We start from the raw sequence: 67,433 nt of genomic DNA on the forward strand, positions 1-67,433 counted from the left end.
GCATGTGCCGACAAAAACTGAGGCAAACAATGAAAACTGAGGCAAAAATTTCACGGAAGGAATCGACGAAAACTGAAACCGACGAAAACCGATGACGACCAAAACCGAGGTTCCGCTGTACTAAGCAGTTTGACAACATAGGGCCATACTAATTAACTTTATTCAAAGAAGTTGCCTTATAAGATAAATATAAACAGCATAGGTGCCAAAAGCACCCTTTCCGTATTGAGGAAGCCCTTGAAAGGTGACACACCTGATACACCTCGCCATATATAATACATAAGGAAGCATCCATTTAGATAATAAATATATTTCCTTGCTAGATTATAAAGAACTACACAGTGAACTGTTGTGGATCTCCTGACCATAAAGCCTTCCTGCTTTGGACCAATTAACCCTTTCTTGAAACCCCAGTTTTTTAAGTTTTTGTGGAAGCCATGATTTCTTCAGTTAAGCAAAGACTAATTGGACAACAGTTGGATGGGTCCTCCTTTCTATTTCCTTTTTTATAGATTAGTACAATTATAGTTTTTCTCCAGATATCAGGAATTTTACCCTTTGAACTACTGTGAAAACTTGAGCTAGCAAACCACTCTTCAAATTTACCTCAGTGTCTCGCATGTAATGTTCAGTAATCAGGTCAGGTTCCAAAGTTAGCAGGGAAGTTCTTATTTACAACCATCAAATCCAGAGAGACGGTACAGCAAACACGAATCCTAAGGTACAGGCCAAGGTCATGATGGAGTAGTCAACACAAACACAGAGAATGTGGATAGTAAAGAGCAGATATGTTGCTTCCACAAAGTCTCCCCTTTCCCAATCCCAGCCTCTTTTAAACAGGACACAACTCAATCAGCTGGAGATACCATCCACCTCGCTTTCATTTGATCCCTATTGTTAGCACTCCTCTTGGTGGTTGAAGTAGGGATAGTACAGGACTGCCAAGTATGCACTACACCTCTGCACCCTGCAGGTTGCTGTGTTGCCATCTTCTGTGATGCTCTCAGTGCCTGGGGGATATGGAGTGAGAGCAAACTGGGCTCCCTGCAGCTTTCCTGGTGCCAGGGGTCTGAGGAGCTTCTGTGCTGGTTCCTGGTTTTGGCTCTGGGTCTGAGTTGCTTCCCCCAGTGGCATTACTACTACTGCCAGTTGGGGATGGAGTTCCCTTTTCATCCTACAAGTCCTTGGAGTCTCAAGGCTTAGCTGAATCTGGTTGGGCCATGACACGTTGAGTGGAAAAGTTCAGCAGGAACCGTATCAGGACCAGGGGCCTTTCCCACATTCATTTTCCTAATCAGAGGCTCCATTTCTTCTCTGGTAAACAAGAGGGCAATTTATTTCCAATAACAGGGGATACCTCTGTTGACATAGGGACATCAAACAACTTTATAAAATGGTGCTCCCACATTTGGGCAGGGATACAAAAAAGCACAACATTCCTAGAGTCTATTGAAGATGACACAAACCTTCAGAATTCCTTTATATTATTACTTTCGCAGGTCCACAAAAATTCCAAGCCTTTCTAATGGTCTCAGGCTTTTTGCATCAGCACAAAAATCTAAAATCCTGCATAAGTTGAGATAAAGTTGTAAGGAGCCTTGGGTCCAGATATTTCCTGTATTCTCTATAATATAATTGAACTTCTTTTCAAACCCACTGATTCCCCATTCTATAATAATTTGTTTCATCGCATCACACAACAAATGCTAACTTCCAAAGACCAAATAATTGAACCAGTAGCTCTGGAAATTCTAATTCCCAAAAGTGAAAAAGGAGATGCCTCAGGGGGATTCAAAATGTGTTGTACATGTACTTTTATAAAGGGAGACCATTGTATTGTTTTTTAAGGATCTCCTTCCTGGAAGTCTACAGATTCTGTTTCACAAAGGAGAGGAGCAGTGTGGGATTCAGCCAGTTCGCACTGGTTCAGTAGAACCGGTACCTAATTTTTTGTTGAGTTCGGCAAACCGGTTGTTAAAAGCAGCTTTCAGAGCCCGGGAGCTGCCAGGCGCCGTGCTGCCCGACTGCTCTGAAGTGCTAAAAGTCCCATCGTTCCATCTCCCAGGGGAGTGAGGGGACTTTCAGAGCAGTAGCAGCAAGGCCGCGTTGCCCTCCCTCCACCTCCACAAAAAGTTCCTTCACAGCAGGTAAGTGGGCAGTGGGAGGGGGAAAGGCATGGCGGGGGAGGCGTAGTGGGGGGGGGGCAACTGGTTGTTAAATTATTAAAAATCCCACCGCTGGAGAGGAGTATAATCAACCATAACCTGGAAAGAATCAGGTATATTATCAACTACTTGGGGCTTTAATACATTGGGTAGTAGATCTGGAAAGAGTAAACAACAACTAGACTAGCCCTTCTTGCTGTCAGACAAGTAAAATCTCCTAGGTCATTAATCCCTTGCTATTTAAGATAATCAAGTCACCTTTAATAATGAGATCCATTAACATTTGCCTTGCCAGATTGACTGTCCTATCCATGAAATTCCTATCATAAATAAATCTGTAGCTCATGGCTTCCACATCATAGCTTGTCATTTCACAAGCCTCTAAGCACTGATCATCATTAGTACCAATTCTAGCATTAAAATCACTAGCAACTAAGACCCACTGTCCAGGTAAGACTCTCTCAATTTTTTCATCAACCTACACAACATCTCCCAATGTCACATCCCGCAGTGGAGAGAGATAAACTGACAGGAAATCCAAATTTCCTTTTTTAACAACAAATGAAAACCCAAAACAGAAGAGTATATTTTTTCCGTTTTTAAACCAGAATAGAATTGGAACCAAACAAGCTATGCCTGCCCTAGGTCATACACTCTTTCCCTCTCTTTGAGCCATTGTCACAAATGACACATACCCTCGCCCCTCAAATAAATTTCCTCTACTGCCTGTGTTTCTTGGAGAAGAAGATTAATAAATCCTTTCAGAAAAATTTCCATTTCCAAGATCACAACCTTTGAACACCACCCCACAATGTTCCATAACAAGATTTTAAAAACAGAACAGTCTAGTCAATCTTGCACTCGAATTTATAAGAGGCACATCAATTGGATGAGGGCTTATTAATGAATACACTTGGCTCCTTCCAAATCTGTGGAGGTCTCAAGTGGGACAGGAAAAAATACAACTAGAGTAGAGAAAAAATGGAATAGGAAAAACTGCAACAGAGCTGGGATCTTAATCAATACTTCTATCATCTAGCTCAGGGGTCAGCAACCTTTACCACCCAAAGAGCCATTTGGCCCCATTTTCCACGGCCCTGAAGATCTATGGAGCCGGAGAGGTGGTTCCACATGGAGCTGCCTCTGGTTTGGCCCCTCCACTCACCGTTCCTTCCAGCGCTGGGAGGCGGAGGCGCCGGGCAGGGAAACCCCCTCTGCCCAACAGAGCAGGCAGCCGCCTGCTCTGTGGGGCAGAGGGGGATGGCGGCTGCAGGGATGGCAGAGGGGGATGTTCTGGAGGGACATGTCCATGCTACCCTCTGACTTCCAGGAGTTAGAGGGCAGTGTGTGCGTGTCCCTCCAGCTCTCCAGAGCAGTGCTGGAAGGAGAGGTGAGTGGAGGGGACACGAAAAGCGGTGCCCTCATGCATGGAGCAGACTCCGGTTCAGCCCCTCCACTCACCTTTCCTTCCAGCGCTGCTCTGGAGGGCTGGAGGGACACCCACGCTACCCTCCGACCTCCAGGCCACGCAGAGCCGCAGTATAAGGCTGAAAGAGCCGCATGCGGCTCTGAAGCCATGGGTTGCAGACCCCTGATCTAGCTGAAGAGCTACGAAGGTGCACTACCTTCTAGACACCACAACACAGACAGAGCTACCTTAACACATGCATTTTAGTTTTTGTTGACTGAGACAATTTTTGTTGCAGGACAAATTAAAACCTGAAAACAGAAAGTACAAACCACAAATTTTATAGTAAAGACACTTTAATATGGTTGTGTTAGGATTAGCAGAATATTTGGATAATGACTTCAATTTTATAGCATTAAAATACTGAACTATTTTGGAGTGGGTTATCATCATGCACATTACAGCCAGATCATTGTGGACAAATACATAAATCAACATAGGCTACTTTCCCCTAAAAATGTATCTCTCCCCATGTATTTATTTGCATCTCAATGCCTCGTTACTCCAGAAAACAATCTGTTCATTAGAATGCAGCACAGCTTCTCCAAGAGCTCACAGAAGTTTTAGTTTGCATTAGTAGCATTAATGAGAAAGATACATTTGGCTTTTAATGATAGTCTCATCAAAAAGAAAAGTCACTACCTGATTGATATAATCAAACATCTTCTACATCTTTTGATGTTCCTCTTGGCTGCCAGAAATCAGAAAGAAATATTTATATGTGAAAATGTATTTTTAAAATTTCCTCTCGATGGGCTTTGAAAGTTTCATGTGCTTCCTGCCTAAATGAGATACATTTGTCCAGAGTGCAAATAAGAAATGGATCCTGTTTTCAGTAGCTAGTATCCTACCATTACTGCTAAGGAGATTTTAAAAGATAGTCTGTAATGGGATGTGAAAAGGTGAACCCCCTCCTCATGGGCTAGTGTATCTCAGAGGCTGAACTTGTGGTGAAAGTATCCTGTTTCAAAATACCGTTTTTAGAAAATGCTGCTTTCAAACTACTGAGCCTATCATGAACTGAGCAGAGATAACTTTAGGCCTCACTGGAAGTAAAACAAAATTATCCCAAATCTGAAAACAGAAACTATACACGGGTCAGTGATTTTGAGGTCCTGGGTAAAAGTCCAGGACCGGATTCCAGATCCATCAGCACCACCCCCACTGGGGTCAAGCAAGGATTGGATCCCTCCAGCACAAAGTGGGCAGGAATCACTACGGATGCCAGAGGTCAGCTGCCCAAGCTCCAGATGGGGAGACCCAAGCATCAGAAGCCAGCTCTCATTCTTTTCCCTTCCCTCAGGACTGTGGGTGGTCACCCCACCCCTGGCATGGAGCCTAAGATGGCTTTCCAATTGTCCATTGGCTAAGACTGCCCCTGACAACACATGACAACATGATATGCTTCTCATCATGGTTTGAAAGGGAGTCAGATGAGTATTTGTGGCACAGATAACTTCCACACTCAAGCATAGTTCAAATTTTAATCAGCACTAATCCCTTGACTGTCCCCCTCCCCCAACCAGAACCACAAAAAAAGGAGGTACAAGGATTCATGCAGTTGTAGGGAAAGATTTGTGCTTTTTGTATAGAAGTCAGATCTGTCAGGTCCATAGGAGCAACATGAGGCAGTGAAAGAGAGTGAACTACTACTAGAAGCATTCAGCGAGACTCTAGTAATGAACTTGTTTTTGTCCATTTTTTAAAAAAATCCTGGCCTAATCTGGAGGATTTACGTGTGCGTGTCAAGGGCCATCAAATTGTAGCTGATATATGGTGACCCCAGCAGGGGATTTCAAGGCAAGTGAGAAGCTGGCTTGGTTTGCCATTGCCTTCCTTCACAGAGCCTTCTTTGATTGTCTCCCTTCCAAGTATTGATCCTGCTTAACTTCTGAGATCTGACGTGACAAGACTGGCCTGTACCAAATCACCTTCCCTTGGAAGATTTATAGCAGAGGACAGAGGCATCACCACACAATCTGCTTGACCTATGAGGTGTTTCAAGGCCCCCTTCTGCTTTCTTCTTCAGCAGGAGTTCGGTGGTGCCATGCACATTGATTCTGGCTTACATATCGAGCAGCTTTTAGGGGTCCTGATGCTGGAAGAAACGGTACTTACTTCTCCAAGATAATCTGCTCCATCTGCTTTCCAAACTGCCGGTGTTGCTGTGCAAAGAGCAATCTGTTACTGGGACAGTCAGTTTTGTAATGCAATATAGCATATATCACTCACTACAAGACAGACGACACCAAAGGGAATGTATACGATTGGACTGTTCTCTTTTGCATTTCCATATTAGAGACATTTAGGCAGCTATCCTGGGGGTGGAGGGAGTAAACTTCACTTACCTATCTTCAATTTGGGGATAAACACAGAGGTGACTAGATCCTGGATTTCCATGTCAGCCTGAATCTGAAGGCGTGTGAGCATTGAGCATGTATCTCAACCAAACTGAATTAAGGAATGTTGTTGATTCTGGATAACAGCCCTGTGAGCGCTGTCCCTTTCCACTGTCCTTGTAGAGTAGGCTAAGACCAGTGGTGGGATTCAGCAGGTTCGCACCACTTCAGCAGAACCGGTTGTTAAAATGGTGCTTGTAAACAACCAGTTGTTAAATTATTTGAATCCCACCACCAGAACCGGTTGTTACATTATTTGAATCCCATTACTGGCTAAGACCCTCACAATCAGTCAGCATGACAGCAGAAGGCAAAGAAGGCAAAGGGTTCTTCACTCAGAAGACCTTTATTTCTGCTCTCAACACTTACACCCCCCTCTCCACATCAATCTTACCAGCCACTCTGTGTCCTTCCATCTGCCTTCCTTTTAACCCTCTCAAAAGGTTCCTCCCTCTGTGGATCTCCTGGCTCCAGTTTATTAAAGGCCGGTGAGCTGTCTGTTGAACTTATGATTGCCGCCCCCCCCCCCCAGTGCTCTTGGCCCTCCCCCATAATTGCAGTCTGGTCTAGACTGTGCAGGCCCCGTCCTACTCCGAGGAAAGGTTGGGGCTTGCTGTTTGCAGCTTGGCCTCAGCTGTGTTGGCCCTGCCCTGAGAAAATGCTGAGGTTAGCTCCTGTTGCCAAGCCTTACTGCCAGCTCTGCAACTTCTTGTGGCTTCCCTGAGTTGCCTTTGTTCACTGGTAAATTTGAGAGTGGGGTTGCCAGTTGCTGGGTGTTCTACTGTCTGTGGGTGGGCAGGCATCTATAAAAGGGAGGGGTGTGAGAAGGACTGCTGGGCCCTGGAAGGCAGCCCTGTCCCCCCAAAAGCCCTGAAGAAATAAGTTCTAAGGGTGCATCTGCAAACTCATCAATATACCCATCCTTCTGTAGATGTGTGTGATTGCCAACTTTCATGGCCCATGTCCTTTATATGGCGGAACTCTTTAGAGTCCTATACTAATAACACTTATCTGGGCCTAAGCCTCAATGTATAGATCTGCATATGAGTCTGAGTAGACCTGCTTAGTGTTACCGCGCTGCTCTTGGTAACTTTTACAAAGTCCGAGGTACCCAGCTCTCGGCAGCGCCCAGGAACCCAAGCAAGACCCGACACGACGAGTATAATAAAAAGGAAGGTTTATTGAGATGCTGACCTAAGTGTCAGCACCTCCGTTCCACAAGACCACTGCGCTGCCTAGCAGCCTTACAACATCTTAAATACATTTTCTCCCGTCGGGAGCCCGGGAGGACTCAAGACAGCCCACCACCATTCATTAACAAAATTCAAAACAACCAATCATGCATTTGCGAGATGCAGGAACCAATCAGAGTTCGATAGGCATCTCCTTCTTGGATTTTGCACCAGAGTAGGGTGAGGAGATGACGTATGCCCTGGCGGGAAAATCAAAAAGGGTCCTTCAGGTGTTCAGGGTCAGGAAATGGGGCTTGATGATGATGGCCCCTTATCTGCCTGCTGACGGGATTTGGCAGGGTGAGGCACTTTCTCCAAGGTCCTCTTTTGTGTGCGCCCATCAGGGACCTTTACACGTGAAAGGACAAGCTCAGGTGGGGCCGAGGTGGACTCCTGCCTTGAGCCAAGGGGGTTCCATACAGTCACAGATACAGAGAAAATTACAAATCCTATTTTCCTATCTAATACATTTGGCTTCTACCTAACTAACACAAAAATAAAACATAGTTTAATCCTTAGTCAAACAAAAGTCCAGAAGTGGAACGAATTTACTTCTGGCTCCGCTATCATTTGGACTATTGTTTTAGTGTCAACAGAAGTGATTCCGGAAGAGAGATTTTTCCAGATTAAACCCCCCAATTCAGTTCCCAGTGACTTCCCAGGAAGAGATGTTTTGCCAGATTAACCTTGTCCCCGCATTCACTTCACAGAGACTAATGTGCAGGGCAGTTTCCTTAAATGGTTATTCTTTTTTTTCGACACCAACTAGAATTAGCATTTAAATCCAAGCTTGAACTAGATATGGTTGCAATGGGGTGGGGATCAGAATACTTTTTAAAGCCCTTTGTGGGTACCCTGGCAACAATTTAAATTTGTCAGTCACCTTCAGTGACATAAATTGATGAGCAATGTTTATTATTGTTTATGATTGCTGAATTTGAATTTAACATTGAGTGTTTGTTTGCTTAATTGTATGTGTTAGCTCCCCCAAGCCTGGCTTTCGGCTGGGAAAGAGCGTGATAATAAGTTTAGTAAAATAAATAAATACGCTTTGAGCCAGGTTTCCAAGCAACTGTGTACTGCATTTCCATCCTTGTTTTCAATGCACCAGCCAACCCACAATTTGGGATCAGCCGAACTGTCTAGTGCCTTTGCAAGATTTAAACACTGAAAGGAGGTGTGGCCAAGCACATGACTATTAGCTTTGCAGCAGCTTCACTGCCTAAGGACACATTCATTCTGGGCTTCTTTTTATTCTGTTCTGCATTGTCTGCTTTGATTTAGACTTCTTTTATTTAACCGCTGTCACACTTCAATCTCAGTAAAAATCAGCACAAAGTATCGTTCCCCTCCAAAGCATCCTGCACAATGCATCACACAGACAGTACACGCAGCATTTCAAAGAGAATGTTCAACAATGTTGGAAGGAAGTTTTTTACTTGCGTGAATACAATTTGTGAAGAGCTGAAGAAAACTGCCGTTCCTGAGTCTTGTGATACGTACTATTCCAAGTTCAGAACAGGGAGCTAACAAGAAAAATCTAAGTTTCTTCAAATTTTATGGAAAGCATAATTTGGATGTGACATTTGTCACTACCGCCTGCCATTACAAATTACAGCATTACATGAACATTAGAAGTCCAGGCATGCCAGCATTACAAACTCCTAAGAAATGCATTTCTCATCATAATGTTGCATTGGCAAGGCCCCCCAAAGCTGGTCTTGGGGTATTTAAGACCCAAAGTCACAGTTTATTTTGTAAGTGTAATTCCTTCACATATACCCTGTTTCCCCTAATATAAGACATCCCCCAAAAATAAGACATAGTAGAGGTTTTGCTGAAGTGCGAAATATAAGGCATCCCCCGAAAGTAAGACATAGCAAAGTTTTTGTTTGGAAGCATGCCCGATGAACAGAACACAGGAAAAATAAGACATCCCCTGAAAATAAGACATAGCACATCTTTGGGAGCAAAAATTAATATAAGACACTGTCTTATATTCGGGGAAACACGGTACTAGTGTCTGTCACTAGAATGTATACGTGTGAACAAGCACCAGGGAACTGAAACCATCATTTGTTCCCATCTGTTTACAAATACATCAGTTTCCAGTGCTCACCACTTCATACATCAGTGTTACATACAGCAGATGTGTTGGCTATGATGAATGTGAATTGATTCTGGGGCTTGGGAGGTTAAAGAATTCTCAAATGTCCTCATGGTGGAGTCCAAGCTACCTAAAGAGCAGTCGCAATATACGACTGAGATCAGAACCAAGGCTCATTCCGCACATGCAGAATAATGCACTTTCAAACTGCTTTCAGTGCTCTTTGAAGCTGTGCGGAATGGCAAAATCCACTTGCAAACAGTTGTGAAAGTGGTTTGAAAACGCATTATTTTGCATGTGCGGAAGGGGCCCAAGAGTGAGTGAAGCAGCTGACCAAAAGATAGGATATAAAGGCCTTTACCCACACAAGTTGTTTACAGTGTATTTTGCTGCCAAATGCCACTTTCCCCCCTTTTAATTCTGCAGGTGTCTTACTCCATTTGGTTCTGGAAATGTTTTCCCTTCATTTTTCCTCTGTTGTTTTCTCAAGCACTTTTAACAGAATGTTTTCTTTGATCCATTTTTGATCCAGATTCCCTTCATTGTGCAATCAGGTTAAAAGGGTCTTTATTCTTCCACCCCATCAAATACCTGGCTCTTATCCACAGCTCTGTGTAGTTGTTCAACCTCCCCTTCAGCCATTTCTTGTCCTCCTCATCTCCCATTTTTCAAAAGGAATTTATTATTTTTTCTCTTTGTCACATTGCATTAGCAACTTAATGTTAAAGCACAGATACAAGCTAAGTCAATTATATCAGCTTGGCCTATTTCATCTTGAATTAGCAATATAACCTTAACACAAAGATGCACTGTCTGCAGTTATACTCTGTTCCTCCGAAAGATGATAGTTTGAAAAAGTTGCATGAGAAATATGCGGTTGAGAAAGTTGTATGCTTCCGCATATCATCCCGAACAAATGTGAGAACTTTGTCTTTGTCAAAACCATTATTTTATTTATTTATTTATTATTGGATTTATAAACTGCCCCATCCCCTAAGGGCTCTGTGCATTATTGAACATGGTCCTTTGATACAAGAGCATTTATACCAGAATGTATTTTTATTTTCAGACTTTCAAATGGGCGGGGGAGCAGAGCTAGGCACTAGGCACTTGGATTCAAGCAGAGCATTCTACAACAAAGAAGGCCCAGCATGCTTTCTTTTGTGGTGGAATATAAAATCTGCTATCATCTTTCAGTGGAACAGATTATAGAAGTGTGTGAAATTGGCAAGGGAAGTTGCTTTTGCAGGAGAAAATTGACCAGAGACTCCCGCAGTAACAATCATGCATTACCGCTGTTCGAATTTGGCTGGAAAAAAATGTGTTTTGCAGGGATTTGGTGGGCATTGTGTTTCTGTTCCTTTAGGTAATGAAACCTGCTCCAGTAGGTTTTTGGGGGGGGGGGGGGGGCTTTCATTTTGTGTGGGTAGCTTTCTGTAGTAGAAACAGAAGTTGAGACTTTTTTTGAATTGCTGCTTCAGTGTAATAGCACAGTAATGCTAGAATGCCTGCAGAAAAGAAAAAAAGGGGGAAAGTTGTTCTTCTATCATGGATGACATCCCTACATTAGGATGTTTTCAGCAGTAGTATGTGCAGTAAATGCAACCGAAGAGACAAGGACAAAAGCAACAGGAGTGATAGAGGTGTGCAGAATGATTTAGCAGAAAACATTTCCAAGATACAACCACTGGGAAAATCTGTGGTAAGCTGTGCATGCAGGCAAGGTCATAATCAGGTATCCATAAGCAGGATCACTGGCTAGAGAGGAATATGAGAACAAAACAGAGGTGGGATCCAGCAGGTTCTCACAGGTTCCTGAGAGTAGGTTACTAATTATTTGTGTGTGCCCAGAGGGGGTTACTAATTGGTGATTTTGCCACGTGATTTTTGCCTTAGTTACACCCCTCCTCTCAGCAGTAGTGCGCAGAACTTGAAGCAATCTAGCAGGAGGTGCACCGCCGTGTGTGGCAGCCTGCGCCTGCGTGCATTCGTTTCCCGCCCAAGGACAGGCACAGCGGCTACATCCTTGCCACAGCCCCGCCTAGGAATACCCCACCCCGGAATGCCCAGCCACGCCCCGTTGTGCCCCACCACGCCCCCGGAATGCCCCGCCCAGCCCCATTGGCGCTATGTTACAGTTTGAATCCCACCACCATGGGAAATTGTTACTAAAATTTTTGGATCCCACCACTGGAACAAAATAAGTGCAAATTAAGAGACAGCCAAAGATCTCAAACAGAAAGCAAGAGTCTTATTCACCAACATTTCATATCCAAAACAAACATAAAGAATATTTATTAGTATCTCACCTTTTTCCCTATGGAAATCCAAAGCACCATACATAATTATCCTTTCCTCAATTTTATCTATATGACAACCCTGTGGATTGTCCCAAAGATCACCCAGACAGCTTTCATGGTAGATGTTACCCAGATATCTATCCAACACTTTAGTCACTATACCACACCTAGCTGTGAAACTTTGGCCTACAACTTGTTGCCTGCCCTGTAACTACTAACTGATCCCTAATAGTAAATCTAGTTCAGTTTTCAATCTAGTCTGATTTGTATCAGTTTTCATAGGTAACCACAGGACATCTGTACTTAGCAGATGTGACTAGGACTGAAGACAACACAAGTAATAGGAAAAATAATGATGTGTTGGATGCAGCAGAATATGCACTGGCAAATCTCATTAGTAAGTAAGGGATTCTGGGGTAGCTCTAGGGTCAAATTTTGATCTCCAGAGGGTCATTAAACAACATTGTATTAACAGGTAGTACTCAAGGGAGGCGGGGTTCAATTTCAGCTGAGAAATTGAGGCACACATGCTTTATCTAGCTTGTCTGGGACTGGCACAGGTAGACAAAGGATATTGGGTAATTGTTGGGATTTTGCATGTGTCTGTCACAATTCAGTTATAAAAGGGTTAACTGTTTGTATGTAAACAAGTTGCTGAAGTCACTGTTAAGTTGCTAGATGACACCATTTCTTGGGCTTCAGGATTTGGTATTACGGTGGGAAAGGCCTACCCTTATTTCTCTGCAGTGTATAACTTGACTTGCTTTGTTTGTGCCTTCTACAATGTGGGTCGTGGGTTCACATATGAATGCTGAATAGCAGGCATTGTTTGAAGACTTTCTGCTGCTTTTGACCTGAAAGTTGAATGGGGCTGACAAATCTATTTTAACAAAATAAAGACAGGGGAAAGGACAAAGGCTGATGGAGCTGTTAAATTGTTTTAGAAGAGTTTGGAAATATCTTTTTGGCTGTGTTACAGTCAGAGCTGGAAACTTCAAAATGCCAGTTGATAGCCCCAGGCCCATAGTTCATTGTCGATATACATCACTCACCAACCCCATCAATATCAAATTAGGTGCCTTGCACTTAATGTGATCACTTAAAATGCTATTATTAGGGTGGCTGGCTTTAGTGCAGAGTGCAAATGGGAACAGAGAAGGAAAAAGCGGGAAGAGGTTAGCAAAGATCTTATCATGGGGGAGGAGGTGGTTTGTAATAATGTTTCAGCCTCAGGGCTTCTCAGAATGGAATAGCACAGCTTTTGTTTCCTACCTCTCATTTCCATTCCTCCTGCCATTCTAAAGAAAGCTCTAGGTATTATGCATCATCGGGGTCAGGATTTTTAATCTTCCAGACTTTTTGTCATCTCATGCCTTTCAAACACCTTTAAGAGTCTGGCACCCTGCAGCCTCCCTCAGGGGATCTTTGTCTAGAATATATAGAGTTTGCAAGCATAATGCTCCTTCCAGCCTCTTACCATCCCTACAGCAAAGGAAATCCATCACCATTTGGAGAAGGGAAAAAAAATGTTAATGGAAAAAAATCCTTTGTCTCTTTGTAGTATGTTGGTATGCTGCTTATCATGTTCCGCTCAGGAAATTATTATTTTGCTGTAATTTCCGGACCTGCTGTTTAAGTGAGAAAATATCTGTACATAATTAGCACAACACAAATAGATGGCAAAATATTCCACACAGAAGACTATGTATCTAAGGAGCAAATTAGAAAAGCAGGTATTGGCCCCATCCAAAGGTGGGGGAGGGGGGCCAATACCTGGTGCAGTTGCCCCAGTGGAGGGACAGATCTGCCAGTGGGCAGCTGCAGAGGTGGGATGTAGCGCTAAACACTGCACCAACATTCCTGAGCCCCGCTGTGGCAGCAGGCATGGCCGGGGGCATGGCTGGGGGGAGGGAGGGAGAGGAGGGGGAGGAGGGAGGGAGATCCAATGTTAGTTGGTTCTACCTGGCTGTTGCCCCATCTGCACTGGTGGCAGGGGCTTTGGAGTTATGCCCTGCGGGAATAGGGCAGGATAAAAGCTGAATAAATAAATAAAAATAAATAAAAAGGGGACACGAGTCCATCAATCCCAATGAGGGTTTTCTAGCAACTGGGAGGCTTTTTTGTGTGTTAGTAGCCATACGGCCAGAAAGCCTATGAGGTGCCACATCTGGGTGCCCATCCTTTTGGATTAGGGGCTGCCCATCACACAAATTAGGGGGATCACCTAGAATGGCAGGAGCAAGCCACCACCTTTCTAATTTAGCATTTTTTCTCCCTTCTTGTAATACTTGAATAGGAAATGACAAGGTAAATGGTTAACACTTGTGATCAATGAAATGACAAAAGTCACACACACAATACAATTCTGCCTTGACCTAGATGGTCCAAGCTAGCCTGATTGCATCAGATCTGGAAACTAAGCAGCAACTGGCTCAGGTTAGTACCTGGAAGCAAGACCAGCTGGAAGTCCAGGGTTGCTAAGCAGAAGAAGGCAATGCCAATCCACCCCTGAACATCTCTTGCCATAAGAACCCTATGCGGTAAACATAAACATGATAGTATTTTCAAGCAGCACAGTAAAATATTAAGCCCATTGAAGTCAATTGACTTAAACAGGTATGACTCTTCATAAGGTTTCATTAAGAACATAAGAACAAGCCAGCTGGATCAGACCAGAGTCCATCTAGTCCAGCTCTCTGCTACTCACAGTGGCCCACCATTGCTTAATACTTCCACAAAGAGCACTTTGGAATATGATTGGAAGATATGATAACATCCTCCAGCTGATGCAAAGGAGATGAGGTTCTGTAAAATGCTTGGCGAGGGGGGGAGTGCCTGGGAGCTCTTTGAAAAGAAGGGCACAACGAATTTTGGATTTCCATGCAGCTCTCTGTGTAAGCATAAATGCACCTGGAATGTTCCCTGCTTGACATTTCCATGGCAGGTGCTGGTATGCTGAATACTATTGCAATATCACAGTGGTAGAAAGAATGATGTTTTTGTGAGCCATTATGCTTGCGCTGTTTGCAATATTATCATGCACAATAGTCCAGAAAGATTAGAATACATTTCACTAGGGTAGTTTACGCTTCAGGTTTTTTTGTTTGTTTGCATTTTTCAAGTCGGCAATTCACATGGGAAACCTAAATAGGCACACACATTTCATTTGAAATTTAAATCCCATACGTACAATGTTCTCAAAAGAGACTAAAAGGGCTGTGTGCCACTTTTAAGAACACCACAAGCTGTCACTTTGGTTTGTTTCAATCATGTTAGATGTCTGTTGTCCAATGATGTCTTCAATTCCTGCTGCTGCATTTGCTGTGCAGAACAGACAGCGCCCTTGGCCAAGGGCCAAACAATTTGCTTCTAATGAACTGGTAGACAATCATATTTTGTTAAGGTTGCTGATAATTAAGATGCACCTCCTCTGATAAAATTAATCTCCAACTTTGCTAATATATGCTGTTCTTTACTTGTGCTCTCTGCTTTACCCATATTTTGAGTAGTGCTCCAGAAGGATCCAAACTGTGCTTAGCTTTTGTGTTTTCCAAGTAAGAAGCAGTGTGGGGTAGTGGTTAAGAGAAGCAGGACTGTAACCTGGGAAACTGGGTTTGATTCTCCACTCCTTCACATAACGTCTGCGGGGTGACCCAGGACCAGCCACAATTCTTTCAGACCGAATGTCTCTTGCCTTGAAAATCCCATGGGTCAGTCTTTTCTCTCTCCAAGAAGGGCATAATTAAATTAAGCCCGCACAGCATTTCCTCTGGTCTGCAGATTCTAGCAACCCTCCCTCTCTTTCTTTTGTTTGGCATCCAGCCTGAAGAGCTACGAAGAACCTGAGTCGCTAATTTGTGAAATGTTGAGCTTTATTTTGATATGTATGTCTAATAAAGGTCTGTTGTTGTTGAAATGTTGAGCTAATCTGAACCTAATAAAATGGTAGCTGATTTCTGGCGAAAGAAAGAGTCAAATGCCCATGAAGGATGAAAAGAGTTAAATGCCATTGAAGGACGAACACCAAAAAAGAATGGGGGAAAAGCAAATGAGAAAAATGAAATTTGTTCTCGCACAATAATATTTTGTAGTTATTTAAACTGGGTATGGATTAGAGCTGGCAGCATTTTTTGGTGTTAAAGGGCAAAGGGCAGACCTTTGGTGAACGTTTAATTTGGCAAGCATTGGGGGGGTCTGTCTCTTTAACAATGTCAATCAGCCATCGGGGGGAAAAAGAGCGTCCCCTTTCTTCTCTCTTTCTCCTTACGGCTGGCTTTGCCTCTCTGAAAGTTTGTTGGGTCGGGGGCGGAGGAGGGCTGCCTAGTAACTGTCCTAGGCGAGGGCTGGCCGACGCGGGAGGCGGCAGACAAAAGAAGGCGGAACGACGTGCCTTGCTTTCCAAAGGCAGCGCTCCGCTCCCCAAAGCCCCCGTCCGTGCAAGAAAGCCCGGGCGCCCCGATGGACGCGCAGACAGGCGGCGCGAGGAGCGGAGAGCCCCGCGGCCGCCTTCCCTGGGCGATGCACGCCGCGCGCTCGCCCGGGCTGCCGCGCTCTCCTTCCCCCTGACTTTTTGCACGGGTGATGCAAGCTGCGCAGCCGAGCAAGTCGCGCCTGCTAGCCTGGCTGCCGTTGCTGATGGAGCGCCGCCCCGGGACGGACTAACGCGGGCCAGGATGCGGGGGATGCCGAGCATGCGGCGCCTGCTGCGGGCGCGGCTCAGCAGGCGATGCCCGGCCGCCTTGCTGCTGCTTCTGGGGGCGCTGGGCTGGGCTGCAGGGGGCGTCTTCGTCGTCGTCGTCTTGGCGCGTGGCGGCGGCGTCTTCTTCTCGGGGCGCTGCACGGATGAGCAGAGCCGTCGGATCTTGGCCCGGCTGGTAGGTGGAGCCCATTACAAAAAGGGTACCGTGTCCGAAGTGAAGTGCCTGGGAAAGATGCAGCCCTGGAGGTCCTCATGGACCCCCGGGATTCTGTGTCAACTTTGCGCCCGCGGTGCTCTTCCGTCTGTTCGAGATTTTTTTTTTTTGACTGCGGAGTCTTATCGCTTGTGCTGTTGATAAAGCAAGGGTACTCAAAAGAGCCAGTTGAAATTTGGTTCGCATTAGTTTTTTCAGAGCAGCCTGGACCCCTATGGTCGTTTACTAGGAGGAAGGTGTGAGAAACGAGCAAGTTTTTTGGGACGGGGCGGGACTCGACTCACCTTTGCGCAAACTGCGCAGGACTTTTATGCATATTCGTTGAATTGAGCAGAGATTACTTTTGAGCAAGCAAGGGTTCACAGGAGGAGGTTCCAGGCATTGCGTTGAATAACAACATGAATCGACAGAAAATATTTATTATTTATTTTATTAAATTGGTTAACTATGGGGGGGGGGGGTCATTGAAGAACTTTGCAAAGGGCTTGCAGAGAGCCGGTGTGATGGTACCAGCAGTGAACTCTAATCTGGAGAACGGGATCTGATTATACGCTCCATGTGAGTGGCAGACTCTTTATCTGGTGAACTGGATTTGTTTCCAGCTCCTACACATGAAACCTACTGGGTGACCTTGGGGTAGTCACAGTTCTCTCACAATTCTCTCAGCCCCACCTACCTCACAAGGTGTCTTTTGTGGGGAGAAGAAGCCAAGGAGTTTATAAGCCGCCTTGAGTCTACAGAGCAAAAAGGAAACAAACGATGTGTGAGGAATTATCAGAAATTTCCATAATAGAAAAATCCCTGCACCTCTAGACAGAGGGTGCATTGAAACTCTGTTCCACTGTGACAAGTGTGAGGAAATGTCACAGTGGCACATATTAACTATTCCTGACCTTTTAAAAAAAGTTTAAGAATGTAATGATCGAGCTGTATCAAAGTTAAGAATTATTAAAGCTCTTGGGAATCTGTGCGGACTTCAGAGTTCTTTATTTATCTTTATCATTATGCACACTAGCTCCATTCAGCACCAGGAGAAACATAGTGGATGATTCCTGGAAAAGAAACTTGTTTCAAGGGGTACCTGTGCCCAATTTGGCTCCTTTGTGGGGAGGGAAGGAAGATCAGGGAAGCACTAAGAGCACAATGCCCTGAAAAAGTCAAACGGATTTCTACCACATTCTTTGGAATTTGAATTAAAATATTGCCTGAAAGTAACGGAAATCTTTTAAAGTCATCGAACTCCGATACAGTCTCCGAATTGCTGAATTTCACTGCAGTCATAACATAGTACATGACACTGCATTAAACTGTCTTGCTTATGCCATTCCTTTTCCTCTGGAGCGGAGCCACATCACGGCTAATGAGTTAACATTTAACCCACCCATGGACTGTAGAAGACCAGCCCTTTGAGTAGAGGCTAGTGGGAACTGCTGTGCTCAGTGTCATGAATAGGAGATTTGTGAATGTGTTGGCAAGAGAGACCCTGGGAGATGAGTGGTCCATGGTAATGGAGTTTTGCTGTGTTTTGTGGGAAAAAAGCAAAGGAGAAGCCAGGCTGCTGATTAAGGGAATTGGGCTGCTGCTTGAAAAGCGTTTGCCACGATGGCTGCGTTTCCCACCTTCTAGGCAGCAGTTACTGTCAATTAAAGAAGACAGAGTATTCAGCTGCGTGGTCTTAATTGATAAAACACACTGAAATGTAGGCTGAAAAAAGGCCCTTTTGTATTTTCTAGCAGATTTTCAACACAGTTGGGTAGAGGTTAGGCTGGTCACCTAAGAACATCTGCATGCCATATCCTGCTCTTTGTCACTGGGGTAAAAAAGAAGAGGATTTATTCATCTAGCCTAGCTGAAGACAGGTTTGTTCTTATCTGTCTGTGATATATCGCGATATAGCACGTGCCAGTAAGCTTTATGGCTCTTGAAAGCTTATACCCTGAAAATCTTGGTCTCCATGGTGCCACTGGACTCGAGTACAACTGTTCTACTGCAGATCAAGACCACTACCCTCTGAAACTATCTTTATGGATAATTTGTATCACGTGTTGTGTATTGATTTGAATTGAATTGTAAGCTGCCTTGGAGGCTAATATGGTAGAAAGGGAGAACTATATAGTATAAATGGCAGCATTTCCCATACTTTATACAGTTGTCCCTCCCACATTGCGACTTTCCACATCATTTTGACTGACCATGGTGACCACGGGATGGCACCAGACCCCACCCCCAACATGAGCATTCCCCGAAACGGACTCCAGTACCACAAGGGGGGCTGCCATTGAAAAGCCCCTCATGAAAAGCCCCTGACCATGGTGATGTCCATCACTATCAAGGGGCTGCCACCACCAATGCTGCTGCTGGCCATCTCCAGAGCAGATGAATACAAGGTGCCCAGAGAAGCCAGATAGCTGCTTCAGCACCCAGACTACCCAACAAACCTGCTGCTCACAGGTTTCCACATTGTGGGGGACACTATGCCCCTAACCCCAGCAATGTGGGAGGAACAACTGTAGTATCTCAGGCGGATTCCGCATGGGCCAAAAATAGTGGTGTGAAAACGGTGTGAAAATGGTGTAAACCCTTTTACACCATTTAAAACCCTTTAACACTGTTTTCACACCATTTTCACACCGTTGTTTTTGGCCCATGTGGAATCCACAGTAGTCTTTGCTGAAGATCTACCTGTATGGCATAGTTTGGGACTGATTGAAATGTACCAGGCTAGCATGGCAAAAAGCACTCACCCATTGGGATTTGCCATTTCTTAGGCCCTTTCCACACGGGCACTGAGTGGGGGTGTATTGGCATAAATTATGCTGATGCCCCCCCCCCCCCGGGGACCATTCACACAGACGGTCCCGGTAGGGGTGCAGGGGAAGCCTTCGCACAGGCTGCACCTTCCCCAATCGGCTTACCTTCTCCTGCTGGCTCCCATCGTGTTGCGGAGGCCAGGGGACAGGCCCCCCCTGGCCAGAGCAACGGCACTGGAGATGGAGGCCAGGGAGGCGTGTCCCCTGGCCTCCGCAACGCGATGGGAGCCAGCAGGAGCAGGTAAGCCAGCTGGGGAAGGCGACCCTTTTGAAAAGCCTTTCTCGTGGAGCGAGGTTCAAAAGGGGCATTTCCGTGCTGCTTGGCGCTGCGAGCACGGCACTGCTGCCTTTCAGCAGCTCCTGCTATGCGAATGCCTCCCCAGGGACGGCGTTTTTGCCGTCCCTGGTGCGCTCTATTCCGCCCGTGCGGAAAGAGCCTTAGTGTCTCTTATTTGCTGGCACATCTTCGCAACCTCTGTCCAGGCTTCCAGTCTCTGGCATGATGACTAAGCTGGTATGTCTGCTTTGCACTTCTCCACTACAAACAAATTCAGCTGGACTGGTTTTTCCTGTGATCGGTGCAAATTTTCAGACCCAGTTTCTATATATTATGTGTGTTTTGTGTTGGTTCCAGTTTTAAAAAAAAAATCACAGAAAGGAACCATTTAACAGTTGGCAGATGGCACTGAAAGGATTAAGTAAGAAGCCACGTTGTTTTATTATTAAATGTCTCTTGTTCAGTGGAAAAGAAACCTTAATGGAAATTAAATAATCTATTATGGTAGCGAGCTATTGATGACCATAAATTTTCCTGTGTTCTGCATAATAAACGAAGACAAATTGTGCGCCTGCAGCATTCTTGCCAACTTCTTGGAAATAGCAAGCAAACAGAACTTTTTTTTTCTCTGACAGGCAGCTGTGAAGCTTGGATACCTCTGAGATACTGAATATTTTCCATTTCCTCCAGAGCTTGCCAGAGTGCCAAAATAATACAGAGGTGTCTGACATAGCTTTGGGAACAACATTTGCCTTTCTCCCTTTGGCCTGTGTCCTAGCTTGGATTCCAGAAACAGAAAAGTTATTTACTGTCCTATTCACAGGGTTGTTAAGCCAGTTCAGTATTGTTATCCAGGAAATGAGTGGTGGTTCAATCCTAAGCATAGGACAGTGGCATGTTGACTAATCCTAAATGCAGCCCCATCATATCTAGTCAATGTCCTCTTAGCCGAGGGGAAGAATGCACACCAAAGGTCCAAAACTGAAGAGCTGAGAGCATAGCAACTGTTCAGGAGCCCATAGCAACCCAACCAACACCAACCATCACAGAGTGGCATGCCCAACAACTTGGCAGCAGCCTCCCCATTCCCCCCTTCCCCCAGCCCAAACACCATGCTTGGCACTGGGACAGCAGTAGCAAGACTCCAATCTCCTGCTGGGCCTGACAACAGCCTCCCCATTCCTCCCACCCTCCCCACAGCCCAAACACCAAGCCAGAACTGAGAGCCTGATGGATCAGACCAGAGCCCATCTAGTACAGCACTATGCTACTTGCAGTGGCCCACAAGATGCCTTTGGGAGCTCACATGCAGGATGTGAAAGCAATGGCCTTCTGCTGCTGCTGCTCCCGAGCACCTGGTCTGCTAAGGCATTTGCAGTCTCAGATCAAGGAGGATCAAGATTGGTAGCCATAGATAGACTTCTCTATAAATCTGTCCAAGCCCCTTTTAAAGCTATCCAGGTCAGTGGCCAACACCACCTTCTGTGGCAGCATATTCCAAACACCAATCACACGTTTCGTGAATAAATGTTTCCTTCTATTAGTCCTAATTCTTCCCCCGAGCAATTTCAATGTATGCCCCCTGGTTCTAGTATTGTGAGAAAGAGAAAAATTTATCTCTGTCAACCATTTTCTACCCCATGCATAATTTTATACACTTCAATCATATCCCCCCTCAGATGTCTTCTCTCCAAACTGAAGAGTCCAAAATGCTGCAGCCTCTCCTCATAAGGAAGGTGATCGAGTCCCTCAATCATCCTTGTTGCCCTTCTCTGCACTTTTTCTATCTCTTCGATATCCTTTTTGAGATGTGGTGACCAGAACTGAACACAGTACTCCAAGTGTGGTCGCATCACTGCTTTATATAAGGGCATGACAATCTTTGCAGTTTTATTATCAATTCCTTTCCTAATTATCCCCAGCATATTCACAGCTGCCATGCATTGAGTTGACATTCCCATGGAACTATCAACTAAGATGCCCAAATCCCTTTCCTATGACCCCTGTAGTGTGTATGTGAAGTTTGGATTTTTTGCCCCTGTGTGCATCACTTTACATTTTTACATTAAACTGCATTTGCCATTTCTTAGCCCACTCACCTAATTTATAAAGGTTCGCTTGGAGCTCTTTGCAATTTTTTGTGGTTCTCACCACACTACATAATTTGGTATCATCTGAAAACTTGGCCACCATGCTACCCACCCCTACTTCCAGGTCATTTATGAATAGGTTAAAGAGCACTGGTCCCAAAACAGATCCTTGGGGGACACCGCTCCCTACATCTCTCCATTGTGAGAACTTCCCATTTACACCCACTCTTTGCTTCTTGTTTTTCAACCATTTTTGAGTCCATAGGAGGACTTCCCCTCTTATTCCTTGATTGCTGAGTTTTCTCAATAGTCTTTTTGGGGGAACTTTGTCAAAAGCCTTTTGGAAATCCAAGTAGACAATGTCCACTAGTTCCCCCTTATCCACATGCCTGTTTACACCCTCAAAGAACTCTAGTAAGTTTGTAAGGCAGGACTTGCCTCTGCAAAAGCCATTCTGACTCTTCCTCAGCAGGTCTTGCTTTTCTACATGTTTTATAATTCTATCTTTAATGATAGATTCTAATTTACCAGGAACAGATGTCAAACTGACTGGCCTGTAATTTCCTGGGTCCCCCCTAGATCCTTTCTTAAAGATTGGTGTGACATTGGCCATCTTCCAGTCTTCAGGGATGGAGGCTGATTTCAGGGATAAGTTGCACATTAAAGTGAAAAGATCAGCCATTTCATGCTTGAGCTCCTTAAGAACACTTGGGTGAATGCAATCTGGGCCAGGGGATTTGGTAGCATTTAGTTTATCAATGGCTGCCAGAACTTCTTCCTTGTCTACCACTATCTTTGCTAGTTTCTCAGATTTGCCTCCTAAGAAGCTTGGTTCAGGTGCAAGAATTTTCCTCACTTCCTCTTGGGTGAAGACAGATGCAAAGAATTCATTCAGTTTCTCTGCAATCTCCCTGTCATCCTTTAGCACGCCTTTTGTTCCTTCGTCATCTAACGGGCCTACCGCTTCCCTAGCTGGCTTCCTACTTTTGATGTACTTGAAGAACTGGTTGTGGTGGGTTTTCCAGGCTGTGTGGCTGTGGTCTGGTAAATCTTGTTCCTAACATTTCATCTTCATCTGTGGCTGGCATCTTCAGAGGTGTATCACAGAAGGAAGTCTGTTACACACTTGACGCAGTTTTCCTTGGGCTACTATAATGTTTTTAGTGGAGGACAAAGGAATTATGCAGTGAATTCCTATGGTATCTGCACATCGTTATCAGCAGTAGGGAGAAAGAGTAATCATAACTATAGAGGCAGAACAATGTCATGGATGTATTTAAAATCCCAAACCTGACCAGGGAGACGAAAATTTTTTAAAAAATGCAGGATGCAGTTGTTATCAAAATAATTTATGCATGTCTAGATGATACTCACCTAATTTATGTAAATGAGTGTGAAACTACAACTGAATGTTACAGAAGCTGGAACGCACATTTGCCCAGAGCAGCTATAAAACACAGGACTGGTGGATAAAACAATTAGTAACATTAAAGTTGGAAGACTGAATACTGTGAAAGTTATATCAACAATCTTCTGACAGTATTTGATGAATTAAAATTAACAGGATTAGAGTTTAATGAGCAACAGAAAACTGACTTTTTAAATGGGGACTCTTAATGAAAAATTTGATTCATTTGTTTTAGTTTTGGAGGGGAAAGAAGGTTTAGCACTTGATTAATTTATTGCAAGACTTAGACAAGAATGTGAGATGACTGAGAGATCAGATCAGTATGAAGGATTGTAATCCAAAGGATCAAATTTTGCTGTAACTCAGAACAGCACAGAGAATGGCAAGCTTAAGAACCAATCACAGTGCTGCTTCAACTGTGGTAGGCCTGGTCACTTTGCAAGAAACTGTCCATTAAAGAGAAATGGATTAATTCATAATAGTGATTCCAAGCATGCAACTAGAAAGAGAAATGCCTAATTTTGTCAAAATGAAGCCAAAGCAAATATTAAAGGAGAAAACATTTGTTGTCCCACAAAATGAGAGGACGCATACAATTAGAAATAATAGTGTGGAGGTTGGAAGATGGATAATTGACAGTGGATGCACAAGTTATAGTACAAGTGCAGAAAAATTCTTTAAAAATATTGATAGAAGTATGAATGGAACATTTCAGATAGCAAATGGTATGATTATGAGAATTCAAGGATCTGGAAGTGGATATCTAAAGTTTAATTTACCCAAAGAGACTATTGAGCACATAGTCAGAAATGTACCATATATACCATTTTAAACTGCAATATGCTAAGTTTGTCAGCTCTAAATAGAAAACATTTTGCAGTACATTTGAGAAAGGCAGATTCACAAATAATATTCTTTATGCACAAGCATTTGAGAATAATTCTCTGTAAGAACTTAAGCCTCTCAGGACCACGGGCAAACACACCCCAGGTGTGTGTAGAAAAGTACAGTCTGGAACTATGGAGACTTGGACATAGAGATACCAAGACGATCCTTGAATTAACAGAATGCAGGGGCGGAGCAAGGGGGAACTATGCCACCCCGGAATGTCCCCTCCATGGCCCAGCCACGCCCCTGCCATGGGGCCACCCGGGGCATTGCCTCCCCCCCCGGCCGCCCAGTTGGCACTACTCCCAGAGGCGTAGCTAGGGAAAATGGGGCCCGGTGCTAAATCTGAGTTTTGCTGCCCCCCCCCCCCAGTATGGGCAGCTGCCCTCCCCCCACTACGACCAAAGAACGATTTTTTGCACCAGGTCATCTCAAAGTCACCATCACATTATAGAACATGCCCCAACTCACAAATCTGAATACAGCAATGGTCCATGCCACACAGTGGGAATAAAAATGTTTGACAACATTTGCAAAATGCTTTCACAATGTTTTATTCCTGCTGTGAAACATTCTTTAGAAAATAACTTAGAAAATTTGGAATAACTTAGAATAACATATTCTTTAGAGCTCCCGTCTTTGACACCCCCCCCCCCCCATGAGTGCACCACTTGAAGCTGGAAAGATGCTGTGTGGTCTGTCACCTGAGATACGGGTATGCTGACTTGGGTATCCCAAGCTGTGCTAAGTCAGGAGGCAAGTGGCAGAATTTATTTTTCACCCCAGAGGACATTGGCTGAAAACTGAACATTCCATATTTCTAAGGCAGACCTGTGCAGTCAAAGGCAGTTCATTCCATCCTCGCAGTGGGGCAGTATGAGTTAGTTTTAGGATTGTGCCCCAAATTGTGTGAAATCCAAATAGTCACCTGTAAGTAATTCTTTGGTTCCTTGGTGGCAAAACATAAGTGTATTTACAGTCCAGTCCTCAAATCATTTGAGCAGATTAAAACATGTGGATTAAAAAAATAAGATAAAGGGATTTGCTGCTCTTGCCTCATGTGTAGCATTCTGTTTTTCGAGAGCCTTACAGGGTTCACCATTGAATTTCCATCTAGAAAGCACTGAGTGATAAAATAGAAGCGCTGGAGCATCAAATGTAACCAAAACGATGAAGTTGCATTGCTTTGCCAGAGAGCCTGAAATTTACTTAAATATGTTATGTCATTCTACTTGCATTAGTGAATCACTGCAAGCAAAATTAGAGTTTCTATTCAAGTCCAGTTTCTGCGTATCTACACTGAGGTTTGCACAAGCAGAGGTAAAAAAGCCTTTAAAGCGGGCTTTTGCCTTGATGTTATTTATGTTCTTTTGCTGTAGTCACAGGCTTTTATCACCTCAGGAAACTTCTGTGATTCTGGAGAGCAGTAAATGATGCACATTCGTTCTTCATATAATCTGGGGCCATAATTCACAATTTACTTTGTGAAGCATATTTGATTGGCTTTCCCTAGCTTTGATATAGAAACATTCCGACTGATTTGGGGGAAATGAAGAAGATGCATTTGTCTATCTTTTTCTGCAAATATACGAAACGGAGGGTTGCCTAATAAACCCAATAGCCTGATATTCAAGACAAAAATACTTAAGTTTTTCTCTGCTGCACTGATCATTTGACCTGAGTACTACTGGAGGATGTTGTAGTGGCCAATAATATACTTTTATATGAGTTTCTGAAAAGAGAATATCAAATTTTAATTATTAATGTGCTAACTATACTTTCATGTTGCAATTGTCTCCTAAATGCTTCACAAGCTTAGGAAGGCTGATGCTGGAACCTAGAGAACCTGGGGATCTCTGTATGGCGCACTTGGACCTCTTCTTTACCTTTATTAACTGAAATACCTTTATTTATGCCCAATCTTTCCCCATGGCTCAAAATGTAAAGCCCCAAATAATCCCCATCCCCTCCCCAAAAAGTGCCCACACCCCATGAAAAACCCTAAAAAATTGCCTAGGAATACTTCTTAGGCACCTGTAGAGACAGTGCTCCCGAGTGCTTCTAGGAGAGCTTGTTTCATAAGTGGGAGCTATAGTAGAAAAACCATGGGCTCTTGTTGGTGCCCAGCAGGCCACCCTAAGCAGGGGAGCAGCTAGCAGATGTCAGCCTGAAGTCTGCAGCTGGCACACAAGGGTATATAGAAGAATCAATCTGTCAGATAGAGATGTCCCAGGCCATGAAGTTCATTTTAAAGGTCATAAATCTGCTACTTTAATTGAACTTGGAAGCAAACTGGCAACCAGCGAAGCTGTTTTAAAATAGGTGAGATAGTCTTCCATCTGCTACACCCTGACTAATTGAGTTTCTATATTCTGGACAAGCTGCAGTTACTACATTGTCTTTAAGGGTAACATTATAGTAATTTCAGAGCACATTATAGTAATTTAAGCATGAAGTTACAAATGCATGAGTTAGTGGGTCCATACATGATGTGTGTGAATTCTGAGGGTTGTAATTTGGCATACAGTCTTCTAAGACAATTTAGTACTTGAGACAGAAAATCCCATGTAAAGTAATAACCTACCTGTAGGTGGGCATTTTTACATGACTAAAGGTTCTTGTCTGAATTTCTTGCCATTCAGTATCCTCAGTCAAAGTAATAAAAGCTGGTTGGAGGAAGTCCATGATGCTTTTGTTTCCTAGGGACCAACATTTCTCTCAAGGGCTGAATCAATGTAATAGTTGGCCAGCATAAATGAATATTCTAATACTGGAAGGGAGAGAGACGAGACAGAAATTGGTATCAAGCCACCTTTTGGCTGTTTAGTTTTCCATATCAGCAAAGACCTTCCACGCTAACCCACAGCTACCCCAGAGATCGACCCAGAACAGACATTACAGCTGTACTTCTGGAATGTCTGAATGGACTCATAGTTATGCAGATTACCTGCTCTGCTAGGAATGTAGGGATGGAAGCAATTATGGGTGGAAGAGGAGACCGACGGGGGAAATCCTTTTATTTATTTCATGTGTTTGAGATGAATTGTAAACGCCCAAGCTGTATGAAGATACTTGGATGTCATGGGAAGTCAGATTTTTCGTGAACTGTTTTTAAAATAACTTTTTAAACCTTTCACATTTACAGCTTGGCATCATTCTGCTAAATCAGGGGTCTGCAACCTGTGCCTCTACAGATGTTTATGGACTACAATTCCCATCAGCCCCTGCCAGCATGGCCAATTGTAGTCCCATCAGCCCCTGCCAGCATGGACGATTTGTACTCCATGAACATCTGGAGAGCCACATGTTGCAGACCCCTGTGCTAAATCTTAGTCTTTAATCCACATTTGACTATGTGTCTTGGAAACTTTCTGCTATGAATTGGGCTTGGTTAAATTAACAGGCTTTTGCCCCTGGTGTCTATGTGGTGATGAATTTCCCATGCATTTTAATTGATCTTACATAGCATTTCCCATTACCTTAAGGGATAGGACGGTATATTAAATCTAATAAATATTAATAATAATAATAATATAATAATAATAATAATAATAATAATAATAATAATAATAATAATAATAATAATAATAAGGCATTGCTTTACTCTTTAAGGTGTAACCATGTTATTTCAAATGCCTTCCCACTGCTTATATGGTATATGCCTCACTGAAAGTATGTTTTTTTTTTGCTAGCTATTTTCAAATATTGCAAAGAGATGGTTTTAAAAAAACCCTGTAGGCTTGCACTTGCTCTTAGCATGGTGATCTAGATCATTGATTGCTTGGATGCTAAGCAGAAGTACGAGGTCAATGAGCCACCACATGTTGGACCTTTGGAGAATTTACATTGCTGTGCAGTAGCAGAGGAAATCACAAAACATATTAAAGAGCATGTGCCCAGCTTACCCACCTTTGTAGGACAAGGGGGTCGGCATATTTAAATAAATAACAGTAGGGTTGAATCTGAAATCTTACAGATGCAGAGCTGAAACACCAGCACATAATTTCTTGAGCCTTTGTGAACAGTTTGTGAGCCCTCCATCTTAAAAAGCACTGGGCCTGAACTAGTTAGCCAAAATTTCCTTGGCCCTGGCAGTTCTGTAGGAAATCAAACAGTAAATGATGACTGTGCATTCTCCAGAGATGTTCTTTGCTATGTGCCACGTGAAAGTGGAATACTTTGTTTCCAAAGAATTAGGCTTCCGGACGGTCTCCTTTTCATCTTTCCTTTGTGATTTAGTATGATGACTTTCTGCTATCAGTTGTTCATTTCTGTTTCTGTATTTCTAGTGCCTGGATTATAGGAAAGGAGCTTTGACCGGTGACCTTTGTGAAGACTTATGCGTGGCCCAGAAACTGATATACAAGCGCTGCCTTTATTATGACCAAGGTAAAAAGGTCATCGAGGCTGACTGGAGAGGTCGCCCAGTGATCCTGAAATCCAAAAAGGAAATCTTCTCCAGCTATCAGCACCTTGGTTTTCTGGAGGAAATGGAATCACATGGTATTCCAGAATCAGATTTGCTTCTTATGGTGGCTTTGGAGATTAAAAATGCTCTGGGCTTGGAACTACCTAGTAATACTACAGGACCCTTGTGGACTAGGAGGAGAGGCCCTCACTGGAAAGCACAGTTGGCCAGCATGTGGTCTTTACTCCAACAAGAAGAATATATTTATTTTAGTGTCTTGCAAGACTTCAGTAAACACGTCTTGAGGGTAATTGGCTCTTGCGGTCACTTCTATGCTGTGGAGTATCTGACGGCCGGGCATGCTTGGCACAACACATTGTTTTCTGTAAAAGATGCTGTTGGTGCCTCCTTTTCTGAGATTAAAAGTCAAGCGAAGGCCATCACCGAAATTGCAATCAGTTTCCTGGATATGGTAAATCACTTTGATAATGACTTTTCTCATCGGCTTCATCTCTGTGACATCAAACCAGAAAATTTTGCTATCCGGAATGATCTGACGGTAAGTTGGTCCCTAGGCTTTGGCGGCTGAATTTATGATCTATTGTCATGGCTGAAAGTCATGCTGATACTCACAAAGAGTGGTGCGTTGTAACAATTTTCTGTTCATCATATCTGCCATGTAGTTCACTGAATAAGCCGAAGGTACAATTGCACTGAGTTACACTGACCCCCAACTGATTTGATAGCTAATGTTGACAGGGCTAATGTTGGCAAAAGTGATCTTTGATCATCATAGGTGTCTCTGCCTTACAAGTGGACTGAGATGAATGAATAATAAAAAGGTAGATCTTGGGTCACATCCAGCTCAACTGAGAACTAAGTAAATGCTCGTTCACATCATACCCACAGAGTTCTTTATGGCAAAATTGTTTTGAATGGGACTAACTTTTTAAAAATACAGTGGTAATTAACACCACTTCCAACAGACTCTATTTAATAACTATTTGCATAACATTTTTGTACTTGAAGCGTTATGCAAAAGTTAAGCATGTAGTAGCTTAAAGAAGTAGATGTATTTTTACTCTACAAATATTTTGATGTTTCTTCAGGTTCATAATTAGAACCGAGGAAATGAGCAGAAGGGAACAAGAAATCACCAGCAAATTTGCATTAATAAGTGGAGGAGGATGGAACCTGGCTGGATCAGATTTCTTATGATGACCCAAATCCTATGCAGCATCTAGGAATGATGGTGTGGGAGGCATTTTTGTGTGTGTGCTTTCCCTAATTCCACTCCCAACAAAAGTGAATCTGGGGACTGGGGAGCTGTATGGGCAAAAAGGCCCCTAGGATGGTGGTTACAGGGAGGGTGAAATCACTCCGCTCTCCTTTTGTACCCACTCAGCCTCTTCTGTTGTTGAAGCAGAATTCTGTTGTTCAATCACTTCTCGAATTGAGGGATATGAGCCAAACTTCACATAGAGTCAGCAGAATCACTAGAGATCAACATTTTATGTTTGTTTTTCTTTTACCACTCCCACAAGCATACACTGTCATACTTATAAAGACGAAGAAAATGGTTGGCATATTCTTGTTAAGATTTTGATGGTTTCTGTGGCTTGAAATTGCTCTGCTAACTCATCCACTCCTGGTGATTTGTTTCTCCCAGTTGATCTCAGTGTGGCTTTCACTTCACTTTCTAAAACTACAATTTATTCAGAAGATTTTCTTAGAAGGAATCTGTCATCATTTTGTCTCTTCTGTATAGTTCTCCAGTGTGTTGATCCTATCTTTTCTTGGATATTGTAGAACAGATCTTTCCATGACATTCAGTTATTTACTTGAGAGTAGTAGTTCTTACAAATGAATTTCAGAGGGGGACTAGGAAGAGAGACTGCTGAAGTACAATTAATAATGAAGCTAATAAGGACCCCCATGGTGCAGAAGGGGAAGCTGCAATTCAGCAGTCCAAGCTCTGCTCATGACCTGAGTTCTATCCCAACAGAAGTCAGTTTCAGGTAGCTGGCTCAAGTCTGACTCAGCTTTCCATTCTTCTGAGGTTGGTAAAATGAGTATTCAGTATACTGGGGGCAAAGTGTTGATGACTTGGGAAGGCAATGGCAAACTGCCCCATAAATGAAGTCTGCCTAGTAAATGTTGTGGTGTCACCTTATTGATCAGTAATGTTTGCACAGGGGGATTACCTTTACCTTTCTAATGAAGCTCAAGACAAAGCATTCTCCTTGACTGAATAGAGACCTAGGATTCTTGCCTTATTACCAGTGCTGATTTCTCCATGTTTACTACCCCTCTGCATATCACACCTAATCCAATCTCACCTGCTATTGTAATTTATGTGCTATTGAGATTTGCATGCTGTTGCCATTGGGTGTCTAGACTCACTGTTCTCAACTTAGATAGACTCATAAAAGCTCACACCCTGCCAGAAATTTTGTTAGTTTTTAAGGTGCTACTGGGACTCTTGCTCTTTTCTACCATTAAAATGTATACTCTCTGATTTAAAAAAAGAAAATCTCTAAGAAGTTACAGCACACTGAAGAATCTGTTAGAAACCAGATACAATCTGATATTGCCTGCATGAACTTGTGGAAGACCCCAGGGTATGTCAGTCTTCTGTGCTTTCGAAGAGGCCTAAAAAAACACTTGAGCTATATATATTGTGTCTTGACTTCTCTACTGAGGGAAAATTAGAGAGACATTTGATATTCAAAGGGGACTTTCACCCTGTCAGTCAAATCTGTGTTCATAAACTGCTTATTCTCCCCCCTCCTCCAGTCTTTAACTTTGTAATTTCCCAGTAAAAAGTGTGCTTATAATAAAGGGAGAGTGTTGCATTAATGGCCTGGAGACGAGAATTTGTTATTTACATAATGAGCACGGATTTGGCAAGCAAATATCATTAGTAATAGTATCAGCATCTTTGGGGAAAAAAGAGTAAATGAACCCACTGGGAAGAGAGTTTATGCTCTTCTACTGTTCTCTATCTTTCATCTTCAGTGGGTTTAGGAATTAAACATGAAGGAACATCAGACAATGATATTGGGTACCTGTTGAAGACCTAAGAACTTTATTTATAAAATGGAGTGGTCATGGCTTAGTGGTATCAGGTATCTATGCAGAAGGTCCCAGGTTAAATTTTCAGTTAAAAAGATCTAATAGTAGATGACATGAAAAATATTTACCTGAGGTACTGGAGGTCTTCTGCCAGCCAGAGTAGACAATAATGATTTTGATGAACCAGTGCTGATTCAGCATAGTTCAACTTTATGTGTTCAAAGTTGTTATAAATGAATATGTACACAACTATGTCCTCTGCAACTGTCCATGAGAGGAAAATTCCAGACCCAACAAATTGTAGCAAAAGGAGCCATTACACATTTAAAAATGGACAGAAGGGCTTGTGGCCATCATGGGAACGGGGGGGGGGAAGGGGGAGAGAGATAACTTTGCTGAATGGAAACAGCATGTTACTTTCATTGACATTTTATTGGAATAAAGTCTGGGATCACAATAACCAGAAATGGACCAGCTGCTTGTGCTTTGGAGTGGCATTCAGGTGTATTTATTTATTAGGAGGACATAGCCCTCCTTTTAATGCACAGGATTCTTCCCTGGCAAAATGTACGCAATACAGAAAGAAAAAAAAATCTAACACTAAAACTGTCCAGTGAATAAAAAATGGCAAGCAGCAGGGCTGCTGGATGTCGAGTAAATAATCCATGTGTGCACAGACACTTTGTTGTTGTCGCTTTGGGGATGTTTTTGTTTTGGGGGATTTTAGACACACCTTCCTATTGGACAGTTGTCATGCCTTTGAAATTGGAGGAGCCTTTGACGGGCGAGGTTTGGTGGATTCTGCACAGGGCAAATATAATAGGTGTAGGACGCAATACAAACCGTTGGGGTGGGGGGGACTTCGCACAGGTCCCATCCCCAAAACAAGTCTGCCCTGTCTTATTTCCCTCAACCTGGGATTTTTGAAAATCGCTACATCAGCTATCCTTTTGCAAAATCCCGGGTTGGAACTGCTCCCACGCGAACAGCCAGACACTTTATTTCCCTCCCTTCCACCATGCCGTCCACAGTCAGGGAGAATCCTCCTGCCATAGCAATACATTCAATATTGCCCTGCCATCACTGGGAGGGAGGTCCGCTTTTCCTTTTAAAAAATTTAACGTGTTGTACATGCACAGCTATGCAGGTGCCTGCACAGCTACACATGCATTGCAATAAATTTTTTTAAAAAGAGATAAGCGTCTCCACACAAAAACAATACAGGTTGTTTCCATGGGCTTCAATCGTTGCCTGCATGGCACTCATGTGCAGGGGGAAAAGGAAAATGGGTTCCTTTAGAATGACTGCAACCCATTCTACATTTGCTGCGTGGAATTGGCCTTTGTTAGAACCAAGGAAGCAGAAGTGGACATTATTGCTAGAAACTGACCCTTTTAAGAAGAATGGTAGTAAGCTATAAAGTATGTCACTCTGAGGCTAACTTTTGCTCACAGAAGATCTTTGCCATTCCGGTCACGAGAAACTGCTGTGACTGTTACATTTCTATTTTCAGCACTGGAGCTGCTGAGCTAGGCAGCCAAAGCTCTTCTACTTGTAATTTCTAATTTTCCCTTGCCTTTATCTGGGATTGCTTGGGTCAGCAGTCTCAAGACTTAGAAAACAGAAAGAGTTGAAAAATGGCAATTTGTGTGGTTGTTTTTTTGTCAAAATATGTCCCCTTGAATGTCTTCGTCTGATTGCAGGTGGTTGCTATTGACGTAGATATGGCCTTTTTTGAGCCTAAAATGAGAGACATCCTTGAGCAGAATTGCACGGGAGATGAAGACTGTAATTTTTTTGATTGCTTTTCAAAGTGCAACCTCAGAAGCAGAAAATGTGGAGCAGTGAGAGCCAATAACAACCTTCAAGTGAGTGGCTACAGGCTTGCTTGTTTATGACTGGATACTGTGTCAATACTTTAAAATACCTCTTACCATGCTCTTTAAAATATGTGTCTGCGTGATTGTTGTGCAGAACTCGTTCACATGCTTGAAAAGGTTCCATTACAACATGGAAGTTCCAGCAGTGGTGTTTAGTCACCACATGGGGCTGCAGGCATCATGTGATATTAGCTGATCATTTGATTGATGAAACCCCCAGTGGTAACCTCGATGCGTTGAAGAACCCTTACAGAGCAAAACAGGCTTCCTACTCCTCTATAAGAGCATTACTTGGAACATACATGAATGTTGGCTCAATGCATAGATTATCTTCATCACAACATGCAAATCCCATCAAAAATGTTGGGATCTGTAGCCTGTTTTGCTACCATTATTTCAGAGTTGATTGCAACACTCTTGCGTTTGTGACTCTGAGTGAGATTTCCTAATCACAGCAGCTAGGTTCTCTGATTTATTTCCTTCAAACCACAAATGTGGAAGGAACCTTTCTGGGAAAGGGGGAAAAAACAAGCTGATCGACAGACAGAACTTGCAATATTTTTTTAGTAATGCTGTTATTTTATATCCAGAATTTTAAAAGTGTATATTTTTGTCGATGGTTTGTATGTGTATGAGTGAGTGGAAGAGTATTCTTTGAATATATTTGAGTTTGTTTGGGGTATATCGTATATGTAGTATCTTGGATCAGGACCATGACATAACAAGCCTACAAGTGGTGACCTTAAGTTGGAAGGAAAAAAGTTCTATAGTTACCTAAGTCTTCCAGGTGTCTCTCTTAGCTTTGCTGTGTCTGGTGTCTCTGATAAGCTCCCAGAACCATGCCAATTACACATGTTCCCTCTTTCAGTCCTTTTCATTATTTTTTCCTGGGAAATGACCTAGTGTGTCCAAGGAACCCTACACTGCTGCAACCTTGTAACTATTAAATTATGTGTCCCAAGAATGGCTTATTTTCTTAAATGAAGTTTGCTGAGGATTTGAATAGATTAAAAAACGTGGCCTTTAATTTATAGTACCCATACTTTGTTTAAATCAGGGTCAAAAATATGAATATTGGCAAAAAAAAAATTTCTAATATCCCCTGTTGTGTTTACACTGGAAGTGGCTAGCCAAGATAGTGTTTATATCTTCATTAGAGATAATGTGTGGTGGATATGTTTGCCAGTTGCTAAGAAGCCATGAAAACCAGCCTCCTTTTCAGAGTTCTGTAGACACCCTGATGGGTTCACTGCGTACATTCTCTTTATGGTAGAATGTTCCCACTTCTCCTACTTCAAAATGGCAGAAGGAATGTATAAGCAGGCCAGGTTTTTGTACTGAAATTTGTACTTGGTTAGGGAGTTTCATGAGGATGTTAGAACCCGGAATGCTTCGATGAAGTCGTCTGTTAGAGATTAGCCACAGTGGATGGAGGCTATCATCATTTCCTATAAACTGGAGGCCCACAAGGCATTGCAGGAAAAGGGGATAAACTATTTGTAAATGTCATCTCCCATAGTATCCAAATATCTCCCATATATAATTCTTGCGATTATAGGCCTTTTGCAGATGTTTGGTCTCTTGGGGTCAACTGTACATTATCTTTGGGTCAGGTTCTCAATTGTGCACGAGTTTTTTCCTGTTCAGAACTCACTGTGCTGCAGATCAGAAAAGCCCCACAGTTTCCGAGAGTAGGCAAAGTGCAGTTTTCTCGGTCTGCTCAGGGAAAGCGAAGCACGCTAGCATGTGTTCAGCTGGCATTTTGTTCAGCTTTTCGGCTCCTCCCCCCCTTGCCCCACCAGCATTTCTTGGGGATTGGTGGAATTTAAAATGTTTATATGTTGATACTTTTAATCTATGGCTCCTGCAGTAAATAATTACAATTTTTAAAAAACTCTTTTTAAAAAAGAGTTTGCAAACAACTTCCCTACCTGGAAGTAGGGGTGAGACAGAATGGCAGGTAGGCTTAAAGGAAGCAGCAGGGCATCTCTTTGCATGTAAATGAGGAAATGGAGGGAGACCCCACAAACAATAAGTGCACAAAGTGCCATAGATCAGCCAAGACAGAGTCATCAGCACATCGACATGCAGTATGATTTCAAGGCCACATAATAGGCTGCTTTCAATGGTGCAGAATTAATAATTTATCCTTTTTAACAGAGTAACAGCCCAATCTGAGGGATGGACCTATCTGTGGAACTGGAGCAGCCTTGCATTTGCAAGGGTGCCCTCCTTGATGGTGCAATGGGGATATGTTGCCAGTGGAGGGGCAATACATGGGCGGTCAGGCAGCCCTTGGCCCCACCACCACAAGAACTCAAAGCCCTGATTGTGGTGGGGCTGTCTGACATACAAAATGGATGTTGGCATGAAGGTTAGGGGTAGGGAGTCCTTGGGGGCAGAGTCAACATTAGTTAGCTCCCATCCAGGGTTTACAGTCTGTTGCACTGCAGTCCTGGTCCCAGTCCATTGCCCCCAATGGAGGGTTTTCTGGACATGAGGAGAGTTTTTGCTGTTTCTCCCTCCCTGAGTGTCCAGGAAGCCCTCTGGAGGCAGTGGCATGGTATAGCATCAGCGCCATCCCTGGCTGCCTCTGTGGTCTGGATTGGGTTGTACTTCTCCTGTGGTTTTACTTCTTTTGTGGCTAGCACAAGCCATCCACTTTACTGTTAGGTGCAGTAATGGCATGTGTCTGGCCATTGGCCGTATAAAGAATTCTGAGCAAGATGGAGCACTTCTTAGTCTATCATGACAACTACCGGTATGTTGTTACTGCTGTTCATTCTTTGCAAGGGAAATGTTTGATTCTGTGTGCTTGTTTGCTGTCATTTTAATCTACGTTGAGCAAATTTGTCGACCCCTATGTAAGAGAATAACTGAACACAAATTTGACATGAGAAATTGCAATGCTCAGAAACCAGTTGATGAACATTTTAATTTTCCTAGATATACTTTTGCAGATTTGAAAATCTCTGTTCTACCCCAACAACAAACAACCTTTAAAAGGAATATACAATATAGAAATGTTGAATCAGAACTCATCAAAAAATTTAATACTTTCTTGTCACCCTGGCTTCAATTGAGACTTGGACTTACCCTATTTTATTGCACATTTGTTAATTTTCACCACATATGAGAGAGCTGCTAGAACCTCTGACCTTTCTCATCATCCATTATGTGTAACTAGAGGGTCACATCTGATTTATACTGGACCTCTCTTTGCTCAGCTCCTCCCCCTTCTCTCCCCTTATGCAATTTCTTAAAATTAGGCAAATGATTTTCTTTCCATTGTATCTGAGGAAGTGGACTCTTATGTGTAAAAGTCCACACCAATGTTGTTAGTCTTTAAAGTACCACTGGACTCCAGTTTTATATTAGAACAGATAAAGGTGGATTATTTTAAATGTCTAGTTGGATCATAGGCCAGCCATTCTGTTAACATTGTTTTATGTCATCAGACTTTTCAGTTTGATAGATTTGGAAGTTTTCATAAAAAGTTACTGTTGTTTTCATTTCCACAGGTCATCTGTGACAAAATATTTCGTCCCTGGTTCTCTTTGAGCCTCAGAGGATCTACAGTCTCCTTTCCCCTGCAGCTACAGTTGCAGAAGGCGGTGCGTGATTGTGCAGAACCTGGTTACGATGACGTTTCCCTTCTTCATAGGACTTCTCTGACTTCTCTTTCCAAGTTATACCAGTTGCTTAGAGCCAGTCAAATGGAACTTCAGAAATCTGGAAGCCACTCTCATCATGTTCACTAATGATTTCTACCCAATAAATAACCATTTTGTTTTGTTTCTGTCAGCTGCATTATTTTACTTACTGGCTGTGCTTTTGAAAACTTTGATGTGGTATGTGTATTATTAAGTCCTCTGCAATGTGAAATCACATTCTTTGGGTAGCAAGCAGCAGAGAAACAAAAGCGAAAGCTTCAAAAATTGGGTGGGAGAAATAAAACGTTTCCTGATTTCTGTACAGTAAGCAGGAAATGTTTTGAAATTGTCTTGGGGGGGGGGAAGAGATCCCTTGTGTAGCAGGTCCTGAAAAAAACATTTCGAACGGAAATAAAATGTTTTGAAATGTTTTGGGGCAAAAGCTGTGCGGAACTTCTCCCCAAAACGCTTCTATTTCCATCCTAAAGACATTTTATTTGTGTTGTTTGGCCAATGTTTGAATTTCAAGCTTGCTTCATAGATGAAATGGTAAAGCCATCTGTCAAGTCTAGCATTACAATAAGGAATGGGGTGAATTGTATACCTTATGACTGTTTTGTTCAGTGGGAATTTTAGAGAATTTGTTAGCAGGAAAGTGCCCACATATTTGAATGAAGGATAGATTTTAATCAATTATGTCAGTTTTAGTGTCTTTCTGCCAGAGATTGAACTGAGATGTTTGGCATGCCATGCAGGGGCTGGACTACTGAGAGACTGTCCCCTGCCTGTGTTAGGCTTTTTCCGCCCAAGCCACCAAAAATGTTTGCAAAACATTGTACAACCCCTCCTGATGGTCCACACTCACCCCCTTGAAACAATTCCTAGCCACCATTTTGTGCTTTTTCTGATTTTTTAAATTCTCTGTGGAATCAATGCTTCAGTGTTTCAATGCTTTGTGGTGCGATTCCCCACAGCTTGTGCACTCAAAGTTCCGAAGTAAAAAACCTGACAAAAATAAACAGGCAAGACAACAGGGCAAGCTCAGAAAATGAGGAGGAAGTCCAGGCACTGCAGAGAGGCGTGGGAAAACAGCTTAAAAGAGATCTCATTAAACGTTTCCAACAAAAGAATTGCTAAAATTGAGAACGCATTTAAGATGTTTTTAGGCTGGAAATAAAATATTTTGGCATGAAAACTATGTGGAACTCTTTGGACAAAAAGTTTTATTTCCTGACTCAAAACATTTTATTTGGTCATGTGGAAATGGCCTTAGTCTCAATGCCCCCTATAGGTAAGAGCTTTTTTCCCCAGTTTCTAGCTATTTTGGTTGCCTTCAAAAAATAAAGAAACCAGCTCTTTATGACACTGACATTAAACAGGATCTTAAATGGCTGGGAGACCCTACTATCCTATTTACCTTAACCAGAATATCATCTTCCCTCCAGATGTGAAACTGCCATCCAGCTGTGAGCTGCAAGGTGTTGGTATGCTACATCATCCTGACATGTTTGAAAGCCTAAACCCTGCATCACCTCCAAACGCTGCTGCTGATTTACATCCTAGACATGACTTTCAGGCTCACCGTTCCCCTGGTTTGGACATGATACGGGCATATTTTCTGGGAAGTAAATTCCAGTAAATCAATATTTTTATGTCAAAGGAAATGTGTTTAATAATGGAACAGGCAGTTGGTTAATATCCAAACTCTCTGCCATATTCAGTTCTTGTACTTTCAAAATTCTTTCCACTTACGTTTTCCAACTATAACAACAGAGCTGCTTGCATTGTAATTTTTCAATGGACTAGGAAAGGCACATTAAAAAAAAACTCTTTGAAGAGGTGCACACACATATACAGATGGCATGTGAACATGGTCCCTCCCTTATTAATAGGATTCATGGGCTCTTATTCTGTTCCTCATGAGGTTGCTCTCCCTTAAGAAGGCTTAATAAAACTACATGTTGCAAAATTTTTCTATGCCCTTCAGCTTTCTCCTGAGCCCTGATTTAAACATCACACTGGCTAAGGCAAAAGAGGTCACTCATAGTGTTTTGCATTCACACAGGATTTTGTTCAAACTGAACTGCTACCCATACAAGGCAGCTATGCATCATATTTTGAATAAGCCTGAGTGATATGGTCACATGAAATTAGCATATAGCTTCACCTTTTGTGTGTGTGCGTGTGTGTGTATTACATTAATTCATTCTGAGTTTTTTTGTTCTTTAGTTACTGAGAATCATCCTGGGAAACTGTTTCTCTGAAATAACAGATTGGACTTCACTGATAATGGGATCAGAAATAATTACATTATTGACAGCTTATCACAGGACACCCAAGGAAGAGGTGGCTACTTACAATTCTTGGCACCTCCATAAACTGGCTACACTCTTAAATTGTAAGGACCAAACAGATGTTGTACACTTGAGATGATTTGCACAATGCTGGCATCTGCTGATTGTCCTGACACACAGTTCATCTACAATAAGGCCATTTCTGAACGGCACAATTATACTGGGTTACAATCGGTATCTTACAATATGGGTCTATTTTATCCAGATTTCTCCTTTCACATGGCTGCCCATTTCTGTGAAGGAATCAAGTGAAGACCAGGAGGAAATACTCCAGTTTGTTTTGCACAAGCCCGGGTCTTTTGTATTTACACTTAAAGCATATCCGCGCATGCGCAAACATCCCCGGTGTCCCATGTTCTGATTGACTGTTGTTTTTGGGCGACAGCTTGAATGAACATATGCACCCTGCCTTTTGAATTGCTGGCATCACTTTTACACCAGCTCTGTGGTTTTTGGGTAGGAGCACGTTTTGTGAGCCAGGAGATCTGAACCTATTGAGCGAGGATCCGAATCCAGAGATGGTGCAGAAAACATGCTTGGGGGAAAATTTCAGGAAGGGTAGGCTGGAACAGTTGGCGGCTGAGCAGAGTTGAAAACTGGCATGATGTCAGGTGTGGAGAATGGGGGGCAGGAGGCAGGGCAGGGAGATCAAATGGCTGGGTGGGAAAAATAAACTGGTTCTGCTCCTGTGGTGTTTGCATGGTAGCAGGTTCAACCTGGGATTTTTGTAAAGAATTGCCAAATTGGTGATTTCTGAAAATCCCGGGATGAAGGAAATATCGTGGGACAAACCCACTTTAGGACTGGGAACCGTGCAAACTTCTTGACCAAACCAGGATATTTCACTTGCTCAACCTGGGATATTTGGACCATGCAGAAACGACCTAAAAGGTATTGTAAACCAAGACTTGTTGAGTTGTGAGTCAGTCACTTGCCACCTGAATCCACTCATTTCATCATGCAAGTTGACTTCGAGTTTCTCCTCAGTAGAAGTCTAGATTTTATGGCTATACAGAGGAAATTGAAAAAAATAGCAACATACACCATGTATTTAGAAATGCTACCCATTTTTAACAGACATATTTATTGCACTTTCAGATCTCATGGTTATCTTTAAGGAACTAAAAATAAATAGAAATTTGGACCATCTGGAGGGAGTGATAGAAGCCTTCTTGGTTTTGAGAACCAATGAGTTGTCTGGTGGAAAATATAAAAACTGGCTCTGGGCAGTTGCTTCAGAGGCTTGGCTGTTGAGTGGATACTGCTCACATTTTTCACCATACCAGGGGCTGTTTCTTGGAAATAATTTCTCAGACACTGCATGCGTTTGTGAGCAAAAGAAGTCTTAATAGCTGGCAGAATCCAACAGGAGCAGAGCCTACACTAATCACAACACGGCTTTTTATTTTAACCAAAAGCAGGCCTGAAATCCTGCACTTTAGAGTAAGGAAAGAGATATGGATGGTTTGTTTATCATTTTTCCCTCTGATCATTTTTCCCTCTGTTCAAAATACCCTCCCAGTTTCATTACTACTTGTGAGCTAAAAAAAAATGTATGCTGGTTCTTGTTTTCTTATGCTTACACATCACCTTTCTTTCTCATGGAGTTCAAGGTGGCATACAAAGATTTCCATGTAGTCAATGATCAGTCCCCGATTGCTTCGTTTCATTTGAATCATGTGTCTTTAGATGATACCCTGGACCTCAGGAACTGAGTCAACGTCCTTCTCTGAAGAGTCCAGTCCCCTTAATACTGAGTCTGTATGTCCTGGGTAGTGGTCAGAATTCTGGATTTGGACCAGTGAGAGAAGTTTGAGATTCCATAACCCGGAATTTCACTCTGTGATCTTGAGCCTAGCTTAGAGAGTTATTGTGAAGGGAAAAGTAGTAGAGTCACTATGATAAGATACGAAGCTCATTCTCTTAGCAACATTACACCACACATATTAGTGTGTATATGTTCTGTGAAACTTGGGCTTTCAAGCAAAATCATTCAAGCAAAATTTCAAGCCCCTTAGTTGTGATGATATACACACCCTGAACATTCAACCTCAGTTTTCAGATAGTAATCAATATTTTAATACTGAATGGTTTTTTAGACAATAATACTCATCACTGAGAAACATAACTTTAAAAAATGTTTTAAAATGTCACAATATTTGCAGTGGAACAGCAAAAAATATATAATGTAGTCTGAAGAATGAAGCTTACTGGAGAATAGCCCAATCTAATACTTCTTCCTGAGACTGCTGTAAAAAAAAATGGCACGACCCTCAAAAAGCGTCTTCAAAAGGAAAGCTCTGTATGATAGTGCATCACTTCTGTTGCCTAAGCCAACCATGTGATCTTCCTATTCCCCACGGCTGGTGGGATCATCCCTAATCCACTTGCACAGGCATAGGCCGGAAACATGAGGAAATCAACCCCACTATAAGACTGGCATTATCTATCAGGTAGATCCTGGTATAACTCTACCACTGGAAGGCAAATAATTCAGGACCTGTCAGAGAACTGGGACAGGAAGTTTGTGGTATGACAATGGATGACTGCAAATTGATGGTAACTCTACACTTGCTGAAGGCGAAGCTAGATCCAATCCCCAGATATACCTGTTTTTAACCAACAAAATAGGTGCACGGAAGAGGGCTGTAAGGTCTCCTGCTGTTTAGCTCCTCGCAACCTGTTTCTTTCCCCCACTCCGGAGACATTTAGAGTCAGACAAGGATTTCAGAAACTTTCTTGACAAACAGGAAAGTGTTTTGGGAGAGAGGCTGCAATGAGGTCACCTAGGTACAGGAAGGTTCTGCACGACATATGTTACCACGCAATTGTATTGCAGAGGAAATGCAAACGTGGCTTGCAGCACCAGAATATGACCGAGAAATATCTGATGTCTTGAAAACAAGAACGACACTAAAAGCAAGCAGGTCTGTAACTGGAGTGAAAGCTCTTTCAGCAGGAAAATGGAAAAATTTTTGCTATGCCTTGCGTCCATTTCATGTCCATCTTCATTCATTTTGACAGGAGCAGCAAGCCACAAAGACGGTCCAGTTCAGCAGCTTTATGTCTGTTTATAGCACAGATGGTACAGCACATGCATTTTATGTAGAAGATCACAAGTTCAATGCGTGACTTCCACCATTAAAATTATCTTAGGTGTTCAAAAGACCCTTTGCTGCCTAAGAACCTGGGGAGCAGGCAATAGAACAGGGGTCTGCAACCTGCGGCTCTCCAGATGTTCATGAACTACAATTCCCATCAGCCCCCATCAGCATGGCCAATTGGCCAGGCTGGCAGGATCTGAGGTGGTGTGGTCGTGCATTAACATCTGAGAAACATGAGGTCTGAACTGTAACTTGAAGAATCAACAATACAGGGTTGAGTAGTGTGATTTAAACTACTGTATTTTATTTTATTTCCATACTTTTTTCTGCAGTCCCCCCCTTATCTGTTTGTCTTTACTTTGCATATCATTTTACTGACCTCAAACATCTTCCTACAGAAAAATGAAGAGCTGCTTTGTGGCCACTGACTAGCATATTAATTTTTAAGTGTGTAAGATGGATAGGCAAGTCATGAATGGAACCCCCTGGAGACTGCTTAAACATATGTTGAATAGGGTATTCTTTGCTTGGAATCTGCAAAATGAGAAGCAGGCAAGTCTGAGACATATGGACCCGCTGCACTGGCAAGAGAAAAGCAGGAACATATAAGATTCCTCCTGTTGACCTCAATGATCCTCAAACTCCTTGCTCAGAAAAGGTTCCCCCAACAGATTGATCATTTCATGTTAAGTGGTTCAAGAAGATCATTCTAAATATATCACTAATTTATCCTTTTCATTGTACTCTTGACCCATAAACTGCACTTATATCCAGCTTCTGGGATCAATCCCCCTGCTTTGTAAAAGGGTATAACTGCCTGAGCCAAAAAAGTCAGCTGCTTAATGGGAATAAGAATCTGCTGTTTGAAATTGGTTGTGCTGTAAAGCGCAAGTCTAGGTTGCTTGGATTTAGGCAAAGTGATCCTAGACAGCTATATTACCCACTAAGCCAAAAATAATGACAAGTTCCTATATCTGGTAACAGCTAGAATTACTTCAATATGCTGTATACGAGGCTGCCCTTGAAGAGTATCTAGAAATTGCAATTAGTACCAAATGCTGCTCCAAAAATGTTGATTGGAGTGGGTCATGAAACCATCTGACTCCAGTCTTGTTCAGTGGTTCTGAACTTGCTTCTGGACCCAATTTCAGATGCTAAAGCTCTATTAATCTTGGGATGAGTGTACCTTTATTGGATTATTTATTTAATTCATTTACACCGTGCCTTTCTCCCAAAGCAGCATATATAATTTGCCTCTCCCTTTTATCCTCACAACAGCCCTGTGAGGTAAGTTAGGTTGAGAGTGCAAGACTGGCCCAAAGTCAGCCAGTGAGCTTCCATGGCATGAGGGGAGGTGCAAACTGAAGTCTTCCAAACACTACTCTAACATTCTTAGCCACTACTCCCATATGAACTTGCAGGACCATTGGGGGCTCCGCCCCACAGGCTTTGATCATCTGAGACGAGGGCTGATTCTGCACCGCATAACAACAGCAAGTTGCATTCGGTATTTTAGAATCGGAATCTATTTTATCCTAGTTTCTTCCTTCTCATGGGTGCCCATTTCCATGAAGAAACTGAGTTAAGGCTGGGAGGAAATACTCTGATTTCTTTCCAGACAAGACTGTCCGTATGGCCTTTTTTAAAAAAAATCAACATTTTAGCGTTTTTTGAAAAACTTTCAAAAGTTTGATAATCCCACTTTAGGGAACAAGAGCCATGCAAAGTTCTTGATCAAACTAGGATATTTCCCTTTATCAACTCAGTTTTTTTGTACCATGCGGAATCGACCTAGATGCATGGCAAACCAAGTAAGGGCCTTCTTTGTCTTGGCACCTAAATCATGGAATTCCCTTCTGAGGGGAATTTTTTGGTTTCTGTGTGTCATTGTAGTCTGCCTGTTGATGAAGGCCTTTTTGTTTTGTTTGGCATTCTCTTAATGCCCCGCCTTTTTATTTTTTAATTGTTTATATATATGCATTGTATTTTTAAATTTGGATTTTTAAGTTTTTTAACTGTTTGCTGTCTTGAAGGTCCTAAATGAGTGAAGAGGCAGGATTAAAGTGTTTTAAATTAAATAAAATCTCTTTCTATAGATTTGTTTACTGTGTTAAGTCTTAGCATTAGTCCACAAACCATACACTAGGTTAAAAAACTGCTAATGGCATGGTTAAATTGATAAATTTGTTCTATTAATAGTCCCAGCTCTAAACACACTGGTCCTGACCCTGCTGTAGACATGGGGAACAGGTTACCTGCTACAGCTAATGACTCAAGGTAGGTCTGTCCACATCTGCATCAAAGAATTTGTTTGTGGGAGCAAGCACATCATTTTGCACGTGGAGATACTTCTTGAGATGTTTAATTGTGTTCATATCAGTGGAGAACAAAGGAGACCACTTCAGTGTATCTGTCTTGTAACTATGTGGTGTTAATCTGGTCAAAAGTGACTAGATTTATTGCAATGAAAGTATGCTGTCTGAGGTAAAATTAAATGTGCAATCTAGAAATCAAAAATAAAACCACCCTCTGCCTCCTAGTACACACACAAAACATGATGGGAAGAGTCAAGGATAGGGAAGGAAAGATGTTCTGAGCCTGGCTTTGGCAAGGGAGGGCGGGGTATTAAATCAAATAATAATAATAATAATAATAATAATAATAATAATAATAATAATAATAATAATAATAATAATACCTGATGCAAGGTGTTTGAGAGGCTTGAGAATCATGGGGAGTCTGTTCAGCAGAAGTCCACTGGGTAGTGTATTGAGGAGAAAAAGGGGAACCTGAGAACAGTTACAGGAGTATCCAGACAATGGGAGAATCTGCCATACTTTTTGTAGACTCTGGCTAGTTCCTTTATGGGGAAAAATTCCGTAGAGCAGCATGGAACCCACTTTCCCAGGATCAGAATTGGCTTAGGAAAAAAGTTTGGATTTGAATGGGCAGTTTGAAGGTAAATACTGCCCAAATCTGGCAGGAAGGTTAGGAAGTGTGAAATGCCCATCCTGAGTTGGTTAGATATTGGACTGCTTTGATGGGTAATATTAGGTATTTATTATTATTATTATTATTATTATTATTATTATTATTATTATTATTATTATTATTATTATTATTATTAAATGGTTGCCCACTGACTGGAACTGGTTCATTTTGCTTTGATGAAGTACCCCTTGAAGAAGCTGAGTGGTACATAAATGCTGAGTGGTACATAAATGCTCTATGCATCTAGAGTTCATGCTGGAATGTCATCTGAATATGGCAGACCAGATGCACTCTCTGAAACTTACCTCAGGGATCCCGAGGGCTTTCAACGGTAATCTTCCAAACAACTTAGAAGTGATTGGGGATCTAATTGGAGTGTCTCAACTGAGAAGAGGACAGGGAACATAAGAGGCACTTTTCTTCTTAAAAGATTTTTTAAAGTACTGAGGAAAGGACAAGGAATATAAGAGGCACTTTTCTTAAAATTGAGAAAAGATTTTTTAAAGTACTGTTTTATACACAAAACACAGAATACTTGTGTCATTTATTTTCATAGTAATAGGATGAAGTTGGTTAAGCTGAATGAATCCAAGGCCACTCTGGAAAGCTTTATAGATAATGGATTTGAATGTAATGAAATTTATGTACTACAAGGATTTCAAGACCATCCACTCTGAAAAATGTATATCAGAAATGCAAGGTGAAACTTGCAAAATATGGATTTTCATAGGCATCAAAAGCTTTTAAATGCCAGCATATACTTGAAAGATCCATAACTCCTACAGTTGTGAATGTAAGAACCAACCCCTTCCTCCTTTAGTAGATGAGTTCCTTCCCAATACATGAAATAGTGGGTATATAGGTGTGCATGTGCTCAAATATTATCTACTCTGACGATGCCATGCACGTGGTAGCTCACAAACACCCTGGGACATTTATGAATGTGTGAACCAGTCTACCTCTGAAGTAGCAAAACAAAGGCAATCAACACTGTAAAGCAAAAACCAAATTGCCTCCTTCCTTGGTGTATTAGATCCTGTAAACTCTGGTTCTGCTGGTGCCCCTTCTCACTCATCTTGTTTGACCTGTTGAGCTAAAAAAGAGCCCAGTTCATGGATTTGCTCTTCAGTGTACCCTCCACTTTTCTAGGCTTCTTGCAGCTTCATCTTGAAAGATCAATTGCAGAAAGTATATTTAGAGAACATCACTACAGTTGTTTTAATTATGACCAGTTCTGCAGATTAAGGATTTCCCTGAGGAAGAATAGCTTGGACTTCTCTGTTGCCTTTCTATCCTGTAAGGAGTCTCAAAGCAGCTTACAAACCCGTTCTCTTCCTCTCCCCATAACAGACACCTTGGGTTGGTGGGGCTGAGATAGTTCTCAGAGAACTGTGACTAGCCCAAGGTCATCCAGGTTTCTTGTGTAGGAGGGGGAAACAAATCCAAATCACCAGATAAGACTCTGTCACTCATGTGCAGGAGTGGGGAATCATACCTGGTTTTCCTGATTAGAATCTGCTGCTCTTAACCAATATACCATAAAGTCATGTGGTCATGTATCATAAGAGTAGCTTGTGTCACTCCATTATAGAGCTACTGAATGAACAAATAACTACTCAATCACTCACTATGGCAGATGTCATAACACAGCAAACTTTTGCCACATGGAAAAGCTGCTTTTCATTACACCATATCAAACTGGACTAATGCATCATTACACACATTTCTTGGCATAGCAGCAATTGCAAAGAAAAGTAGTGGGATGCAGTGTGTATATGCTTGTGACTGTCCTAAAATATATAACATTAAACAGACATTGATTTTACAGTGGAAATTCTTTCCATGAAATTCTGGCTTAGGCCTATTAAGGGTGGGAAGAAGGATTTTGCTATTAAATGCTAGCAAAGGCAGCTATTTATTGTGATATCAGCTATTTTCACTGCAGTGTGATTACTGTGCAATAAAGCCCAGCCACAACTTTAGTCACCGATATGAAAGGCATGCTAAACTTCTTGAAACAATAAATCTCAAGAAACCTTCTTGATTTTCTTTTCGTTGTTTTCACTGGCTCTGTGCCATGCTTTTGAATAATCTACTCTGACAATTCTCGTACTGGCTTCCTTTAAAGATTTCCTTGAGTAAGTTTCAAATATCCAACACGCAATGTCTCGGGTACTATATCTGGTGCCTCCTAACAGAATCAATGTGGGGTTCTTTGCAGCAAATGTTGCAAGAAGAAAACAGTGCGGTTTTTTAATGGTTTATGTGTCTCCCCCTCACTGTTGTTCCTTAGTCTTCTACTTAATTACAACTAACCTTATAAATGGCAGACCATAATGCTCATTCCTTCAGACTTAAAGCCGCAAAAGTTCACTTACTGAAAACATCTACAACCTTGTATTTCTCCTAGCCCCCTTCCGCACATGCAGAATAATGCACATTCAATCCACTTTCGCAATTGTTTGCAAGTGGATTTTGCTATTCTGCACAGTAAAATCCAGCTTCAAAGTGAATTGAAAGTGCATTATTCTGCATGTGCGGAATGGTCTCTAGATATAAGAGGATATTCCTTATTAGTGGCACATGTTGCTTCTCTCACCTAAGCACCAATAGAAAGATAGGGCCAGGGGCAGCCCATTCATGTCTTGTTGAGACTATTGTGCAAGGATAGTTGGGCAGTTAGGGCAAAAGAGGAGGTAATTCCCATAATGGACAGCACTGCCCACTCTATTGTGGGCCTGAATTAATCCCAGGCTGTGCTTTCAGTTAAAAAACCCCCAGCAGTTCAACCAAACAGTATCCACACTGATTTGCAACCAGACTGGGTCTGATTATGAAGTTTTTATCCCATCCTGCCCCAAAGGACATCAGGGAGACATAGAAGGAAGCTACCCATTTTTTCCTCACCACCAGAGGTAGGTTAGGGTGAGTTTGACTGACCCACTTACCCAGTAAACGTTATGGCTAAGGACACACAGTTCTTTCCCATCCAACACACCGGCTTTCAAAACTGAAACTCTAGTCCTTTTTGTAGGCAAACTCTATACAAACCATTGCGGTGGGGAGGGCGGCTTTGCACAGGTTCCGTCCCCAAAATCAGTTTGGCCTGTTTCATTTCCCTCAAGCCAGGATTTTTGAAAATTGCTAATCCAGCAATCCTTGTGCAAAATCCCGGGTTGGAGCCGCTTCTGCATGAACAGCCAGGCAGGAGGCGCTTTATTTCCCTTCCTTTCCACCATCTCTCCCTGGGGAGGCCAGCCGTGGATTGCCTGCCCCTGCCTCATGCTTGTACTATGCTTGTACTATGCTTTGCCATCCCCCTCCCGGCTTTAGCGTTAGGTTCGGTCGCCATCGATAATAATTAGTATGGGTTTTATGATGTTGCTGCTTTGCTGTGTTTTAAGGGTTTTAATGTTGTTTAGGATTCTGATATTTATTATGTATTGTTCCTTTTTAGCCAGAGGCGAAGCTAGGGAAAATGGAGCCCAGTGCAAAATCTGCGCCCCCCCCCTCCCCCATGTTCATTTGTGTTTTTTGTATTTTTTAGTGTTTTTCAGTTTTTGGCCTGCAGGGGGTGCAGTTGTTAGGCTAGCAGCCCCAAAAATTCCAGGTATCTTTAAGAGGCTCTCCTGATGATACCACCCAGGTTTGGTAAAGTTTGGCTCAGGGGGTCCAAAGTTATGGACCCTCAAAGGTGTAGCCCCCATCTCCTATTAACTCCCATTGGAAACAATGGGGGATGGGACACCCCCTTTGGGAGTTCATAACTTTGGACCCCCTAGTCGCTCACCAAACTCCTGGAGTGGCGCTATCATCAGGAGAGTCTACTAAAAAATACCCTGAAATGTTAGTGTTGCTAGCCTAAAACTGCACCACGGGCTCGCTTCCGCTAAAAAACACAAACCTGAATCCTAGCACCCCGTTAGCGTACCCTGGCCCCTTAGCCAGCTTTGCCTCTGTTTATAACAACTGCAACCTGTTATACATTTGCTGTGCAGAATCCACCTATGATTCAACGGTTGGATTTTCCTGTTAAGATAAATTAATCTAGTGGAATATGACTGCTGGGGAACGACATGAGCACAATATCGAACCAAGTACAGATGCAGCAGACAACATTCTTTGTCAGGTTATAAAAATAGCCAATTTGGAAATATCAATTTTCATCATTCTTCTGCTGAGTTTGTCCTCGTGAACAGCACACCTTGTCTGCCTGGAGCTCCTGCTTATCTGTATCTACATATCTGTTTCTATGCAAATTGAACCCTGAGAGGCAAATGTTGGAAGCCCCCACCCAAACTAAAGCCTCATGCTCCCTTTGCAAGATTTCAGCCATCATAACATCTTTAATTGGCTGACAGTTCTAATAGGCATCTAAAGAATGCTTGGAAATGATATATTTGGCCTGTGCTTATACTTGCGATAGTGGGTTATTTTTTAGAAATTCATCATCAAGCTTTCTTGCTGCCTTCCCAGAATATAATACTGAAAAAGCCCTGGCAATAAATCATGTGTGATTTGTTTTCACTGCATCATGTTTTTAGCATTGCTTTTAAGGATTGAAAACGAATCTTTGGGACCAAATGTTAGGTGAAAGAATACTTCTTGGAATCATCAGCTATCCCTTCATTAAAATACATTTTGTTGAATCCATTGATCACTTGACATTCTTGACCACTGAGAAAACACAGAAGATGATGTATAACGGGTTGCAGGCAGGATAAAGCAACCCGTTTTCCTGTTTTCACCTGCATCCATGCAGGCAGCGATTGGAGCCCACGGAAACAATCCGGGTTGCTGTCACGCCTTCACATGGACACATCTCTTTTTTTTATTTACTTCCCACCCATGCGTAGCTATGCAGCCATGCATAAATGAACCCCCCCCCACACACACACAGCAATGCTGATGTCTCATGATATGACCATCTGCACCTGCATAGCTACGCACATGTAAGCTGCAAAAAAAAAAAAAAAAGGAATATGGAGGTAAATAAAATGCTTCCTGCCCAGCCATTCACTCATGAGCGGCTGCGCTGGATTTTGAAGCGGCTTCAAGCTAATGGTGATTTCTTAAAACCAGTTTGGGAAATGTATGGGGGGCAGACTTGTTTTAGGGATGGGATCTGTGTGAAGTCCCCCCCCCCCGCAAATGTCGGGCTTTTTCTACTGTCCTACACCTGTGTTTATTGGCCTGTGCAGAGAGGGCCCTTGTGGTGTTGTGGCAGCTGCTGCCAAAACATTGTAAAAATTTGCACAGCCAATCTTTGCTGTGCAAAAGTCCAACCTGGCTCCACCCACTTCCTGAAAACACTTGGCAGACAACATGGTGCACCATGTTGGGGATCCCTGTTCTAGACCTAGATCTTTCCCTCTGCCAGATGTTCAGCATAGCAGAGTCCTGCTAGCTACAACAGGCAAGAGAAAATTGGGAGTAAAGGCCTGGGGAAACATGGCCAGGAGAAGCCACACAGCTATATGATCTTCTAACATGGTGATTTTAAAACTACAAGGAAAGTTGTAAACTGACAACTGTTACAGGCACACAAAATAAATTATCTGGAGATAAGCATAAGCATTTTATTGTCATTGTGCACGCACAACGAAATTTACAGCAGCATTCCTCGATGCACACAATTTCAGACTCATACATCATCATCCTCCACCCATCCCTACACAGCCCCAAATACATCAATATGAAGCAGCGGAGTTTAGCATAGCCACAGCTCTAGAGTAGAAGCTGTCTCTAAACCTCTTTGTCCTAGTTCTGAGGGCCCTGTATCGTCTGCCAGATGGTAGCAGTTTAAAAGAGAGTTCGGTCGTCGGTCAGTTCTCAGAGATATTTTAGCGGGCTTTATTTGGGCTTGGGCATTATAGATTTCTTCCAAGGAGGGAGAGGCGGCCCGATAATCCTTTGTGCAGTGGTGATCACCCTTTGGGCCTTCCTATTGCATGCACTGTGCAGCTGGAGAACCATACACAGATGCAGTAGGTTAGGACACTCTCTATAGCACAGCGGTAAAGGACACCAGGAGTTTTTCCATCCAGTTGCTGCTTCCTTAAAAGTCTCAGATAGTACAGTCTTTGCTGGGCTTTCTTAACAACCGCGGCAGTCTGTACTCCCCAGGTCAAATCCTCTTTAATCATAACGCCCAGAAATTTAAAACTAGCCACCCGCTCCACTTGATCTCCATTTATAGTCAAGGGCTGAATTTCTGAGCTATTCCTTCTATAGTCCACTATGAGCTCCTTTGTCTTGTTAGTGATAAGAACCAGGTTATTTTCCCTGCACCATGAGAGCAGTCGGTCCACTTCATTCCGATAGGCAGACTCATCCCCTCCAGAGATGAGCCCCACCACCGTTGTGTCATCAGCAAATTTGATAATGGTGTTACTATGATAGACAGGAGTACAATCATATGTATAAAGGGTGAACAGTAAAGGACTCAACACACAGCCCTGTGGCGTTCCCATATTTAGAGTAAGAACTGAGGAAACCCGATTTCCCAGTCTAACCCTCTGGGAACGTCCAGACAAGAAGTCCCCAATCCACAAACAGATTGAATGTGAGAGTCCAAGGTCCACAAGTTTTGTCACCAGTCTTTGTGGCGTACAGATGTTTGTGGCGTACAGATGTTATACAGTTTTGCAAGAATTTGCAGCATCACATACTTTTCCTTTTGCTCCTTCAGTTAAAATGTCTGAGTTATAAAAATGGACCCACACATCCACAAATACCTCTAAAGGAACATTTTTAGCTGTTGAAGTTATGTTTCCAATGATTAGGTGAAGTTTGCATTGTTTTAAGTAGGTTTAATTGGTTGAAGCAAAGGGAGTGAGATTTCCTACTAAAATGAACCTGCTAATGCTGTCTCACATAAGTAGTGTTAATTGCCATCTGACCTTTATGTAATAATGTGGTGTCTTGGACCCTTTTGCTTCTTGGCCAAAAGCCTTTTCTCTAAATCCACTGATATTGCTTTTGGGCAGCACAATAGAGACCCCAATAAATAAATGAGCCAATTACAACCTCCAATCTGGCATTCATTTTCTTTCCATTTCAGTGTTCATTTTGGCTCTCCTACTGCTAGAGTTAAAAAAAAAAGGAAATTGACCATACTCCCTGTATAGAAATATGTTTTCATTTTCCATCTGTTGTCTCTTCCACCTTTTCATTGTTCTCAATTAACATATGTTCTCATATATATATTCATTGTTCTCAATTAACATACCGGTATATATATATTGTTTTTCTGAAGCCAGAGTTCTAAAAGTATCTCTGTTGCAACAATGCATTTTAGGAGTTTTAAGCTAGGATCCTTTTTGCAGTTTTCTCAGGGCTGTTCAGCTGCCCCCAGCAAATTTCTGGTGTGAAAGTTTGAAAAAATTCTAAATAAATAAACAACTTAGTATATTTTCAACCCACCCTTTCTCCTGGGAGCTCAGTGTGGTATATGTTGTTTTCCCTTCCACGTTTTATTCTCACAAGAATCCTGTGAGCTAGCTCTGGCTACGTGAATGACCAAGAAATGAACTTCATGTCTGAATAGTATTTGAACCCAGATCTTCCTGGTCTTTGTACAATATTCTACACCAGTGATGGCGAACCTTTTCGAGACCGAGTGCCCAAACTGTAACCCCAAACCCACTTATTAATCGCAAAGTGCTTGGTGGTGGTCAGTGGCTTTGCTTTGAAGCAACTGTGAAACGCTTCGAACAGGTGAATCACGACCCTAGGAGGGTTTACTCAGAAGCAAGCCCCATTGCCAGCAACCGAGCTTACTCCCAGGTAAAGGATCATGCTTTAGTTCTTTCCATGAAAATCAGTAGGGTTTAACAGTGCTTAATAGGGTTACCTACACTGCTTCCCCAAAACTAAGGCTCATTCCGCACATGCAGAATAATGCACTTTCAAACTGCTTTCAGTGCTCTTTGAAGCTGTGCAGAATGGCAAAATCTACTTGTAAACAGTTGTAAAAGTGGTTTGAAAATGCATTATTTTGTGTGTGCGGAAGGGTCCTAGGTCTTAGGCTTAATGCTAATAATCTCCCTGAAATAATTACACTATAATCACATGACGAACTCTGTGCACGCGTGCCCACAGAGAGGGCTCTGAGTGCCACCTCTGGCACCCATGCCATAGGTTCCCCACCACTGTTCTACACCATACTGGACCCCAGAAAATTGAGAAGAGAATGTTGTAAGCCACTTTAGATCCTTATTGGAGAGAAAAAGGGGGTATAAATGAAGTTTGTAAACCAATATACTAAAAACAATGTATGCACAGTCATATGGAGTTGGTATTAAGGCCGCAGACCTTTGATGGTTTCACTCTTTTCTGTTTGCTCACAGACAAAGGCCATTTATGCATGCACTACTTACCCCATGGCTGAGAAGCAGTCAATTCTCTAACTGTTTTGCAGTGGGGTTTCCCTTTTTACAGCATTTTTTGTTTCCCTGCAGTTGTTTGTTTACATATGTTACCCTCCTGTGAACTGTCCCTAGCCATTTGCCATTTTGCCCATCTGCCCACTTCCTTGTTGTTTCCATGCAATCCCATTTGGGGAGATTGTCTGCCACTTTTTTGCCATCTTTAGTTTAACATTGCTTTGCTAGGCCAGTTTGTCAATTTCACTGGGTTCACTGCTCCAACAATGGAACTTCACCATTTTTTAAAAAGCCCTTCTTCTTGTTCTGAAGTGGCAACCAGAAGAGTAGAACTACTGTGGTGTAAGCAGGGAAGACGGGAGGGAACAAGAAAATCTGTGGAAAGCTTAATGCATGGTGATGTTCACTTTCTATGGAAAGAGGGAGAAAAAGTCACACTTAAAATGTTTTTTGGAAACTGTGGGGATTCTCTGACCTGAGGGTGTGATGAGTGCCGAAGAGGGGGAAATGTGTGCATAACTAAGATTCAGACCCATATGCTCAAATCAAAAGAGACCACACATGTATAAATGACGAAAGAGTCTGCACTGGATGAGCAGAAACAACTCAGTGGAATTACTCTTGTGGGATACCACAGTGTTCTATGGCTGGCATTTTTGAGGCATGTCACAGTGAGATGTGTTTCTCACTCTGTGCCATGGAAATGCATCTCATTGTGACATGCCTCTGAAGATGCCGGCCATAGATGTGGGTGAACTTTTAGGAGCAAAACCTACCAAACTGTGGCCATGCAACCCAGAAAACTCACAGCAGACCGTTTAAAGGAACTGCTAGGTTAGCATTTGTACAGGCGTGTAGTTCTTTTGAGACCATAGAGAGTACAAACTAATGACACCTCAAATATAAAATAGACTTTTGAAACATGTGAAATTAATATATCATGTATTCTTCTGTTGTTGCCAGCCATGGGTTGGAAACAGTGGTGGGATTCAAATAATTTAACAACTGGTTGTTTACAAGCACCATTTTAACAACCGGTTCTGCCAAAGTGGTGCGAACCTCTGAATCCCACCACTGCAACTATCTGAGAAAAAGGTGTCGTGTCCCTCTAATAAAGTTTAAGGCATGAAAATAGGCAGTTGAAGTTTTACATGGCATGGAGATAAATAACGTCCCATGAAGACTCCATTAAAGGAGAAGGACATTTTTTTCTCCCTCCAGGCAGTTGGCTCACCTACTTCTAATTTCTCATTCCAAACTGTGGAGGCAATCCCAAACGAGCTGATATTAAAGAGGAGAGAAAGAGAGAAGAAAGGAGGAATGAAAGGTTATGGAAAAGGACAGGTGAGAGTAAATTTAGATAATAAGGGGTTAAGTGAAATGGGACAAGACAGCCACTACTATCCTGCCCATCCCTTTCTAGATAATCCAGCAACTCCCCTCTCTGCAAAAACTCTGCTTGCAAAATTTCCTTTGTATCTCCCAAAGGAGACCTAGTGTGGTATAGTGGTTAAGAACAGTGGACTCTTATCCAGAGAACTGGATTTGTTTCCCCACTCCTATACATGAAGCCTGCTGAGTGTCCTTGGCCTAGTCACAGTTCTCGTAGAACTCTCTCAACCCCACCTGCCTCACAAGGGGGGGAGGAAGGGAAGTTGCTTTGAAGACTTCTTATTGGAGAGAAATGTGGGGTATAAATCCAAACTCTTCTTCAAAGGAAAGAGACTTACATTTTTCTAAAACTGAAACCAGACATTCAAAGAAGATCACGGTGTGGTTCTAAGGGGAAATTCGCCCTTCAGCAGCAGGAAATGATATGACCCAGAGAAGGACATCTTTAAAAACATGATGGCTGTGAATAACTGTGGAGCTGCTGTTTCATCTTTCAAACTCCTTCACCATTCTTCCCATCCATTTGTATATATCATTTAGTCCAAAAGCAGAATTTGCTTGCTGCATGTTGTTGGGTATGACTGTGGATTTTTTCCCCAAGTGTAGTACCAAGAACCAACTTTTTTGGATACTAAAATTACTGTAAGTATTAAGTATTTATGGAAGTGCATGCCAACCCCATTTATTCACTTCCATTGACAAGCAGCTGCATTAATTGTATTTAACACCAAATGTCCATTGCATATATCACCTTGGAGAATCAGAGGGACGTAAAACAGATGGTGGTTTATGAGACAAAGGTAAAAGAAGTGATGGTCAGATCGGTGCTCATGGAAGTTACTGTGGGGCAAGTCACTAGAGCTGTAATGCTAAACAGAATATGGTTGTTTCAGCAGCCCAATTTACAAACCAGTTAGTTTGAAATACCTGGTTTTCAACTCACAGAGTAAGTTGTCTTGGGACTACTAGGAGATTTTTCTTCCTTTTCAGCCTAAATACAAAACTTCTTCAATCTCCCCCGAGAAGTACAAACAGCTTGTGTGGTAGCATATTCTTTCAAATTCAACCCAAAGCCCAAGAACAGTTCAATAGTAATGGATTTCAGACAGTAATGTAGGTATAGATTTTTTATGGGGTGGGTTCGGTGACTGAAGGCTTTCCAGCTGTTCCATTCCATGCATTGTTTCAAGCAAGCCCAACATGTAATGGGAGGGGTTTGAACCTGAGAACCCCCCTTACCTACATCCCTGAAGAATCCAGGACAAAACCTGGCATTCTCCTGATTGTCCCAGTTATAGGCTTCTATCTCAGCTGCCATCACCCATCCTGTTCTATCCTGCTGCTTAAGTTTCAGCCCCACATGACAAAGGTCTGGTGTTTAAAAAAAATCCTTTCCAGCCCTCTCCCCCCACAGCAAATTCTTTCCCCTTCCTGTCCAGGACTCATCTTTGGTATTAGCTGTCACCAATCAGATAATTTTTTTCTGTCATCCATGATTCTGGATCTTTTGCAAGCTAGAAGTCTCTGGGTGTGTTTTGCATGAGAGTGAGAAAGAAGCTTTTTGGGCTTCCCCTCCCTCAAGGGCTCTGGGTATCTCTCTGCCAGAGCTGTTCACCACCACATGCCTGCTCTAGTTAGCATAACAGAATAGGATTTGGCAGAACGTGAGTGGAATTCTTCCAGTCTTCGGTAATCAACCCCAAGATGATGGGGGTAACATTAATAACTTGACATAAATTGTAGAGAACAGATAATTGGGAACAGTCTGTCGATGTGCAGACTTCAGGCAAAACACTACACAGAAACAGTACTTTGCTAGCTAACCTTTGACTTGGATAGCCTGATCTTGTCAGATCTCAGAAGCTAAGCAGGGCTGGCCTTGGCAAGTATTTGGATGAGAGACAGTGAAGGGATACCAGGGGTGTGATGCGGAGGCAGGCAATGGCAAACCACCGCTGAATCTCTCTTGCCTTGAAACTCTTCAGCATCCTCGTCAGTCAGTTGTGACTTGACGGCAAAAAACAGCCCTGTACTTATTCTATATTTCCCTTCCTAAGATAAATATAGATCTATTATTTATAGGCATACTGGATTATACAATAATAGAACAAAGAAAGAGAAAGCTATTAAAACTTATGATCAGAGCGGCCCATGCAGTAATAGCATTAGGGTGGAAGGACAAAAGAATCTGGACAATACAGAAATAGTTGGAATATATGTGGGAACAAATACAATTGGAAATTTTTGACATAATGTCAAGAAACCAAATATGGCAAGAAAAACAAAAAGATATGAAGTGGATTTGGACTGAATTCAAAGACTGTTTAACGATCCACACAACCCAGTGGTGGGTTAAAATAGAAGCCAAACTTAATGAGTTGGGCATTTCCTTGGAGGACCTGCTAATGTTAACAGAGCAGGAGGTCTATGGGGCTATCAAGAAGAGACTTTTTGATAGAGAGTTTCAACAGATGCTAGAAGAAGCTAATAAAACCTGTTCCCCGATCTCTCTGGGAATACCTGTGGATAGATTAATTGTAGCCCGGTACCTTTATCTCCTGGTTGAGGCCCGGTGGCGTAGAGCAATCACCTTAGCTAGGTGTAATGCCCTGCCTTCTTCCTTTTAGCCTATGGTTCTGCCTTGGAATCCCGCATAAAGAGAATGCCCGTGTGGCATGGGTTCTGTGAAACAATTATCTCATATGCTGTTGAATTGTCCTTTTTATGAGATAGATAGGAAGAAGCACATAATCCCCTTCTTGCATGGAAGTGAAGGCATTACAGATAAACAGAAGGTTATATTTCTTCCTTTAGCCTTGGATGCCACCTTGGAATCCCACATAAAGAAAGGAAATGCCCGTGTGGCATGGGTTCTGTGGAAACAAGTATCATATGCTGTTGGTGTCCTTTTATGAGATAGATAGGAAGCACATAATCCCCTTCCTGCATGGAAGTGAAGGCATTACAGATAAACAGAAGGTTATATTTCTTCCTTTGTATGGATGCCACGGGATCCCATAAAAGAGGAAATGCCGTGTGGCATGGGTTCTGTGGAAACAGTATCTCCTTATGCTGTTGAATTGTCGCACATGAGATAGATAGGAAGAAGCTACATAATCCTTCTTGCATGGAAGTAGAGAGCATTACAGATAAACAGAAGGTTATATTTCTTCCTTTAGCCTTGGATACCACCTTGGAATCCCATAAAGAAAATCCCGTGTGGCATGGGTTCTGTGGAAACAGTATCTCATATGCTGTTGAATTGTCCTTTTTATGAGATAGATAGGAAGAAGCACATAATCCCCTTCTTGCATGGAAGTGAAGGCATTACAGATAAACAGAAGGTTATATTTCTTCCTTTAGCCTTGGATGCCACCTTGGAATCCCACATAAAGAAAGGAAATGCCCGTGTGGCATGGGTTCTGTGGAAACAGTATCTCATATGCTGTTGAATTGTCCTTTTTATGAGATAGATAGGAAGAAGCACATAATCCCCTTCTTGCATGGAAGTGAAGGCATTACAGATAAACAGAAGGTTATATTTCTTCCTTTAGCCTTGGTGTCAATGGATAATCCTCCTATAAGAAGGCATTACAGATAAACAGAAGGTTATATTTCTTCCTTTAGCCTTGGATGCCACCTTGGAATCCCACATAAAGAAAGGAAATGCCCGTGTGGCATGGGTTCTGTGGAAACAGTATCTCATATGCTGTTGAATTGTCCTTTTTATGAGATAGATAGGAAGAAACACATAATCCCCTTCTTGCATGGAAGTGAAGGCATTACAGATAAACAGAAGGTTATATATCTTTTAAACAGCCACAACTACGAGTTGTTGGAAGCGGTGGCTAAATTTTTAAATGGTGTTATTTTAACTCGTCAGAAGTTGTAAAGGCTGTTATTACCTTGCTAAGTTAATCTTAAACTATTTATATGCCATTAAAGGTATTCGAAATCGAAATCGACTGTTTAACAAAATTGGAATCACAGAAGAAAACTGGAAAAAAAGATTAGAAAGAATGGACCTGCTGCTGCACATTTAAAGAAGAAAAGAAGAAGGGGGGAGGGGGGAAAAGGGGTAAAAGGATATGGAGGATGAAATATAAAGATGTATAATATAAATCTGTAACAATCCAAAATATCAATTAAAAAAATTTATATTTCCCTTCCTGTGAATGGGTGCATCTGGGTAAGCATTGCCTGTTCTAAATGTTAGCAATTCCCTGGTACAGAGGGGTCTTTCTTAGCATTTCCTACTTGCTTTTGCTAGAGATGACAGGAATTTTACTTGGGACATTTTCATGTGAAGCAGGAGCCGCATCCACTGGACCATGACCCTCCTGCCCTAATAATATTGTGAAATGTACGGTAGCGCCTGCCCTTGATGCTTTTATCGAGCTGTCAAGCTGGCTGAACTTTTAAATTAAGCGAATAAACAATATTAATAATTTAAAAACAGTCATTACATAAATATTTAATGCTTTTTCGTATGCAATAAGAAACAATGATAGATGAGTTTTTTCTTCTAAGCAACTTTTGAGGAGGGACAAGCAAACAAAACCCAAACCCTGCTAGCATTATTAAAAAGGAAATGGCACTGTTGTGTGGAGAATTAGCTTTTCTAATATGCGGCATTAAGCATTCATAAGAGCCCTAAATGAGATGGGCTTTGCTGCAGCGTTCCCTTGGGCGACGTTTGGAACTGCACAGTTTGTGAACACTTTGGTTGTCTTTAAAAGATGCTGAGACGTCAAAGGTAATGTTGCTACACTGTTGCCTTAAAAGATCTATTCGGCAATGCCAAAAGTCAGAGCTTTCCCCGAGTGCTGCTGGTCTTAAAAATTAATGATGTCAGTTTCTAATGTCAGCTCATTTTAAGTAGAATGATAAACACCTGCCTGTACAGGTTGGCAGGCAAGCTCGGCCAACTAGGATGTTCATGCGTGAAGGAAAAGGCCACACTTGTTGGGGTGGGAAGATCAAGGGCATTTCTCATGAGACTCTGCAGGTTTTCTTTTGCTTTCCATTAAAGCTATACAACTCTAGTTTCTTGCAAGACAATATTTCAGTTGTGTTTTCTCCTCCAATTGTATGGTTCCCATGCTGGTTGTAAAATTTAATTGTGAAATGGAAGATTGAAATCAGAATTTCTCAATAACCATTGTGTAAAAGGCATATTTTGAGCGGTAGAGGAGCCAGATAAAGTAATTTATCCTCCCCTGCTTTCTTGACTGCTCCCGTCTCTCAGCTCTTTAACATGCAGGCCTCATCTTTCCAGCAGCACACAGCTACTCTCTCTCTTAGCACTTGTTTGAATTTTTGCACTAGTTCAATGCAGATCATATTAGCAATATTTATTACCATTTAAGTTGCTTACATTCTACTTGCCAGTATTACTACTCACCAAGTAGCCTCCAATGTTAAAAGGGAAAACAACAAAACAATAGGAAAAAAACAGATCAACTCAAAACTAAAAGTGACCTCATCTCATTTTTAAAGAAATGTGCACAAAACAATATCCTTGGCTGAGGTGTTTGCTGTCTAGACTTGACAACCTGTAGGTGGAGACTGAAGACCTCCCGGAATTACAGTTGACCTCCAGACTGCAAAGTCAGTTCACCTGGAGAAATGGCAGCATCTAAGGGTGGCATTATATTTCACGGGAGTCCCTTCTCTTCCCAGACTCCATTCTCCTAGCACTGCAGCAGTGGCGTAGGGGTTAGAGCATTCTAATCTGGAGGAACCAGGTTTGATTCCCTGCTCTGCCACTTGAGCTGTGGAGGCTTATCTGGGGAATTCAAATTAGCCTTTGCATTCCCACACATGCCAGCTGGGTGACCTTGGGCTAGTCACAACTTTTTGGAGCTCTCTCAGCTTCACCCACCTCACAGGGTGTTTGTTGTGAGGGGGGAAGGGCAAGGAGATTGTTAGCCTGTTTGAGTCTCCTACAGGAGAGAAAGGGGGGATATAAATCCAAACTCCTCCTCCTCCTCCTCCTTAGGCTCCATCCTGAAATCTCCTGGAATGTCCAGATTCAAAGTTGGTAACCCTGTCGCTGTCGAAAGCTCAGTAAATGTGGTGCAGGTGAATTCTGTGGAGGGAGTTCCACAGATTGGAAACTGTAGCAGAAAAAGCTCTAGTTTTGATACTCAACAGAAGAGGGTAGACACAGAACAGCAACTTGGTTGATGAGGTTAGCTGGTGGGCAGGCTTGTGTTGGATGGGGAGTCCTTTAAGTACTTTGGTCCCAGGCTGCATAAGGCTAACAGCACCTTTAACTAATGTCATGGCCCAGCTAGACTCAGCGATTTGAAAGACTCTTCAGATAAGAAGCTCGATGGTGGTATGGTACTCCACACCCATCCCACAGCAGTGGATCTGCAGGAGGAGGCAGCTCCTGTGGGGTCAGGCCCAGGGCCACAACTGGAAACCAACACATAGGCTGTGGGCTCAGACCCTGAGCTATAATCAGGGACCAGCTCAGAAGCTCCTCGCCCTCCTGATGCCGGGTTGGCTGCAGAAAACCCAGCTTGCTTTCAAATATTCACAAACATTCCATGACATCATAGTAGTCAATCATTGTGGCAAGAAGGAAGAAAAGGCTCATAAATCACAGGATGCAAGATTTTTGGGACACAGAAATATATGAATTTTCATATAATCAGATATCACTTTCCCCTGAAGGTATAGGTTCTTTTAGCTTCTGTTGATCCAAATCAAAGGCATTTACTTCTGATTAGATGGTATGTCAACTGCACATTTTGAAGAGATCTGCAATGCATACTTAAATCAATGTTCTGTCACTGCCAAAACGTCCTTCTGGAGATGAAGAACTTTAGAAGTTGAAGTTGCTGAGAATTCACTGTGTGTTCCTGAAACTACAATCTGTTCCTATGACTAAACTTTAAACCCAGTGATAATGTCTATATCTTAGCAAAAATACAGGCTATTACCAAAGGATACCAGGGGCACTGCTGACTTTCCGGATTAAATTTCTACTCATGGAATCACATTCGGGGAAACAAGATAAAGGAAATTATAGACAGTTTAACTTCTTGTATAATCAAAATAATATGAATTGTTTGAGTCCCTACTTGGTCAGCACTTCAGTAGTCTTAAGAGACTTTCTTTTCCTTGTTCTTAGACTGCGGTCTTGAACAATAAAACCCTAAAAGTTATGTAAGACCCATATGTAAAAATACCTCCCTTTGACTCTTCTCTGCAGCCTCTAAGAAACAAGCAACAAAATAAGTGCAATGATGGTCAGAGTCCTCTAAGAGGAACTAAGCCGTTTGCTCTAGTCGCTTGAGAAAACCTGGGCCATTTATTAAAAATCAATTTTAATCTCACTTGGGGCACATAAGGACATTGCAAAAGAATATGTACAAGGAGTCTAGTGACTGAAGGAACAGAGTCAGAGCCTGTCTAAAAAAGGGATCTTTAGCAGATGACCCAGCAAAACCATTTTAAAAAGGCAATTAAATCTTGCATGCATAAAGGTTCTACATAACTTTAAATTAACCAGCGAATCCAAATGGGAAGGACGATTACCCTTAGACAGAAGGCCCAGGGCAAGTGGAGAAAATGTCCTCCGAGCACCAAAATGAGTGTAACTCTTATCTCTAACATAGATCTATTTGGCCACAGAGTTTTTTACGTTGATCTGCAGAAAAAGAGGGAAGGTCCTCCACCTTCAGATTTATAAGTGATGAATTGTGTTTAAAAAGCTGGAACAAGAAAGCCTTATAAGAGTTCCTGCGGGTTAAGCCTAGCAAACCTCCCTCAGGGGCCTCAGAGAATGGGTGGAACCAGAATTTAAAGGCTCATACCCAGGCACAAGCTTGTATTGAGCTAAGTCCAAACTCATCAGGAAGGGCCAATGGCCCTTTCCCCACTTACCCTTGTCGGAGGGTTGCTGCGCGCAATTCCTGGCGCGTGCCCTGGCTTCCCCACGACCCCGCACTCTGCGCGGGGTCATCAAAAGGCACCATTTGAAAAGGCGCCAGGAATTACGTGCGCTGAGGGGGCGCGAGAGAGGCAGCGTCGGGGCGGCTGCGTTCTCACGGCCCCTGAAGTGGGGAGTGCAGCTGGACCCCGCGCTACTTTAGGAGAGTAGCGCAGGGCTTAAGGTAAGTGGGGAAAGGGCCAATGATGAAATGCACCCAAGGAGCCCCCCAGTTGCTTGAAGGAACAAGGACTTACCTCTACTTATAGAGTTGTCTACAGCAGAAATCCATATAGGAGCCCCACACAAAAGTTGTGAAATCACTAATGAGTTGAAGACTCTAATAGCTGCTGGAATATAATTTGCCCCATTTGAAAATAAAAACTGCACAATTACCTTCATAGTGGCCATAAACTTCTGAGTGGCCAATTGTTTATGTTATAGAGACTATATGCAAGGGGACTTCACTTTTTCTAGTGTTGCTGTCCAAGAGCATAAGCAACAGGTAGGACAAATCCCTCCTCAAGTGAGATGAATCCTCCCCTATTAAATCAATTTCCTGCTGCAGTCCTTGTCAGGTTTTCCAGGATATGGCATGCTGTGATCTTAAGAGAATGACCTTCCCAAGAAGTCAACTCATGATGACTGCACATAAAAAGATTAGAGAACAAACATTTCCTATGGGGGAACCAGAATATGGTGGCATGTCCAGTTGCATTATTTTAAAATCCTTCCCAGCTGCAGTTGCTATAGCAGTGTCTTTTTTGTTGTGCTGGGCATCTTCACTGAGTCTGTGAGTTAAGGAGCACATTGGTTGACTGTTGTGGATTTTTCAGGCTTTGTGGCCATGGTTTGGTAGCTTTAGTTCCTAACATTTCACCTGCATCTACAGCTGGCATTTTCAGAGCCCTGCCCACACAGACCACAGCCACACAACCTGAAAAACCCACAATAGCCAGTTGATTACAACCATGTTCTTATTTTTTTTGTATATGAAAAAAGCAGAAAGGATGATGTTACTGCTAATGAACTGGAAGGAGGGAATAATTTTGCTGTGATTAGTAATGGTTTGTGTGTAATGAGCAAAAACAATTTTCTCAGAATTTTTTCTGTTTTTTTAGGTAGTATTTCAACAGAATACTGCTTATAGGTCTGTAACTCTAGGATTAATGTAGACAAATGAATTCCATTTGACACAGCTTGGAAAGGGGCCCTCCTGTAATGAGCCACACAGTTCTCATTATTGGAGTGCATTGATTTCCTAAGAATGAAAAAAAGAAACTGTAGACTCTGAACTTTACCGCTCCCCTTTTTTTACTTTAAAACACATCAGGGGTAGACTATCTCATTAGTCCTATAAACCCAAAATTCAATCAGATGAAGTTTAATCGATAGGGCAAAGCAAGGTGTATATCTGGCTGCAAGACAACATATGCCCTCAAGCAACATTGAGGCTCAATATAAAATCAGATGGTTTTGTTAGCCAGCAATAGATTCTTCCTCCCAAGAATCTTATTTAGATGGTTGAATTACAGCTAATAGGAAATTTCTTTTTACAAAGCGGTTCAAAATCTCTTTTTGAAAATACTATGAAAATGGCATGATTTTCTGGTTGACTATCCATAAAAATGCTCACTGGGCTGGAATCATTACACTCTAGTGTAAATTTATTTATTAAAATATTTACATCTCATCTTTGCCTCATCTGCTCAGGAAGCTAGTTCCACAAGGTGGGAGGCTGGGAGCCATTACCGAGGAGGAATGATCTCTAGTAGATGCTGAGAGGGCTGCCTCAGTGCAGGAACAACTTGAAGGTGGAACACTGAAGATTTCCATTGGTTCTCAGAATAAATCAGTTTTTTATATTTAGAACATTCACATAGGTCACATATTGGTCTAACATTCAGCACCAAAAGGAAAGCAATAGTCTAATGGATTGGTTGTATCACAGGGCATGCTGTGGCCTGAGCACCTCAAATTGAACTTTAAGGTCCTGAACCAAGGAATTTGGTTTTACACTAATTTCTTTAATTCTCAACATTGCACCATCTGTAGACACTTAAATCTAGAACCTAGGTCATGGTCAGACAAGACAGATCTCCCTACAAATCTTAGAAAAGCTCCAGGTTTGCAGAAATCTTTTTTTAAAAAGCCACTCAGCGGGATTAACCCCCCAAAACTTTAAGAAACATGTGCCCTCAGTGGCTATTGTTAAGCAACCATAACAGTACTGCCAGCCTTCAAGCTTCTGTCAGAAAAAAGCAGGGAGAGAGGTCAGGCTGCTTTCCAGGGCTGTTTTGGCCTTTGAAGGAAGATTCAGTATTGCCAGACCCTACCACATGACATGCATGGTTCACCCAGGCTTGGCTGCTTGCGACAATTCAACAGCCACCTCATGAAAGCAAGTGTAGTACAAGGGTTGGAGATTCAGACTAGTATTTGGGAAACCCAGATTCAAATCCACACTGTTGTGGAAGTCCATGGGGTGGCTCATGGGGCTCAAGCCATATAACCTCATCTTAACGTGCATTAGGTTGCTGTGAGGATATAATATCAGACTGATGTCAGCTGCTTTGGTTCCCCATTGTGGAGAAAGTATGAGTGGTTGTGTAGAGAGACAGAATAAAAAATAACGGTAAAGTGGGGAAGGAAAGGCAGAGATATGATAAAGCTGGAGTGGGGAAGAACAAAAAGGGGGAAATTGCAACCCTGCACATGAGGGAGGAGACAGAATAAGACAGAGGCTGACTGTGCCGAGAAGAGGAACAGAAAAACAAGGTGAGTGGGAGAGAAGACATGGAAGGGTCTGACAGGTGATTGGGACCTGAGAGGAATGGGGAAATGAGATCCCTTTTGAGTCCTTATAGTCTTGTATTATATGGAATGCTAAACACTTGAGCAATTGGGTGCTGTGTGGTTTCCGGGCTGTATGGCCGTGTTCTAGCAGCATTCTCTCCTGACGTTTCGCCTGCATCTGTGGCTGGCATCTTCAGAGGATCGTCTGAAGATCCTCTGAAGATGCCAGCCACAGATGCAGGCGAAACGTCAGGAGAGAATGCTGCTAGAACACGGCCATACAGCCTGGAAACCACACAGCACCCAAGTGATTCCGGCCGTGAAAGCCTTCGACAATACTTGAGCAATTATATGAATTTTGATGGTTACTTGAGTTCTACACTCTTATCAGACATCAAACGTATAATTTTTGTATATGTAGTAGCTGTCTATCATTGCAATTAATCTCAAACAGACCATAGATCAAAATCGGATGTAATTCATAGTTAAGAATCCATAGCCTTAATCATATATTGTTGCACATGAATATTCTCAGCTAATATCGTCTTCTGATTTAATATTGCCACTGCAGTGAAAGCTTACGAGACAGGGATGTAATACCCTTGAAACAAAAGGCAATTGTTTACTGAGAAGAATATCCAGACCTTAATTAGAATAGTAACACGATTAAAAGCAATTAAACTTTGGCACTTCCTGCCCGCAAATGTAAATAGGCCTTTTTGTGAAATATTATACCTTGGGAACTCAAGATACAAAAGGGAAATTATCTCTCATGTGTCGACTCTTTATATAAAATTTGGCAACAATGACTGACCCAAAAAGTGCTGGTGTGAACTTTCTGTGCTAGAACAACTTTACCCTTTTCACATACTCTGCACTTTTTCTGAAACTGCCTGTATTAAAATATGAAGTGTGTGCATGAACATAGATACACTTGCAATGAACAGAGGCTGGGGGCGGGGGGGAAGGAAAATTATTCAAGAAATTGTTCAAGAAGATCCTCTGAAGATGCCAGCCACAGATGCCCATGAAATGTCAGGAGAAAATGCTACTAGAACACGGCCATACAGCCCGGAAACCACACAACGCCCTATTCAAGAAATTAACTGTTTCATGTCAGGATGATTCAAAATGATTCAAAAAAATTCATGTCAGGATGATTTTATGCTCATGGTATCTTCCAGTGCCATTTTGCCTGGACTAATCAGGAGTGGAGCCCCAAAATGTCCCTGCTTTCTTTTCTATACATGTACTGGCTGCTTGGAGTACATAGCTAGGAAGATGTGCACTTTGGGCTGAATGTTAGTGGCCATATTACGTGGGGGGAGTATCTAATTTTCCACGAAATATGAGAACATGAGTGGGAATGTGATGTGATGCTGCGCCCCATT

The 67,433-nt window shown here is 42.4% G+C and overlaps 1 protein-coding gene across 1 annotated transcript; it reads left to right on the plus strand.

Moving 5' to 3' along the window:
• The first annotated feature begins 15,970 nt into the window (after positions 1-15,970).
• On the plus strand, positions 15,971-37,217 carry DIPK1C (divergent protein kinase domain 1C). Its single transcript, XM_048507151.1, has 4 exons — positions 15,971-16,545; positions 28,347-29,024; positions 33,244-33,408; positions 36,942-37,217. The coding sequence occupies exons 1-4, from the start codon at positions 16,345-16,347 to the stop codon at positions 37,179-37,181; spliced, it is 1,284 nt and encodes a 427-aa protein (XP_048363108.1). The 5' UTR covers positions 15,971-16,344; the 3' UTR covers positions 37,182-37,217.
• The last annotated feature ends 30,216 nt before the right edge of the window (positions 37,218-67,433 follow it).

The sequence above is a fragment of the Sphaerodactylus townsendi genome, linkage group LG09 (assembly GCF_021028975.2).
Source record: "Sphaerodactylus townsendi isolate TG3544 linkage group LG09, MPM_Stown_v2.3, whole genome shotgun sequence".
NCBI lineage: Eukaryota > Metazoa > Chordata > Lepidosauria > Squamata > Sphaerodactylidae > Sphaerodactylus > Sphaerodactylus townsendi.

Excerpts from the sequence above, each read along its gene's own strand:
- DIPK1C (XM_048507151.1), top strand. The coding sequence starts at position 16,345 with ATGCGGGGGATGCCGAGCATGCGGCGCCTGCTGCGGGCGCGGCTCAGC. Across the intron at positions 16,546-28,346 it reads GTCGGATCTTGGCCCGGCTG|TGCCTGGATTATAGGAAAGG; the intron begins GTAGGTGGAGCC and ends CTGTATTTCTAG. Across the intron at positions 33,409-36,941 it reads GAGCCAATAACAACCTTCAA|GTCATCTGTGACAAAATATT; the intron begins GTGAGTGGCTAC and ends TCATTTCCACAG.